The sequence below is a fragment of the Tetrao urogallus genome (assembly GCF_951394365.1).
Source record: "Tetrao urogallus genome assembly, chromosome: 13".
NCBI lineage: Eukaryota > Metazoa > Chordata > Aves > Galliformes > Phasianidae > Tetrao > Tetrao urogallus.
Window position 1 is genome coordinate 18,989,379 of NC_136826.1, and position 72,089 is coordinate 19,061,467.

Here is a 72,089-nt window from a genome sequence, read left to right on the forward strand (position 1 = left end):
TTTCTGTAACTGAGGATGGAAGTTCAGAATGACCTTTCCAGAGGCAGTGTGGATGGAGATCATAATCAAATTCCTAGTTATGCTGGAAGGGGCGCAAGCAGGAGTTGGTTTTAGCATGAAGTCACGGTGTTGTGGAAGTAGTCAGGAAAGCCATGAAGAGGGTGCTGCAGCAAAAGTCCCATCGGGCTAGGAATCACTCAGACAGTCTAATAAACTGAGATTGTTCAGGCCTTAATAGCACTGCTAAAGCTGCATCAGAGAAATGCATTCCTACTCATCAAAATGCTCTGCCCAGTGTAGTCTAGCAGAGTTAATTATGGAGAAGTGCCAGGCAAGCATGTGACAGAAGGCTGCTTTATGGCACTACTTAAAACATGCAGCCAGAGGGCTCTTACACCATTGTTGTGATGCTACTCAGGACAATGCTTAGAGTAACTTTTGCCATGATGGGACTTAAGAGGACTGTGGTGCTGTAAGCTGAGCTCTAAAGTAAGCAGAGAGCACCACAGTTGTTAGATAGAATTTAAGAAAATGATGGAAGAAGTCTCAAAGATGGAAAAGCTCAGGATACATCATTCTCTTAGGGAGACAGCCCTTTTTCTCAGCTAACAGTGAGTGGGTAAAAGACAGAAGAAATACATGAATCTTAGTGATCAAGTGGTAGTCCTTCTGAAGTACCCCTTTGCAAGTTGCTGAGTTCATGCCACCACCATACTTGAGGGTTGCTTGATACCCACTCTTATTCAGCCCTTGCATAGAGGGAAAACCACATCTGTAAATGACCAAGAACTCTGCAGTTGCTGGTCACTATTTGTGCCTGGGAACTGGTCCAGCACTCCGGATTCACACTCTGTGATTCCCATGGAGATGGAGGGAAGCCCAGAGTGCACATCACAAGGTGTACAGAAAATATTTTGTCATGTGCAAAGTGTTCAACTCTCAGGTGCTGTCTCTGTCCCATCTCATTGTATGATGAGCGGTGTATATAGTTGTAATGCAACCCCTCTGCTATCATTTTCCTCACACAGACACTAAAGATGTGCAGTATTGTTTTTGTTTTTTTTTCCCCCAGACCTATGGTTGTAACTATTTGAATAAAAGAGGCACAGGTTTGTTTGCAAGGTAGTGATTGCCTTTTGTTCCCCTTGCTCCTACTTTCCCCTCCTTTCCGTACTTGTTTAGTACTGCTTGCAAAAGACCAAAGCAGACTGTAAAGCACATGCTTCCCCCTACCACGACCTGCAAGGGTGTCCTGTGCTGACAAGGAACCCTCTGCCATCTGTATTTCTCTGTAGCCATCCTTATTTGAGGGTCTCCTTCAGAGAAACAGGCACAAACAGCACCAAACAGAAGGCAGCAGATAATTTTACTATTGTTTTAATAAGGTGTAAAACTATCCCTACCGATGCCCCCTACCTGCAGGCATGGAAACTTATGTCACTGGTGTCCAGGTCTGCACCTGACAGGCAAACTAAATCTGCACAGGTTTTCAGGAACTGCTGTAGAATGAGTAGGCTCAGTCGTCCCTCTCATCTGTGTCTTTTCAGGAAGGTGAAACAGCACTAGGTATTATGATGGATTTATCTGTACTTGGAAGGGAGATTAATCTATGTTCCAAACAAGCTGACAGCTTGTAGACTGGCTCTGGGGCCCAGCTGATTTTGGCTCAGACAAGGAGGACCTGACCCTAATGCCAAGAAAGAACTCTGAATTTGCATCACCTAGAAGAATTATGAGCAAGTTAAAGAGAGATTTGTTTATAGAAACAGAAGGAGGGGAGGGGCAAAACAAGTTTTCCTCTTCTCATCTGAGGCTGCCTAATATGGGCATATTTCTCTAAAGATTTCTCTAACCCTGTGCTTACTGATTTTTTTTTAACAGAGGGAAATTTTATTAATAAACTAATAAAACTTGGACAAAGTTTTTCAGAAAAGGCAAGACAAACCACTGATCCCCATGGGAGTACATGGCTGCCCAGCAGAGGCAGCACTGCAGTAGCAGTCTGATGCTGTGCACACAGTATCCAAGAGAGTTTTCATTATGGCTTTAGGAAAGCTACACATTAAGTAAAACAGTTACTTTGGCACCAAGAAAATGTGTGTTTTGGTCAGAAACATTTTTGCCCAAGTGTCTGCTCCTATGGATCATCATACTCTTTTTTTAGCCTTATGCTAGATGGTATTCAGTTCAACGTCAGGGAAATATTTACCTGTGTGATAAGTACAATTCATTTCAACAAGACCTTTTGGTAGCCATCACTGTTTTCATATTCAACATTTCTAACTTTTTAAAAAAATGTTTCTTCAGACTACGTGCAGTAGCTGACAGTTAGACATGCTGTGAAAGCTGGAGCACTCATTCACCACGAGCCCAGGCACTCATGCAGGACTGGCATTTTAGCTTTGTGGATATGAAGATGAAGATGCTCCCCTCAGTTTTGCAACTAATCCTACACCTGCTAAGTTAGCAGATTCTTTCCCCTTACTTCCAGGTCAACAAAATACATATAGCACATTAGTCATAGAATTCCTAGGGACAGAAGACTGAGAAAGCCCCTGAGAAAAATTTCACATGACCCTGTTTGCTCAGAACAAATGATACCAAAGACCCATTGTTTTGACCCAGAAAAGTAACGTTTTCCTTTAATGCACAGCTCTCAGGTGTAGACACAAATTTCCCTTCCCTTGCTGCTCACTTTCAGATTAACAAATAAAAAAGGGATTTAGTCCAAGTTGTCTTGACAACTCTGGGCTCTGTTAGACACCAGCACTCAGGCAGCCATGTAGTACTGTTGCCATCGTGAAAGCAAGGAGCTTTCCTTTTCCCTTGCACACTAAAGATCAAGGCCAAGAAAGAGCAGCTCATTTGCCTTGAGGAGACAATGACTCACACTTCAGTCTCCTCTCATTTCTGCTTGGCACATATAATTTTGTTTTCTCATCCTGTAGACAGAAAGTATGATGGAAGTGCCCAGGGAACAGCTGCAGTTATTTCAACTATCTTAATTTCATTACTGACATACCTACAATCAGGAAAGTCAGGTCTCCATCTGACACTCTGTGGCACCTTTCAGTGTCAGACTTGTCAAGGATTTTGCTACCTAAATTTCAAAGCAAACAGCTCACTCTCACGCTGGAAACATTTTCTTCAAAAAGCAACCACACTGGAGTGGAATGTGACAGCCACTGCTCAGCCCTTTCAAACTAACAGCTATAGCCTCACTCACCATCCCAACAGTGCATGGCTTCACGCTGGCTAAAAAGAAATGGCATCTTCCAGCAGCAAGCTGTGGTCCCACTGCAGGCTCACAAACAGGAATTGGCCAATGAGTACAACTGCAAAGCCCCAAACACTCAGCTTGTCAAAGGGGCAGCATCAGGAATGGGAATACAGGATGTGGTACTGCACCGAGTGGCTTCACTGTTTTTATTGAATCTCTTTTGTAGCCCATGGTAAATCTCTAACAAGTGTGCAGCACCTGGATTTTTTTCCTAGTACACATTCTTCTCTTATTTTTCTGGCATTCAATTTTGTATTGATTTCTGCATGACAGACCAGAGCAGAAATCAAAGTCCGAGGCAAGGGAGTTACAGGGTGTCACTGCCTAACTGCAGTGACTGCAACACACTGACCCTCAACCACAGTGATACGAGCAGAGCTCATGGCAGAATTACTCCCGTCTGAAAGGGAAGCATGGAGGAATTATCACCCACAGATAACTGCTGTGAGATCTCTCAGATAGAGCCAGTTACCAGTCAGAGTGTAAGAGACCAAGTAAAGAACAGAAATAGGATGATGTCAGTAAAACTCAGGTCCAAGTCTCATCCTCTTCCTTCCTACCTGCCCTGGGTTTCGTGAATCGCCGGTGTACAACGAGCTCCACCTGGTGTTTGAGCGAAGCATCAGCCGTTACCGTCTCAGCCCCTGGCGTTCAGACGAGGTCTGACGGTCAGACCACCGCATAGCGTTTGTATTTAACAATAGGCTAAAGAGCTGTGGGATGGGTAAAGACTATGCTCTCGTTTTTCTCAACTGCTCCAGGTCGATCCTTGTTTGCAAATCCAGCACAAACCTGGAGGATAATACAGGAAATCTCCGGAAGGAGGCAGAGTCATGAGACAAAATCATTTTATGTATTTTAACACCTTTAAAGGATGCTTTCCACTGCACCAGGTTGCTTAAGCTTGGCTTTTGCAGTTCTTTCAGATTTAGAGGAGGATTTGTATAGCCAAAAGTGCCTGTCCTCCCCAGTACAGTATTAGGTCTAATGAGAGATATTACCCCCCTCTACAAAATTCATTTTTCACCTATCTAATTGTAACACTATGAAGTGATGGAAAGTACAGCAATAAGAGCAGAGTGGCAATATCTTCAGCTGCAGCAAATGAGGACAAACCCAAAACCAGCAGCTGTGGATGCAGAAACAAAGGAAGAAAACTCATTTACATTTGGAAGGCCTCAGGTAGGCAGGGATCTCTAGCAAGATACCCTCTCACCTCCACTGCCAGCCCTTAAATGGGAAGGGGTGGATTCTGGCTCCATCCCTTCCATCATCAGCTGCATTGCTTGCATTTGAGCTCTCCTGAACTGGCCCTGCTTTCCCACCAGGTGCTCCATCAGGTTCTGACTTAGCATTTCCGCTACATTTGCTTACATTTCATGGATTCTCTACACCATTCTGAGCAAACATGTCAACCTTGCCACCTAAAACAAGGGGGGGAGGAGGGGGAGGAAACAGTGGTAACTGGGACAGTAGGTTACTACATCTAAATTCCTCCTATACTAGTTCTACTGCAACCAGACTGATGTTACAAGAAAAGCATATTTACAGACCTAAAAGCCTGATTATTAGGATTTTATTTTATGTACGCTGCAATACATTAATGAGAAAATGTGTTATTTAGAGAAATTAGCATATCATGGCACATAACAATTCAGTGACATGCATTCAAATGCTCCTGCTAAGCAGACTGAGATTGTCGATGTCATCAAGCCAAGTAGCACAGTCTTGCTTTTGGAACAGCTATCTCTTCTCAAGCTTCCCAAATTGGGAAAAATCTGCTCTGCAGTTAAGTAACAGAACATCACAGAATTCCCAGTAGCTACATAGAATAGTGGAATACTTAAATTTAAAAGGAGATGAGTTACACACAGTACAAATGTTTACTGCTACCAGGGAATTGTAAAGCCACATGTTTTCATCCAGTTGTGCTCATGAGAGCACTTAAGCACTTATTTAAAACTTATGTTGAAAATCCTAGCATTAAGCTTTGTTTAAATAAGAGATTTGCTGAACAGTCATATATACTAAACCAGACTTCTATTGTCTACCGTAAACCAGCTGCAGAGTACTGGTGTTAACATAAAGCAAAGTGTCCCTCCACACCTAAGGAGGCAGGTTGTGAAGGAACTGTTTCTGGTTACTGCTTGCTTTGCTTTCCAACCTCCAGCTGACTCCTAATATCTGATACTTCCACGGGGACCTGCACTGTCAGACCATCCATCAACTTCTTAATGCGCACCTGGCATCCAAGGCGAGATCTGAGAAGAAAATATTAAGTGAAGTTCATTTGTTTCCACAGTAAAGGAAGAAATTCCCAACTCACATTGGAATATTTGGTCCAAGATTACTTTTCAAAGAAGCAAAAGACCCAACAGAAAACAGCTCTAGAGGCACAGTTGCAATATAGAACAACCTGTTCCTTTGGAAATGGGTGCCAAACAGGTGCTGAGAATCTGTCTCAGCAGGGTTTTGAGCATCTATTGCTGCCAGCAGGTATACTTACGTCTCTGTGAGTCCATATGCCAAGTCCAACATGTCCATCTCTTCATCTGAGATGGCATCCAGCTTTTGAAAGGCATCTTTCTCAAAGATGAGGTGGCAGGTGGAGCAAGCTAATGTCCCTTCACATGCACCTGGTGGAAAAGTGAGGAAGTGGCAACAAATCAGCAAAAACATTGGGGTAAAGAGAGATGATCTTTGGAAATAGTGGGAGGAAAGGTCCTTTAGCAGACCTAGAGCATGTCAAAAGAGACACCAGAAGACACAGCAGATGAAGATAGACTTCAGCCTGCCTCTGCTCTGGGAGGATCAAGGTTTTCATACTCATACTTCAACTCCAACCAATGTGCCACTGGAATTCCAGAGGCAGCAGGGCAGTAAGTTTGGAAAGACAGCCCAGTGAGCAGCTGTTGGGACAAGAACCTCGCCAGAAAGCAGAAGCAAATTGAGACCCCAGGTTTAAGCAATTCAAGGAAAGCAGACTGCATAGCTAAGTGCTAATGATGAAATTAGTGAGAGAAATGTATGCATCCTCCCTGTGCTTCCTGGTCTCATCAGAACACAGTACTGTGTGTGCAGTTGTACTATTCCCAAGTACCCACTGGACACAGAACTCCTTAGAGTACATATCCATCTCCAACACCTACCAAATCCATCAATGGCCAAGTTTTGGTTGACTACCACTTCCAGCAGACTCTCCCCTTCTTTGGCCGTGGTTGTGAGTCGCTCTCCATCCCGATTTATAAAATGCACTGTCACTGAATCTGCCGAGCTGTAGGAAAAGTTTGCAAAAAAAAAATCAGAGGATCCCATCTTCTCCTGCACTTCCGCTGCCAAAGCCTTTTGGCTGAATACCTGAGAGATTACACTACACACATTAGAAGACATTCAGGTTGCCAGTTCTCAGTGGAAATGCACAAATTAGAGCAGTTCAAATCTGAGCTGACCCACAGTAGTTCCTATTTCACCACACTTCTCTCAAAATAAATGTTCAGCTGTGAGTGAATAAATGCAGAGGCTCTGCACTGCTTCTGCTTGGGCTGGTGTGTTTGTAGGCATTAGTATGTTGTGGAGCCTGGGATGTTAATCCCAAATGCAGTAATAACAAGAGAAGCCCACAGGACCTAATAATAGTAAGTGACAAAGGATGTTGTCATTCACTCATCATTTCTCCCTCCCTTCCCAAGGGAATTGCTTGCTGACCATTCCTTTTCTGCTTGTTATTCCTTCACAAAGTGCTCACTTCTTGTGTGAGCTCCACCACAGTGGGCTTTCTTGTGATAAGACATGCTCAGCCCAGCTTACAGAACAATCATGCTGAATAACGTCCTCTGCGCTGATGCAATCCTTACTTAGGAGAAATAACTGGTTGTGTTGATGGCCTACAGGATTTAATCTAGTAGTATTAAGGACAAGGCCATCAGCATCACTTAATGCTGAGTTGGGGAAACTACATCTACAAACAAGAGAGAAACAGCATTCATTCCATCTCCTCCAGATCAGGGCAACTTCTGACCAACATTCACAGCACAGTTCAACTCACAAACTCAACTGCTGTGATGAACTGCATATCCTAACCTAAGTAAGCAGCCTCAGCAAAACCCAGCATGTGACGCTGCACTTGGAAGCCTGGCAGGACATAGATGATGTGGTCTTGTACAGCCCCTGCCACCTACAGCCACCATCTCAGCAGATGAGCATTTGATCTACATTCCCCATATCTTGTCAGGAAGAACATTCCAGGAAGCATGGCAGTGAGGATTCCAATTGTCTAGAGAGAGTATTTTGCTTCCTAGAGTGGCAGACAACATCAGTTCCCCACTCTGCATTTACAGCAGCAGAGATAAGAAACGCAAGAGAATCTGCAATTCATAGAGCACCTCAGTGATCATCTCACCTCTGCACAGCAGGAGGCCCAGGTACCTGACCTGACCTGCCTACCATCCCCATTCCTCAAAGGCCTCATGGTCCCTAACGGGACCTCGATAGTGCATGAATTCATGTGCCATACGATATACTCATGTTCAGAATCCAGGCACTAGCTGTGGCCTCCATGGCTTCAGAAGCTTCCAGAAACAGGGGAGCAATACCTCTCACAGATCAGTTCCCTAAACAATCTTCATCCCAGATCAACATCTACGTAGCCTTATCCACCTCTCCCTTACAGATCATGCTTTGGACCAGTTTCCTTCTGTGGGGGCCAAGGTAGAGTTCAATGCATTTCCCTTCTGAAAAGGTACTTCTTAGTTCAGTGATATACGGGTAAGGTAAGGATTTTACTCACCTCGACTCCCCAGGAGAACATTGGAGCTTGCATGTGGAGCTGAAGCCTCTCCTTGACATCTGCTTTGATTGTAAGCAATTCTGCCCAGTCACCTCACAGAAATAAACAAAGTGAGTTTTACTCACTTTCAGTCCACTTAACAAGGGTCGCATGAGCCCCGAGATGCCTTGAGCTATCATGCTACTGAGGTCTTTCTTTGAGCTTCCTGGGATGTCTTCTGTTGCAAGGCAAGCTAGAGTAAGAGTTATAAATATGGTAGGGAGGAGGAGGGGGGAATAGAAAACAGTAAGGACAGCCTCTCTGGGGAGGGAGGAGGAGTTGTGCATGAATCTTGCTGCTCTCCAGCCCACTTGTGGTTGTAACAGGGCACTCAGGGGTACTGAGCAAAGTACTGCACCAAGCATCATTTCCTCACATCAGTCCCCGAGGAAGATTCCTCTTGTTTTGCCTTCCAGACTTCCCTTACAGAAACTAGCCCTAAATCCAAATTTTAGGAGCAGTGTTCAGTGCAGTGTCTAACTATATTAGGGGACAGGGAGATGGTAACAAACTGACTATTGGAAAAGTAACGGAAACACTGAAGGCCTGAATGATGGTGCCTTGTGAAGACACGTGGTGGCCCAATCAGTTCTTACACAAACAGGGTGAAAGGCAGGCTTACTCAGACATCCTCCTGACATGGACAACATCTGGCTACATCGTTCCCCAGTACTGCAGGCTCCCAGCTGCAAAATGCGAATATTCATTCATACACTTCCCAGGACAGTCACAAAAAGCAGCCACAGTTCTTTCAGTTGTTAAATTCTCCGTTGAAAAGTGCCACAGAGGCACAGATAGGTATCACATTTCACAGTAACTGATATTTCATGCTTGTGAAGCTTCCAGAGAGGAAACTTCCAGTTTGTTTCCTGAAACAGTGACATCAGTATAGTGTTGCTCTGCTCCGGGGTAAATCACTTTGCCTGAGAAACAAAACTCTGCAGTGGACAGTTTCAGTTTTGGTTGTTTTTTTTTTTTTTTTTTTTTTTTTTTTGGTTTTTTTTTTTGGTTTTTTTTGCAGAGTGTGAGAACAGCTCTCATCTCAGGATCCTGAATTGTCCCTCCAATTAACAGTTCACCATTCATTAGGATGCTTGATTTAATCAAGTTTTTTAATGAAATAATATAATACTAGCCGGCATAGGCAGCAACTTTTGAAATTTTACTTTTTAATCACTCCATACAGGAGAAAAAAATCTGAAGTATAAGAATGAGAATTGGCTGGAAAATGTTCCTCACTCCATGCACTCACATCCTGTGCCCAATCCTGCCTTCACTTCTCAGGCACCATCAAGAGGTGCAGCAGGCAAACCAGTGATCCAAACAAACAAACCACAAAGCATCTTATCTCCAGCAAACCTTGAAACAAGAGATAAACTAGATGTATGTGCAGCAGTTTTCACAGCAAGGACATTCGTGTGTTTGCCTGACACTGACCTCTCTCCTTGCCAGGAACTCAGAGCACAGCAAGTGACAGGTCAATGCCACCAGATGGAAGAGAGGAGAGCACTGAGAGGGAAGTCAGGCCTGAGATCATCACACCCAATCCTGCAGGGAGGCAAGCAGCAGTTTTCTTGTGAAAACAGAAGTAGCCATGATAGGGTGGGATGGAACCACGTCCTAAGCTGGGCTCGGATATCCTGTGCTAAGGTCTTTGTAACAGCGAGGAAAAAAGACTGTTGGTGTCAGGGTTTTTTTTTTTTTTTTTTTTTTTTTTTTTTTTTTTTTTTTTTTTTGTGTGTGTGTGTGTTTTGTTGTTGTTGTTATTGTTATTTTGGGGTGGTTTTTTTTTTTTGTTCTTTTATTCCCTTACTTCTTCCTTCCAATTCTATTTAGCAGCATGCCTAAGAGTAAATCCAGAATTTCCGGAGCAAAACTTCTTTCATTTAGTCCAGGATACAAATAGAAAGCTGTTAAATAACTACCCATCCCACGGAAAGAGAAAAGAAAGATAGAGGAGATTTAAAAATCCCCACTTAAAAAGAAAAAAAAAAAAAAAGCCCTTGAAAATGTTGCTTTGAAAGTCAGCACACAACAGGAATGACAGGCACAGCTGAAGTGAATCCTTAACTCTGTTTCATAGAAATTTGGTAAAAGTCAAGTTTCCACCAGCAAACACACATGCACATGCCTCTTCTTGCTCACTAGCAGGTCAGGCTGCCATCAGTGCAGTGGCTGTGCTGACACATCTAGTAACACCTTAGCACACACTGGGAATGAAGAGATTTTCTAGCCTGAAATACATTATCCAGTTTCCTCTGCACCAAAGGACAATTTTCTTTCCTCCCAGTCCAGGGACCCTCACAAAAAATTTCCAAAATATCTGTGAGATGCAATTATCCCCCCCACCCCTGACTGTTGCATAAGTAGAAAACAGATTGATATCAGCACAGCATTGGTCCAACAAGACTTCATGCAATAGTGTTGCAGCCCTCCAGAGCCAGAAGCATGCTCAGGCTTCCTGGATTCTATCTCCTCCAACCATAGTTGGTTTCAGGGCTTCCAAATACACAGACATGGTCAGCACCAGGCAGACTTACACTTGTTCCTTTGGGTAGATGCACTGTGCAAACCTGAAGAATTCTTCTGTTAACTTTGTAGCTTCCAAGAGACTGCAGTTGGACAGTCATGATCTAATCTTGTAGTTACTAATGTACATAGGTATGCAGTTCTGGGTTTGTGAGAGCTACTTCACTACCACTGAATGAATATCTGATAAATTAAGGGAGGAATAAGTCCATCCTCAGAGGGAGTGGGAGGAAGAATCAGCAGAGGCAACCTTTCCTGCAGCTGAGCTTCCGCAAGGACAGAAAGGGGAAGGGATAGAAATTATATACACAGAAGAAACTGTCCCAGTCCCTACCCATGTGTGAGCTGCAAGGTATACAGATGCCAACCAGGTCAGCATATTGTCACCTGCTTTCTCCAGTGAAAAACTGATACTTAATAAAATTCAGGTTCTTAACAGTGGAACTCGCAAAGTAAAGTAGTCCAGACAGAAGAAAGGAACAGAGCAAACAGCTCAATGAGTCATAACAAAGTTGAAGACCGGCATTCTGTCCCAGTACAGAATTGGCTCCATTATTGTTTAGAGGTTTGCGAGCAGGGCAGGTTGTCTGGCCACCCGAAGGTAGTGCAAAAAGTCTGAACTGATTTCCATGAAATCGACAGACTCAGCCACAGCTCTGTTCTACCTTGGAAGAAATACATCACCCTCTGTGTTGCGCTCTATAAGCAAACAGGACAAATTGTGCTTGTTCTGCTTTCTCCAAGCCCACAGGACCGGGTAAAGAGGGCTGCCCCAAAACTGATGTTCTGAACTCAAACCTACAAAGCGCTTACACCAAGTGAGCTCAAGTCTCTGAAAGCACTGACCAGTAGGGGCCAAAGGGTTCAGGGGAAGGCTTTAAATATGCCTCTCTATATATCTGTCAAACAAGACTACCATTTTCTTGCTCTGGCCTTTCTCTAAGGTTTAGCAACTTTAGAATTGCTGAAAACAAATGAATCAAGGGACAAATTCTCACCACTGGAAGCAAGAGTGCAGTGCTATCACCAAAGATGAGCTAATGCTGCATCAGGGAAGCAAAATGAATTTAACAGAGCTCCTTGACAACAACCACTTCTGGCAATGCAGCTCCTGCTTAGCTGGGTGAAGGCCACTACAAGTTACAGTACCCGGGCAAGGCCTTTATTTGCAGCTTCTCCTTTAGTCAGTCAAGGATGCTTCAGAGATGAACGGGAAGGGACTATGTCTGCATGTGGAGTACAGACGAGCTTCTCTATAACCTTCCAAGTCAAGAGCAAGATATTCCACATTCCCTTGACCCTCCCTCTTGACTGGAGAGCAACCCTAGCTTGTATTTCTTGAAAAGAGCACAATCAGAGGCAGTAACAGTGACAGGGATTTGTAATTTTCCAACTAACTCTGCTCACTAGAAAGCTCTAAGAGCAATATTAACACTTACACAGAGGAAATGCCTTCTTAAAAGATGATCCTGGAAAGAACTCCCAAAACTCCTTTATTCAGACTCACCTTATTCTTTCCTTTCTCCTTGTTGTTCTGTTCTCTGTAACAGCTTCATTGTGCTATTTGAGAATATCAATCCTAAAATTACTAGTGGCTTTGAGGGAGCTATCACACTGAACCAGGTGTGCATCCAAGCATCACTTTGTAGCAGCGACCTGCATCATCGTCCCCAAGCTGCAGACCTGCAAGACAAAAGCTAGCCTTAACCTAACTCTGAATATGCACTGCAGCCCAGAGCCTTTTCTTAGAGATGAGCTGATTTTCCTGCAAGGAAATGTCTGACATCACACATGGATTCAACTTGCATATGACTATGCAGCAGTTCTGTGTTGACATCAGTCATAGATGAATTACACTGTTCTCTGCCAGTTGCCACGTTCCGATTATAGGTGGAAGTTAATTACACTACATGCTCAGGACTGAGTTATACATAGCTGAGGAGCACTCAACAGAACAGTCACACTGAATGGCACAGAGAAAACTAGTTGTACCTGTTATTCTGTGCTTCCTCAGTAGGAGATATCCTGTCTTCATGATTTTCAAGCAGTTGCCACACAACTGTCTATGCTTAACACACTTCATTATTGTGCCTTGCAAGAAGTTGGAACACAGCTCATAGATGCGCCTTCTCAATGAAGAGCCACTACAGCAAGATTCATGAAGTCTGAAACTTCCCAGGTCAGCTGACATGAAACATGGAATAAATTCAGTTTAGTATCTCAACCTGTCTAAAGATAGACAAGGATGATCACAGAATCACAGAACATCTTTGAAGTGACCCACAGGGATCGCTGAGTCCAAGCCCTCGCTCCACCCAAAATTCCAATCCTGCATCTGAGAGCAGTGTCTAAATGCACCTTGAGCTCTGGCAGCTTGGTGCCCATGAACTCTGCCCTGGAAAGCCTGTTCCATGCCTGAATACCCTCAGGTGAAGAACCCTTTTCCTAGTATCTAACCCTGATGCAGCTTCACACTATTTTGGAGTCTCCAGATCCTCCAGAAACATAAGCGTAAGTGAGAAAGTATTGCCCACCTAGAAGCAAGTGCAGTAAATGATAGAAACCCATTTGTGAGAGCTGCATTTACAGATCAGCATGCTTTCTCTTGAAGAATGCACTACAGCAGTGTTCAAGTGGACATTACAGTTCATCTGGTCTTGTTTGGGTTTATTTGAATCCTGGAAGGAATGAGGAAGACCATCCTACAAAAACATGCCAAAGCCAATACAGATTTCAGAAGTTTCCATTGCTCCAAGTTTCTCCTACAGTAGCAAATCTGACTACCAGCAGGTTTTTTTAGATCTCTTGCCTTATTTCACAGTGCAGCAAGCAGGAGATAGAGGCTATGCAAAGACCCTCTTAACAACCACATGAAAAGCAGACACAAATGAAGATCAAACAGTTCATCAGCAGAAAGTTGGCAGTAGCCATATTCCTCCATCACTGGGCCCTGTCTTGCGTCCTTAGGAAACACAAACAGAAAGAAAGCCAGAGCAAAGTAGCTGTGAAACAAATGAGGTTGAAATCAACAGTGAAGGGCCAGGCTCAGACAAACACAGGTGAGACGTGCAGCAAGGCCAAGGCTGGCAACCTTCTTATAAACTCACCTGTTGCTAGATTCCTCCAGGGCCTGGGCACAGCCCTACACACCAGGTGTTCAGCTGGCAAATTCTTGAAACAGTTTTTCCTCCTCCTCTGGCTACAGAAGTTAAATGCGATACAAATTTACCCTCCATTAAATTAAAACTTACACTCAGGCTGACCTTCTATGGGTCATGTGTCAGACATCTAACTAGGAAGCACACTGGTAGACTGAAAGCAAACTTTAAGCAATCATCCAGACACCATCTGCTGAATTTCTCTAAACTTTATTGGCACTGTAGGAAGAACAGGGTATGGATTTTAACAGCTCCTCCCAAACAGGAAAAAAAAGCCTTAATATCAAGGGTCTATTTGCAAATAACCACATGGATCCATTAATTACTCCATAACCCTAAGAAAATGTGTTTTATTGTAATCCAGTAAAAAGGCTGGTCAAAAAAATAATAATTTACAGCGACAACAACAACAAAAAATAGAAGAAAAAAAAAAGGAGAGAGATAAATCAAGCCGGGCAAACATTTGATAAGGTATTTCTTCCTCCCTCCCTCCACCCCCATGAGGAGTAGTTATCCATTTGAATTGGGACATGGAAAGGAAGAGAAACAAATCTGAAAAATAAAAATTAAAAAACATGCCTACAAATCTCACTGTAATACTGAAAGCTTCTTACATTAGTTTTCTTGCAAAATATCATTTCTTTATAATACAGTATATATTTCCAAGGGAAGGGGACCATAAACACATCCTCCATCCCACGACTAATATTTTCTAATTGTGCATAGCTAGAAGTATTGAAATCAAATATCATTAGATACCACTGGAATATAATACTGCTTAAGAAGAAGGCATAGCTGAAACAACTACAAAGAGTGAGGTCAGGTCACTGGCACAGGCTGTTCTATTCTATATTGGACCAACTGGAGCTAGAATGATTTAAGAAAAAAAAAAAAACCTTATAAACAAGATATGCCAGCATCGTAACACAAGTTCAGCAATGTTGTGTGAGCAGAAAGGTTCACTGTTTTATTATTTGAACACATATTTCAGGCACTATATATCAGATTGTTAGGAAACTGTTTTAATGTAATAAGGGCTTCATTTCCCTGCAAATGCACCAATAGTTGCTGTGGACAGAGCAGAAGTGCTGAGAACCAGCTTTAAAGCACCAGAAGAGAAGTGTAATGGTTGTCTGCTCCACGAGTAATCAGACTCGCATAGAGTCAGTGCCAATAACCCTTCAGTACAGAAATATGCAAATCCGTTCTGACAAATTTAACTGCAATCTTCCATTTGTGACTTTCAAAGTACTGGAGCATATGTTTTTGGTCAGCCAAAAGCTTCCTGCATTCCCATGTTCTGTCCAGGAGGGTAAAGGGGGCTCCCATACCACTAATCAGGATGTTCAGAAGTAGCACACTAAACTTCTAACCATAGTTCGGTTGATTGGTGTTTCCATGGATTACTCACAGACATGTATTGCTTCCAAAAAAATACAACACTGGTGAGGTTGTTTCTAGCAGCCCAAGGAGTTGTTGAGGAAATACTGCAGTTCGTTAACACTGATGTGGACATTTCTTTTTTGGCACACTCCTCCTTTGCTTATAATAATAGGAGCTGAAAACACTTCAGCATTCAGATGTGAATCATCATGAGCAGTGATACCATACAGATAAAGAGGGCATCCACAAAATTAAGATTTAGAATCACATTAATTTAGAATCACATGAGGCAAGAAAATAAATCATAGGCTAGCCCCATTACTTTCTATAGGAACAAGCTGTACTAAGAAGGGCAAAGCAAATGAAGACACCATTGTAGAGGAAATCCATCGTTAAGAGGCCTCTTCTAGGGGTCCACATTTCCTTCTATAAAGGATCAAGGCTAAATCCAATTCAACCCTGAGCATACATGGCTGTTCCCTCCTTAGAAATGACAAGGAGGACCCTGGGTAGCCTGGTAGGAATGGATAGAAAGTGATTACAACAATTAACACAGGACGAGTCTCCCCACAGCCACCACTGTCCTCCTCTTAAGAGACAGAACCCTCTGAACTAGAAACTACAAAAAGGCAAAGCATCCTTCTGGAGGAAAAAAACACACACATACTCGAGCCAGGAATCTGGCAAAATGCTAGTGAAGATTAAGGCAACAATTGGACAAATCTCATGACCCTCTCCCTTGAAATGCTGCTGGAAGCCAGGAAGACACAGCTACAGCTTTGTTTCTACATGACCCAGATACAAAACAGTTTTGGTCCTCGGCTGTTCTTCACTTTTTATGAGTGTATCTATTTTAAACAAAGACATCTGAGCTACAGTAGAGATCCATACAGTCATAAGGCACCAATGACTACATGCTAAAAAGGCCTCATGGAAAAAACCTGAAGTCACCCCATCTGACTAGAAATGTACTGCTTCAGCAAAAGAAATATAGTCACAGGAGTTTTCAGTTGTTTGAATTTCTGCTTACGCCTTTCCACTTTCAGTGGTGACCTCAAGATGAAAGGCAGTGTTCTTTAGCTATCTCTGCCTCACCTGTTACATTCAAGTCAGACAAAATAACAGCAAACAAAGCCATTTAAGCCATTTACCCAGAGGAAAACTTATTCCAGAAAGCCTGGAAGTCAAGGCATCCAATACATCCCACATCAGTGAAAATATTTCAAAGGCCTCCTTGTGATTAGGAAATTTCATGTTTCATCTTTAAACAATAAAGGTAACACCAGCAGGAATGCCACAGATTCTGTTTGGTCTGCTTACATTTAAAGCACAAAAGCTTTGGTCTTTTAGAAACTAAGTCCACATTCTACCTCCAACCCTTCTTCCCAGACTCCAGGTTCTCCATCTCAACTACGTGATTCAGACCCTTAATGACATCAGAAACTTAGATCCTGGCCTCAGAGCTTAATACTGAAGCTTGTGCAAGTTAGTAGGAAGGCACAGTGTCAAACTGTTAGCACTTTATATAGTTCAGAGAAAGTATCTACTGGCCTCCCTACTCAATGAGAGAGAACAGTTACACAGCCATTTCAGTAAGCAAAACTAACTAAATGCAGTACGACTTTACCCAAAGTCATAGAATTTCAGATTTGCCCTAATACAAGTTAGCTTTCCCAAGCTACCCCAGGAATATGCAAGTGTCGTTCTTTCTTCTGTTGCTGAACTCCAGCATTTACCAAAAACTCTATAAATAAGACCATGGTCGCTCTTCTGTAGTGGTTCCAGCACAGCACGATTATGAGTGAGTGATGGGAGAGGATGAGAAAGAAGGGAGAAGGGACTGCAGAGCGGCAAGCGCAGGGGAGAGTTTACATGGACTCAAACTCATCAATGCGCTGCTTGGTGTTGCCCTGCCGAATCTGACGGAGGGTCTTGTACTTGTCTCGGCCCAGCCGCATGTTCTCAGCGTGGATCATATCATTGGCCGTCTTCTTGGTTTCATCCCGAGCGTTTGCCAACTCTGAGGAAAGAGCCTAGTGAAGGGGACAAAGACAGCAGTGGGTTAGCCAAGCCAGAACCTCAGTGCCAGGCAAGGAAGTTCCTTGTTAATCCTCCTACACAGGAAACAGATAAGCTCAACTGCATACTGTCTTGGGCAACCTTCTCCAGCTGAGCCTTCTTGAGCAGAATAGTGAGACTAGATGATCTCAAGAGATCCTTTCCAACCTAAGCAATTGTGTGGAAGTTGCAAATATTTTTTCTCTATATTTGAAAATAGTAAACTGCAGGTGCTTCCACCTTACTTATCTTTGTCCAGCACAGTAAGAAAGACTGTCACTAATTTATTTCAGAGGAAGGAGAAAGTCCAGTGGAGAAATACCTAAAGACTTCAAGATTGCCTTGCAGAAATCAAGCAACTACTAGCCTTCTACCACAGAAGAAATGCGTTGTGCATGACAGAGGACACCTCTGTCACTCTACCTATACATGACCAACATAGCATGACGCAAAACAAACCAAGTCTGTTTCAAGCCATGCAGCCAGAAGACATTTTAAAAAAAAAAAAAAACCTACAGAAAACAAGCTACTACCACTTTCTAAGCATCAATACCTGAAGAGTGGAATTCCTTATGAGAAGGAGGTAAAACATTTCTACCCCTTTTTCCCCCGCACATGCTGAGCTGTAGCAGCTACTATCAGCATTTCGCAGTGCAATCCGTTCAGACAGGACAGTTACAGCCTGTTGCAGAATAAGAATTCAACCAAGCCTTCCAATTCATTTAAGCTAGACTCTGAACAGCTGTCAGGTAGCTGGCAAGACTCACACAAGCATACTCTATCTCACAGATGCTGCCTCTTGGCATTGCTTGAAAAGACTTCACTGTTTCCAATGAAATAGAAATGAACTAGAGACAAGTTCTGCCCCTTTTCCCTAATGGTAAGCAGCAATCCAATCAAGTCATGATCACCTTTTCCTTCACTCACTATTCACTACTCCCTTCTTTTATTCCTTCCGTTTTAAGGAATTCCTGTAAAAGCTCACAGTCACAGTGACAAAATGAATAAAAGCAATGCCCATGCACATACACTCGGCTGCAAACTTTTTACCTTCAAGTGTTTCTGCACTCGTTCGTTTTTCTCTGCTTCAGTGGTACGCTGCTCCTCGCTGCGGTCCTTGATGGTGGCCTCTGATCGAAGCTCAGCACTGGCTTCCGCTGCATTTTCATCCTGCTCATCATCATGCTCGTTCTCAGAGTGCATTGGCTCAGTGACATGAGGAGTGCTCATGGCAGTCTTCAGCTCCTCTTTGGTCTTTTCTAGGTCCTCCTGCACCATTTGTGCCTGCAATAAGACAGACCACACTTAGTCTGTGCAACTCAGATGTGACTAACTTCTTGCAGAAGCACACAAAAATGCTACTTAAGAGCCCTACATCTCTTGCACACTGAAGCGGTGTGTTCCAAAACTACTCAGTCACAGTCACTAGCAACATTTTCTGCTGGCTTACGCATCAGAGATTTAAGGAATGGTTATAACCCATGGAAAATGACCTATAGGTCTAATCAAACTATTCCAAGCTGGAGTTAGAATGCAGCACTCATTTTACAAGACAAAAAAAAAAGCAAAACAAAAAACCATAAAGCTGCATATTTGCAACAGCCTCAGCTTGCAGACACCTCGTCTAGTGGCAGTATTCTAATGTAGTAGTTTAGGTCACAAAACAAAATGAAGATTAACTCCACAGAAATTACTGCTGCTACTTCAGATTCTGCTTTACCTTCTGCTGCCACTCCTGGGCCTCACTCTCTTTCTTCTGCCTGGCCAATTCCAGCTGTGTGATCCTAGCTGTGAGTTCTGCCATTTCAGCAGCCTGCAAAGGAAAGTGGGGACAAAAGAGAAGTACTTGCTAAATGAAGCATTAGTCCAAGTTCTGAATAAAAACAGTATCTCTAATACATTTCTTGTAAGGAGGATACTTCAGTCCCACTGATATCTAAATGATGCAAGTGGAAAAAAAGAAAGGGTTCTGTTGAGGGTTTTTTCCTCCTCCAAATACAGCTACAGTACTCACATCTTTGAACTCAAGCCAAGGAAAGCAATTAATGAGTTCTACATGCTGTTCTCAGCATCAGATACTATTGTAAGTTAAAAAATAAAAAAAAAATCAGTCTCAGTGTACTGCACTGAGTAATAGATAATAGTACTGCACTTTGTAATAGATAACAAACATGCATATTTAAATCTTAATTCATCATCTTTAATGTCTATCCTGAAGAACTAAAATATACTTCTTCACTATATTCATAGCTTAATTTGTTCTATGACCTTAGAAAGACCCCTACAATGTCACTGCCCTACCACATTTTCAGCTAACCCACTCACCAGTTGTTCCTGGGTCTTTTGTTGATCATGGGATGCTTTTAGCAGGGCTTCCTTTGCCTCTTCTGCTTCTCTACGTTCTTTAGCCAGTTTTTCTGCTTCCTCCTGAGCTCGCTTTCTTTCCTGTTCCAGCTCCATGGCTCTACGGGTCTGTTCTTCCAGTTCTGAAGGAATAGCAGAGTACATTTGAAGAGAAATAAAGCAAAAAAGGTAGTAGGAGGGTGCCCTTATCCCTACCTCCTGGATGGAATCTTTCCTACAGAGATAATGGACAGACTCAAGCAACTATGTATGCCCTTTCCTCCACTTTACATTGCAAGTGGAGATTAAAGATGAAGAGCTAGACCTGCAAGCCAGCAGATTACTTGCTGATTGATCTGTGGGAAGTACCCATCTTGAAATGACATCCTTAAAGACAGAAAAACATGCTGCATTCCAATTGGGCACTGCATAGTAATGCTGGCCAAGCAACTAGATTGTAAAAGCCAGGGCACTGGCTGATATGACCCTCGCTACACTTTCTGATTCTTTCCTCTACAGATGTGCTAAGATAAAGCTTCCAGCTGGCATGTGGACAACTGAAAGAGAATCTAGCTGCTAAAGAGGCAGCTTGGCTGCCCCCCACCTCTTTAATACAAGCCATACTTCAGAGTATTTGCATCTGCTGAGTTGCATTCAGCTTCAGAAGGCTAAACTAGGGCCTTAACATTAGCCAGCACAAAATACTGGAATCTGAATGAATTGGAGATGCTCCTAGCTTTATTATTTGAATCTTTCTCATTCAGACTACCCAGACTGTGCATCTAATGGAATACTAGAGTATTTTCTATTACCTTGCTGAGCCTTCTTGGTTTGCTCCTCAATTTGCTTGAGTTTTTCCATCAGCTCCTCCTTCTCACGTTCAATCTTCTCCTTCTCTTTCTCTGCCAATTCCCTCTTCTTCTTCTCATTCTCCAGCAGGGCTCTGATAATGGGGAAAGTCATAATGCAATTTATAATTTACAGCTGTAGTCTGTAGTTCTTTCTAGTGAAACTATAAGCACACAAGAGAAATGCGCTAGATCACTCAGCTGATGATCTTTACTCCATATGTGCTCCTTTTAAGTGAAGAAACAAAAAGCTTGCTTTGCTGGCATTCACCTTAGTGGAAGTTCATAATAGTAATGCTACTAACTGAAGATCCTTATATCAAGATTCAGATTAACCCTTTCAAATAGATGGGCACGCATTTAATTCCAAGGAAGTGGTGGTAAACCACACCTGTGATGAGAGCCACTTCCATCATCTCATTAGATATACTGAAGCAGAAAGAAGTCTTCCCGTTCTTGGCTCAAGCAGGTTAGCATGCATGCTGCCAGCACTTCTATCTAGCACATGATACTACTGTGGAGTGACCAACCAAATCCGGGTTACTCAGAACCTTGCACAGACCTCTCCATCTGTTTCTGATGCTTCTCTTCCCGAGCCTGTGCTTTCATCTGCTGCACCTCAATGGTATCTGGTTTACGCCTGCGCATGTAGAGCTCATGGTTTCCCATACAAAGTGCCAGGATACGTTTGTTAATCCGTAACCGAGGGGCATAGAATACAAAGTCCTTGGGACAAGAAAAAGGCAGAATTAAAATTGTTCCTTCAGTGTAGTAAACCCTCTATGTATGCAACACACACCAAAACTCTCAACTTTCTAATACTGCTAGCCAGCATTTCTGATCAGTGTCTAATTCACTGCTGGTAGTAGTCAGACCTCCGTCTTTCAGGAGTGAAATTCAAGATGATAAATTGACACAGGGCAGAATTGCCTAACTTCCTGTTACAGTCTACTTGGTATCATCGTAAAGCACTTGTAGTACACAGAGTATGTAGCAGCTTGGCTCTTTTGTTTCATTAGAAATACAATCATGTCCAACCACGGGTGAGTTTACTAGGAACACTGAGGCTGTGCCTTCCTCCACTTTTATTACCACTTAATTCTTTAAATCTGGTCATCCAGATCATGTGTAAGTTTTTCTCTTATGCCACAGAGTGTTAAAAATTATGTCCTAAGGAAAAATAACTTAATTCTGTTAAAACAAAAACAGCAGCAAGAAAATGATTCCAAGCAGCTGAAAAAAAAAAAAAACAAGAATGACCAGAAGAACAGAAGGTATCAGCTGACAGGATATTAACAGGCCTCAAAGAGTAAATTAACTTAAATAATGTTCATTAAAATAAATAAGGAAAAAATGTTCCCAGTGCACCCTACAAAATGATGCGAAGCTTCAGCTTCAAGTAAAACACAGTGAAAGGTGATCCCATGCTACTAAAGTCAATGGAAGCATACAACAGTTAGCACAGGTGCTTCAGATCCCCTAATCGAATCAGAGAATTAAAGTGGTTGTAGGAGAACCAGAAACCCTAAGCAAAAAGCCTCTCTCTGACTTTGGACAGCATAAAGTTGCAATGAACAAATGCCTCCCTTCCCAGCCTGAACCAATTTCCATCTATCCCCTTATTGCAGTTCAATACATTCTTGACATACTGCCCCAAACTGGTAGTAGAGAACTACTTAAGCAACTACTGATGTTACTGATAAAAATAATATTTACAACTAAAATAAGTAAAACCACAGACAACTGATCATTCATTTTCTATGATCCAATAGCAATGGGGAATGGCTTTAAACTAAAAGAGGGAAGATTTGGTTTAGATGCTAGAAGGAAATCCTTTTACTCAAAGGATGGTTAAGCCCTGATACAGACTGTCCAGAAGTGTAGGTGCCTCTTCCCTGGAGGCCAGGCTGAATGCGACCTGGGCAGCCTGATCTGGTGAGAGGGCAACCTTGACCACAGCAGCAGGGGTGGAACTGGATGACCTTTCAGGTCCATTCCAAACCAAACCATTCTACAATTCATCTAAGAAGAAATGGAAAGTTCAAAAGCTTTAATATGGCTGTTGCTTCTTACTGGTGCTTTCTTGTCAATAGGCTTGATTACAAACTTCTTGTCATTGAAAGAAATATTTCTGATCTCACTCCAAGGGAATCCAATTTTTGGTGTTAGCCTGCAGAAGCAGAAAACAGAGGAGATATAAGTCCCACAACATTTCAAATTCCTGAACTACAACATAAAGCTCAAAATTCTGAAAAACCTGCCCTCGTGATATTTCAGTACTCTCAGGTTGACTGGAATAAGCAAATAAAATTGGTCAGATAAATGAACTAGGGAGCAGTTTTCCAATCCTGTTTGATTAAATGGAGAACAGCTGAAGAATGCATCCACATCAGGAAGACAAAGGATAGAGGTAAAACTAGCTTGGTAAGATTTGAGTGTCTCATGGGTTTTGCTCCTAAGCAGCACATTTTATGGGGCATTCTAGCAAAAACACAACTAAGAATGACACATAAGCAGCAGAGTTCAGTATAAGAGCAAAATACCAGAGCAGATTAACAATTACTTTTAACTACCTTTACACTGAAAAGGACAAGAAGTCAATGATGAGGAGAGTGGATTTATTACCTGTCATTCTGCTCATAAATGTTGAGTCCAAGAGCATCTACACCTAGCCAGAGTTCAGAGCCCTTTTTGTTTTTAATGCTGAAGTAGTTCACACCATACATTTCCAAGTCCTGTGCTATTTTTAGGTACTCCAAGACAGCATCTTCTCTGTATTATGCAAAAAGAAAGCAGATATTCTTTCTCAAGTCAATAAGCCATTTCATCAAGAAGGTGCTGACTATCTACACAGATAGAACAGCAATAGACTAGCCAAAGATTCCAAGAATCATCCTTGAAGACATGAGTGAACAAGCTCTGCAAGTCCAGTTTTATTTTTACTAACATCAGCCAGTTACATGGACTATCAAGGTCAGAGGCACATTGGCCTAGTTACTCTCAGTAAAATAAACTGATGAATGCTAACTCATGCTGGAGCAAGCTGCAGATTACTGTGCGACTTCATACAGTATACACTAGCATATATCACACTACCTTAAATACAGCAGTTTCACATGCATCAGTTACCTAATCATTCCTCGATGTTCTTCATGCCACACCTGGATCCTCTCCTCCCACTGGTCCTTGTTAAGCTTGTGCTGCTCCAGAACTCTAGAAAGAATACACTGGATTTTTGAGACCAGCCACTGTATTTATGCACACACCACCACATCGGTCCAGAGCAACGCTACATTAAATACTCCATGGACATCACAGCTCCCAACACAAAAAACATTTCCAGAAATATGGGTTTATAAGGCTAGGCAGAGACACATCAGTAGAGTATTCAAGGCTTCGGACAAATAACAAGCTGTATTCAGCTATGTTTCTCCTTGTACCATTACATTATCAGGCTTTTATTAGAGCTTCTCCAACTACTTCCAATTACAATTTCCTCAGCAGCAATAGGATCTTTAAGAGAGGCCTGAGGCTGTATCTTATTATGAATTCTCTGGCTAAGACTCCAAAAAAATTCCAAACATCTTAGCACAAAGATGTTTTAAAACTGAACAAATTCTCATACCTCTGTGGGAGCAGTTTGTCACTAGCAAGGTAACCAGACTTGTGCACTTCTTTATTGAAGTCTCCATACTTGGACTGGACAGCATAGGAAGCCAGTAGGACAGCTGTTTCTGGAGGACAGTAAATGTCATCATTCAGAATTGCCTCCTTCACTTGGAGGAAGAACAGGCGCTGTGTGATGTCCTGGATCAGCTCTTCAGCCACATCTTCCGGGTAGAACTTGGCTCGGAATTTGAAAAGAAGAGGGCTTTCCTTGCGTACATCCTGTGCTGTTACCTGGAGCAACAGAGTTATCAGATTTTATAGCTAACATGCCAAATGAAAGTGAGCAGGATTAATGGTCAGAAAGAGAAGACAAGCATGCATTAGAAAAAAAAAACCCTTTGTAACACAAATATGAATGGGCAAGATGCTCACATGAGCATCACATTAACAGTTACAAGGGCAGTTAACAGATCTTGCAGGCTAGGGAAGATTGACTGTATGATAGGAATAGGGATGCGTGACCCATGAAGAATAAGAGGATGCTGTCCAGACATGAACAGATGAGATCAGGAAAGTCAGGCCACAGACGGAATTGACCTTAGCAAAGGATGTGGTAAAATAACAAGAGATTCTACAGGTACACTGCTCAGAAGACAATGGTCAAGGAATGTGATAAATGAGAAGGAAGAAATTGCAACAGTCATGAGAAGGCTGAGGTACTCAACAAGTTCCTGGCCTCAATCTTCACAGAATCACAGAATTTGAGGGGTTGGAAGGGACCTCAAGAGATCAGAGTCCAACCCTCCTCCTAGCACTGAAGCAAGTTCCCTACAACAGGTCTCACAGGTAGGCACCCAGACCAGGTCTTGAATATTTCCATAGAAAGAGGCTCCACAGCTTGTCTGGGAAACCTGCTACAGTGCTCCATCATCCCTATTGTAAAGTTCTTCAGCATGTTTGTACGCAGCTCCCTATGTCTTCACAGGCTTCCCACATTTCTCATGCCCTTGAAGCTCTAGGTGAGAGTTGGAGGAGTAAAATTCCTCTTGCTGTAGCGTAACAGCAAGTTTGAGACTGCCTGATAAGACTAATGTATACAGGTCTATGGGACCCAATGACACACATCCCAGGATCTTGATGGAACTGTACATAAAGGCTGAAGGCTGATCATAAGGAAAGAATGCCACCCAAAATAACCTGGTCAAGCTTGAAAAGCAGGACCATGTGAACCTAATGAGGTTCAACAAGGTCAGGTGCACAAAGTTAAACTTGCATTGCTGCAATCCCAATTATATGTACAGACTGGGAGAAGAACTTATTGAGAGCAGCCCCATGGAGAAGGACTTGGGGCTTCTGGTGGACAAAAGCTTGACACAAGCCAACAGTGTTTACTTGCAGCTCAGAAGGCTGGTGGTATCCCGGGCTGCACCAAAAGGGGCATCAGAGTTAGAGAAAGGGTTAACCCTCTCAGCTCTGTCCTCTTAAGGCCCTTATCTGGAATACTGTATCCAGGCCTGGGGCCCCCAGCACTACAAAGACATGGAGCTGCTGGAGAAGGTTCAGAAGAGGGCGACAGAGATTGTCAGAGGACTGAAACATCTCTCCTAAGAGGAAAGGTTGAAGATAAGCTTGTTCAGTCTGAAGAAGAGAAAGCTTCGGAGAGACCTCACTGCAGCCTTCCAGTACTTAAAGGGAGCTTATAAAAAATCGTTCTCTCTCCTGTTTATGTGGTTCTATAGGACAAGGGAAAATGGTTTTAAAATAAAAGATGAGAGAATTAGATTATACTAGGAACTTTTGTTTTATTTTTTTTTGTTTGTTTTTCCTTTTTTTAACAAAAAAGTTTTCGTTGTTGTTGTTTTTTGTATTGTTTTTAATTTTTTACTCAGGGTATGGTGAGGCACTGGCACAGGCTGCCTATTAGAGTTGTGGCTGCCCCATCCCTGGGGGTGACTGAGACCAGGCTGTGTGGGGCCTGGCCAGCCTGATCTGGTGAGCGGCAATCTTAGGTTGGAACTAGATGATTTTTAAGGTCCCTTCTATGCCTATGACTCTAACAATCGAAGGAAGGTGGTATCAACTCCCTAATATTGCTGTAACTTCATGTCCGTAAAGAAGCAAGATCCCTGATAGAAGTACAGAGTCTGCTCCTGTCCTCCAAGAGAAGGGAACCTCAGACAAATGAGAGGTTGAAGCAAACATACCTTTTTATTTAATTTGAGCCACGTTGAGAATCCCTTTGTATCTTGATACTGGAGTCCAAAGAACCAGACTTCTCTCAGACCAATTGTCTTGACAACCTGCAATAAAGATAATTAGCAAGAGCCATGGCCAGACAGGCTGATCTCACTGGTAGCAGAAAACCTGTCTGAGGTAAGTTCAGATGAGCAGAGACAAGCAGTGCCCTAGCATTCTGCCATCCCCGACACTGTGCTCATACATAGATGACAGAGCATCTGAGAAATCCCATGTGGGAAACACATGCATCTCTTTCCCCATATCCTTAAGATTTGTTGTTACTTAAAATCAGATACTATATTGATTAGCCACTTACAAGCCAACTTTTATAGCCAAAATACAATGCAATGGATCTGTCAGGTGTAGCAGGAAAGAACCTCCACAGGAAATATTTATGCTGGCATAGAAGCTCTCTCCTTAATCATGTCTCTAGCAGGGCACAACTGTTACAAAAATAAGAGTTAAGGCAGCTTTACAAATATACTGTAACAAAAAAAAAAAAAAAAAAGCGCATCATGGGGGAGGGCAAGACTACTGCAATATAATGCTGGTAGAAAGGAGAGAGAATTTTTTTTTATAACACAAGTTCACCAGCACAAGGCCACCACTTTGTGCTCTGGCAAGTCTGAGACACACCTGCTATAGGGTTCATTCAGTCTAAAAACTGAAATTCCTTCACATCCTTCCCGGACACCCTGGAGTTGATCTTATGCCTGCAAACAGGGCAACGACCTTTAACTTCTACTACCAGACAAAGGAGGAGAAAGGATAAAACACTTATCTTGAGGTCTAACACTGTACCTGGAGTACTGCTTTTCAACACTACCCCCCCCCCCCCCCATCCTCCTTGCTTCCAGCTTTCCTCCTGCAGAGGCTAAAGGATTTGACAAATAGTTGAGGTAGATTTAGTCCTGCCTTGTCCCATGATTTACATGATGCCTCTCTAATTCTCTAATTTCTTTTAAGTTACTTCCTTGCTGATTCCTAAAGATGTGCTCTATTCTCTTTTATGTGGAGTCCAGATTTGTAAAGCCACAAAATTAAGGACACGGGATCCCTGCAAACATATTACTAGTTCAATTATTTAGGGCTTGGATCAGACATTTCTGCTGGCTTTACAGAAGTAGTATCATGGCAGAAAAAAAAAAAAAAAAGAGAGAGCTTTCAGCAGCTGCATGCTATTAGAAACACACACACACAACCTACATAAGGCCACATAGACTATACACTATTCTTCAAGTCCATGAAATTATTCAGCCTATCTTTGCCTGAATATGGAGAGCTGGCCTAAATAACACGTTAAACAAAGAATGTAGGTCTGATAACCCTTCACGTACACACGTCACATAGTGGGACGCATCCAGCTAAGGAGGGTTTCAAAAAAGCATTAGATTTCGCTGTATATATATAGAAAACTCTTGGTAGAAAGAGAGGAAGAAAGGCTGTCCTAGAGCCTAAGAAAAGCTTTGTTCTCTGCAATATTAACATTTGAATGGAATGGAGGCTCACCCCCACTGCTGTATGTGTCTGCTTGCCTCACTTTCATTTGTCTGCAGCTTAAGCCTGGGAATTCAATAAGCTGAACTGCCAGCAAGGAGCTGAATGGCATCACACTGAGGCCTCGCACAAAAGGACTTTTATTCCACAGCAGAAGTCTGCACAGCAATTGCATTGACAACAATGGTCTGGACAGAGGAGAGGGGGAGACAGCACAGCACACACACAAGAACTTCACAGCCCCAGTCAGCTACTAAATCAAACTAAGATGCACTGCAATTCCTCCTCTAGGAATTATGTGAAATGTAAAGCAAGGCACATGGTGGCTTGTTAATCTGAGCATGGATCTGTACCATTCAGCCTTCATCCTGAAAGTAAAGGCAGATGATGGTAGCCTCTACCAAGTGACAGTCCTTTCCACCTCAGCTTCAACAGGATATTTGGTTCAATTTTGAAAGCAAAACTATCATGAACTAAAAAGTTTTCTACAGGAAAACTCCACTTTTTCAGGTCTGCATGGCTTTCTCACCTCCCCCTCCACAAACACCAGTCTCCTTCCCAGCTATTGTTCTTGCCATTAAGAGCTGTCTCACAGCAGAAGGAGGGCCACAAGTAGACCTCTTAAATGTAGATTTTAGCATGAGGATGACTGTTCAAGATTGCTACAGTTCTCAGCCTAGGAAAACTGTCTGGAGAAGAGAAGGCTCAGGGGAGACCTTACAGCTGTCCACTTGAAAGCAGAAAGTACCTGAAAGGAGATTGTGTCGGCCTCTTCTCTCACATAAATTGCAACAGGACTAGAGAGAATGTCCTCAAGTTGCACCAGGAGAGGTTCAGGCTGGATATTAGGAAAAATTTCTTCTCTAAAAGAGTGGTCAGGCACAGGATCAGGCTCTGTCTAGGGAGGTGGTTGAGTTACCATCTCTGGAGGTGTTCAAGAAACATTTAAATGTTGTTCTAAGAGACATGGTTTAGTAGTGAAATATTAGTGGTAGGCAGACATTTGGACTAGATGATTTTGGAGGAAATACACCACACATGCAAACAAGTGCAGATCCAGCATGAAAGCAATATTTACACAAAGACAAAAGCAAAGTATTCAAAAGACATTTCAAGTTCCTGCTTCAAAGGATAGAGCATCACAAAGCATCCACAATACTACATATGTCTCGAACATTGCCTGTTGTCCTTTCCAAAAATGAAAAGGCCATGAGAGGCATGTCAAGTATTTTTGACAGAAATCTGCTTGCAAACAATACTGCTGGACTGCTCTGACCTGGCTAATCTACCTCATCTGCAGTTTAATATGCCATAGTTTTTCTATTCAATTTAGTAAAAGAGGCACTTTGCAGATAAATGTCATTTAATTATCCTGCTTTCACTGTCACTGAAAACCTCTGTGCCACTGCTCGAATGTCCTTCCTTGATTAGGCCATGGTTTAGACAAGCAAAAAAATCTCTATCAGGCCCAGGTATTATTTGGCTTTATATCCTGCAATGATCATGACTGGGGAAGCCTTCTCTCAATTACTTTTCAAAATTGAATACAGCACTGACTCAGCTAGTATTCAGGCACATTATGTCCAAAATGAAGCATGAGTAGAGAGGAGTAGAAATGAGAATCCACAAAAGTAAAAGAAAAAAAAAAATACAAATTCCTCTTCTTAGTTCAATTGCAGAACCAGGTTCCTCAGAGAGTTCAGCACTATTACATATTCATCTCAGAAGCACTCCCTCCACCTCTTAAAGAGAGTAGTACTTTTAAAGTATAAACTGACCTTACCAAAACTTCAGATAACGTAATCCAGGCAACTCTGTGAAATCTGGACTTGGCCAAGAGAAAGATGCTGTGTGCACTAGCTGAATCTCTCTCTTACTAACATGCAAAAACAACAACAACCAGCAAATCTGAGAAGGGAAGAGAACAATGGCACTTTGACCAAGATTAGCTACAATGCTTGAAAGTCACTTATCCTCTAAAGAAGTAAATGGAACCATTGACATTACTGTTTGCTTCAGGTGCTGACCTCATACCCAGGAAAGTGTCTTGGGAAGGCCAACAACTTGCTGTCACAATCTAAAGTAATAGAAAGCTTTTCTAGTGTCACATTCCACTTTAAACTGTACTTGAATTCACAGCTCTTAACTGGACAGCTGTTGCCTTCAGAGAGATGGTGTTTTTGCTTACTCTAAAGGTTTATTCTGGCATGACATGCTGAGGTCACTATCTCTTGGATTCTATGATGTCTAAAAGCTAGTAATGAACAGTCTGAGGTCTGTGGTCAACTATAGGCTCAGACAGCACAAAGCAAGTCATTGAGAAGAAAATCTGCAGTCAGAGAAGTAGAGTTCATTGTAGGATGGAAAAAGTAGTACTGACTAAACAGTTTAGAAACCACTACTCAATTGTTTAAAAAAAAACAAAAAACAAAAAAAACCCACTGACATAAGGCCCATCAAGTTGGTAGAGATGCCACCCATCCATTGTACTATCCACTCAATAGGTCTAGTATTGCATACAGCTAAGATGCCTCTACAAGAAGCTAGAAGAAATAAGAGGCTTTCAAGGGGGAAAGAACAAGAAACCAAAATAATCCAAGGTCAAAAGCATCAGGAAAAAAAAAGCATTTGAGAAGCTGCCATGTGCAGCTGATTGGGTATATAGAAGAAGGGAGTATGCTTTCATACTACAGATGTGCTCAAAATAGAAGATTTAATGACTACAGCCAGAGACCACATTCATCCTTCACAGAGCTACTGGCTTTCCTGGTGAGTTGGTAAGCACTGCAGTTCAGCAAGTGACACTAAGAGGCACATAAGCAGAGCTGCTGAAGACAAGCTGGTATAGGCCTCCTGCCTCAACTAACAGTTTTGTCAGCATAAGCTATTTAATGCTACAGCTATACAAGCACTGGAAACAGGATGATATAGGTAGATCTCTAGTACAGATCATGATGTTACTACCCTATATATCAACTCATAAGGATTTTTCTGCTCCAAGGTATCTGATTAGAGAAGATAACAGTACATAAGTTTACTTCAGAATTTAGCCAAGCATGAGAGTGAGGCAGGAGCATCCCTACTTCAAGTCCATTTAATTACTATTAGTGCAGAACGTTCTCTCCAGATTCAAACTGCTCTTCCTCATGAAGAGATCATCTAGCTTTCAAGAAGTCCTTTTAATCCTTATTCAGATTAGGTAATCACTACACTGGGATAGATATATTTATTCTCCCTTTAGACACAGCGGGTGGAACCAAATGCTACCTAAACGCTGCTGAACAAAGCCAGCAGCGTGCACCAAGACAGATGTGTAACTAAAAACCTTGGTAAAACTTGTTTGCTTCTTGCCTAATTCAGAACTCACAACTCACTCAAAACGAAAGGGCACTCTGGGGCAAAAACATTCAGGGTATCTAAAAATTTTTCTGTGAAAGAGTTGAAGCAAGATTTCACACCAGGAGGTCAATGTACTGCAGCAGCAAAAACATAAGGTTGCTTTGTAAAGGAACTCTCTACCCTCAAAAAAACCCTGATGATGGCAGACACTTTTTCCACATTCAGCATCATGCACAAAACCTAGATTAGCAATTTCAGGAGCACCTCATAGCTTAATTAACACTCACTTCGCTCTTGTAAATCCTAGCATGAGACCAAAGGCCACCTCAGGATAGAAATTGAGATAGAGTGAACAGACATTAGTCAGACAGCAATCATTGCTTAGATCCCTTTAGTAGCATCAGCAGGGAAAACAGCCCTGGGCTAGCCCTTTAGAGGAACTAATCTACACAAATAGCTCAGCCATTTTGAACCTATCAGATACATGCCAGATGAAAGTATTAAAAAAAAAATTATGAAGATGACAAGCCAGAATTGGATAAGCTACAAGATTGCACTTCTCCTAAATTTTCTTAAGAGCGAACAAGTATTTGTTTTAAAGAGCAACGAAGAGAGACAATGGGGGTAAAGCAGAGCACTGGATTAAAGATTAAGTGAAGATGAGAACTATGTTTAACATATGCAACAGTAAGAAGCCTATAGCTACAGCATACAAGCACTTGCGCCCCTATCCCAGCAATTTTCAGCCTTGATGTGCAATTCTGACTGTGGACAAATTCTCTCTTCCACACATGCAGCTGTTCACAAAGGAGTGAAATCAATTACTAAGAGATGAAAAGTTCCCATACAGGAAAAATGATTACAAGCTTCACAAGCACAGACAAGCTGTTCAAGTCCAAGTTTCACACCACAATTTCATTTTGTACTAAATGTCCAGTGAGGCAAAAGCTACAGGTGGTCTAGAGCAGACTGAAAAATTTATGCAGATTTAAAGCACTACTGACTTCAGCAGCAACACTTCCTAGTACCTGGTGCTTTGTTTACACAATGCCAAAAATCAGATGTTGAAAAACAGTTACAGGAAGCATCCAACTGAAGAAGCACTTCTCCAAAAAATAAATAAATAAAGTAAAATAAAATTACAAAATTCAGTTCATCTCTTGATGAATTTAGGAGTATATAATGTAAGCTTTAATAGAATAAGGTTTCATTAACTAACTGGTGGAGTTCCACATTGCACACATGCATTCTCAATGGAATCCAGAACTAAATTCCATCTATCAAAAGAACTGCGAGTGTCTTGAGATCACATAGGGCTCAATATACTGGAGCTACATGGAAACAGCTGAGAAACTACACTGTAGCACAGAACTTTTTTGAAAGCCTTTTTTTCCTATCCCATCATAAAAGGGCACTCTTTGCTAAGCCATAGAATCTCACTCTACTGCATTCCAGGGCTGTGCTATAGAGGACAATATAGTATCTAGCTTTGAATCATTCAGGTGAGTATGAGGGAAAGTAGTTTGTGGTTAAACATAAAAAAAAAAAAAAAAAAAAAAAAATCAGGCTCTCCATCCCCACATGAAATAGCTGACCTCTACAGGTGGGTCTGCTCTTCAGTTTCTCTGTTTATTAAGACAGGCTCAGGGTAGAGCTGGTCCCAGAATGCCTAGTACTACCGAGCCACGGCCATACCTGGCATACCTGGTCTGGCAGTTCCTTCATCTGGTCATGAATCTGAGATTCATTTTACTTTCCTTCAAGCCATGAACTTATTACTCAGATTCTTCTCTGATTAGGAAACCCTTGATTTTTTGCTCAGTGTCCTCACAAAGCCTTGACTGTCTACAGGAAGAGACTACGTCACTTGCGAGCAGCACAGATGCTTTGAGTGGCTAGACAGTTGCCTAGATATGCCCTTCAGGATTACAGCAGGAACACACAGTGGAGCCTGTCAAAGTTTCAGCAACTGCAGTTAAGTCTGTCTTCAGCTGCTCCAAACTTGGGTTGCATGTCTCCCTCTTTCTGTTTGGACCAAAGTAGAAAGAACCTTGCCCAGTCAGTGAATGCAGGGGAAGGCTAAAGCACCTAGATGAAGGCTCAATATAATACAGTACATAACTTTTCTTAGTATCGCCCTCAAGCTGTGTTGGGAGCATAGAATATCACTTTGCGCGCACAATGCTGCAACAATGTTTGAAACCTCAGCTAAGACCATCCTGTTCCAGATCAGTTTCTCTTTGAAATCAATTACACAATGTTTGCAAGTAAGCCAAGCTTAACAGTAGCTGCCCTGTAAGACTGATCTCATGAGTTGGATAGCAGTAGATATCTGCAGCCACAACTCAAATTATGAACTACAGTACCAATACAGTTTAGTGAAAGTAAGAAAAGCTCCTAACATATTCTAAAAAAAAAAAAAAAAGAAAAAAAAAAGAAAAAAACCAAAACCAAACAGTAGTTTTGAAAAAAGCATGTCATTTCATATTTTTGAGTTCTCTTAAAGTTGCTATACACACTGTCATTTAATACTGGAAGCCCTCAGAAACTGTTGTCAGAATCACAACACTAGCATCAACTTCAGATCTTCTGCAGCTCCATTGCTTACCTGATCAAAGAGTTGTTTCCCTGTAGTGTTGGGCTGGATGGCAAATTCCAGCTCAGCATCCATGGTGGTAACACGCACGCTGATCTGGAAAACAGAACAGACATCATTATAATACATGCACTGACATTACACAATAATGAAAAACATCATCTGCCTCCATCCAGAGACCCATTCCCAGGCTTCTAAAAACTCCACTGCCAGCAGTTATAAAGTCACCTGCCCAGACAGCCCAGTGTTCCCAGCACCCACCACTTCAGCTTGCTCACAGAGCATAGCTTTCAGATGTCCTAGTGTTCATCCTGCCTGATGCAACTTGCATACAAATCTACATACTGATAACATATGAGAGGGCCATTTACAGCTGATGAGGTTGTATTTCTCAGTGTAGGAAATCCTGGAATCATTCAACAAAGCAAAGATGTCTCAGACCTCGGAACATATGAAGGATAAATATCAAGAAAGTTCTTGGAAGCAAAAACAACCTCAACCTGTTGCAGAAGAGTAGTAGGTACAGAACAATATTGTTCCAGTCTCCATAGATATCTGGGGAGATTATAAGGCACAATTCCTGATATTGTTCAAGGGCTACGAGTAGAAAGCAAACAAGATAGAATAACATGCGAAGGCAAAAAGAACACATGCTGAACTAAGACACTAGTATGAGCGGGCACTTCACAAATCAGTAGAATGATCCCTATGTAGTTGCATACTACCACCTGGCTCTCTCAGGGAGGTGAAACATCTAGAAACAGTGAATAAACATTTTAGGTGACCTTACTATGCAGCCAAATTTATTAAAAAGACCTTAAGCAAAAGGAAATGAGATAATGAATTGCCTTTCAGAAGAAATATTATATGATACACTCTAGTAACACGCTTCTCACCATGAAATGAAACTGGCAAGTAAACTGCAACAAGCAAGATTATAATTTCATTTTACAGAAGCAAGAATATACCTGTTTATCTTTCACCGACAGTTATCAGGGAACAAGAGATAAGGAGCAGAAGCTTCTTATCTCAAACATTTGATTAAAACATGGCTGATTCCATTTACAACTTCACATTATCAGAATATTTTGTAGATTCCTAGATGTAGGAATACTCCCTCCTGGACACACAGATGACTTAGCTTCTAACCAGGCCAAGTCTTCAAGTACACTGAGATTTCTGAGAACTCATTTCTACTTGCTTGTTTATACTCCAAAAAAGAAAAACATAAAGAAGCTGCAGAGATTTTAAGAACAAAAACCATTTTAACACTTCTCCAGTAGAGCAAAGGTTGAAAATATGAAGGTACGTAGACAAGATTCAAAGTGCACAAAACCCCAGTGTACAGGCATTACTCTTGCAGCTCTCTTCCCTGCCAACAGCAATTTGCTGTATATCACTAAACCCTCATTTATTTGCTCTCCAGTGTAATCCACCTTCTTAGCCTACCCACTTTTCAGGGGTTAGAAAGGTACGCTGTGAACAGTTTTAGTAAGAGAGCTCAAACTGCCATTTATACTGTAAGTTAACAATGTGACCAGAGACAATGTAACACCAGAGACTAAAAAGATAGAGTAAGCACAGAATCGTTTGATATGCTTGCTAGGACTGAGAGCCCCAAACCAGTTTTGCTACTTGTACTTAGAAGCAGTTTCTTGCACCAGAGGAGTGTCAGCTTCTACATCTGCCTTCCTTAGGACATATACCAGCAAGAACAAAGATATCCATAAATTATGTCTAAAAGGCATTGGGTTAAACAAGTCATTAAGCAACAGATTGTTGTTTGCTTGCTTTAAAGCCCCTTCTGTTCACCTAATCCACTTACATACCAGCTATCATGTAAAGAATATATAGGCTTTCGGTTCTCCTGTTAATGGACAAAAATGCAGTAGCTACCCTTGGCTGACAACACCTGCATAAGTGATTAAATGCAGAAGTATCTGAGCACAGTGGAAGTACCAGAAATCAGAAACATTTATGGCAGCTCTTGGCAACCTGTGCCTGAATTACTTTTCAGCTCTGCTCTATAAGTTTTAAAATAAAGTTGGTTCAGTTAGTATCCTCACAGAATTGCCCAGCGAGGTTGCAAATGCCCCCTCCCTGGAAGCACTCAAGGCCAGACTGGATGGAACTGTGAGCAATATGGTCTAGCAGGTGTTCCTGCCTATAGCAGGGGGCTGGAACTAGATGATATTAAAGGACCCTTCCAACCCAAACCATTCTATGATTCTGTGAATTTCATGAACAGTTACTATTTGTAAGACTCACACCTCTGTTAGCACAGTAAAATAAGGTCCCATGGTACGATCAGTAAAATTCCTTAACTGTCATTCAGTTAAACATACTTGAGTTCCCGATGGGTTATCACCCTTCAATTAATACATTAAGTAATAAGAGATGGACTTCTTTCCTAATAGTAGCTCTCCGTGCTCAAGATGAGTAGCAATTCAAGGTTTAGAAGTCTTAAACAGGGTATATTCATTTGCAATTTCAGTATACACTTTTTTTAGAATACGGCATGAGCAAAGATACCACAGGAAACAGGCATGTGTTTTACAGAACCGCACCCCAGTAATTCTAGCTTCCCTGATCTGCACAAAGTTGTAACAAATAGCATACTGCTCTCAAGGACCAAAGGGGGAAAGCATGCCCCGGGATGTAACACCACCTCAAAAAAATCTGAAGTTGTTTTTCTAGTTTCATACCCCCCACCCACCCCCCACGTGCTTCCAAGCTGTATTTTTAAGCCAGCTGTTGTGAACTGGAAAAACAGAGTGAAGTTTCCACCGTTACAAGCAGTGGGAGGTACTGTTCTCCATTCCCAGTTAGCAGATAAGAAGCCTGACAGTGCTTCAGAGCAGATGCAGCTTCATGGGAGTGTTTTGCTTCTGCTCAGTACTGCTATAGAAACACAGTTCTTAAAGCATTTGGGGGGAAAAGAAAAAAAAAAAAAGGAAAAAAGCACCAAGGAGGGAGCTTTGTTCTAAAAGATGCCCCACAACAATTCAGCTCCTGGTCACTTCACCTTAATGGGTTCTGACTGCAGCTCCGAGAGAAACCACCAGAAACTGCCTACCCAACCTACACACTGCCTACCTGGCAAGTAAATGCCAGACACTGCATGATCAACTGCATTCTCCTCATTCAAAATACTATCTTTAGTTAAACCACTCTGCTAAGGCATGCACAACTGAGTACTGTCTAACACAGAACTAAGACAAGACGTACACAAAATGCTTTATCAGAGGAAAGAACAATCTGTCCCAGCATAATTCAGACTTTTATGCTTGCTTTGTCCCTTGAATTACTCCGCCAAAGTACTTTTAAACCATTAGTGTAATTTAGCATCCATGCTTGTTCTAAGCAAGAAAAGACTCAGGATTCATTAGTATTAATATTTGTATTTCTAAACCATCCAATGAGGTTTTCTTAGATTAAATATTCTAGCACCTATGAAGCAGTACACATTGGTCTGTCTTCCTGTCAACAAATAATTGTAGCATATATACAACAGATTTGTTCCCAAATAAGAATAAAAGCCTGTCCTCCAAGTAACTGCAGGAACGGTGTAGTGCTATGCCTGAATTAAGACACAGCCTTATTTCTACTTCTATTGCACAGCCCTTTTCCTTTACAGGCACCCAATCTTTGCCCCATAACAAGACAAGTTCTGCCTGAAAAACTTGATTGCTTTTCCCAGGCAGAACATAACAAAACTACTGAACTAGAATACACTAGAAGACAGCCAGTCAGATGTGGAGACTGTAATAAGTGTCCAACTGCTCATCAATACCTTCATTTGAGGGCAATCTGTCAATAGAATAAAACACTCCTTCTGAGTGTAACTGACTTGGACTGCTGAGCACACACGGTTCTAGCTCTGCCATACCAGGCAGGCGAGGCACATCCTTCTCCAACACTAGCAACAGGAGAAAATACAGTGAGAAAAAGACATTACCTGTCACTGATTACAAAGTCCAGTGACAGCAATTACCCACATTCCTTTATCCAAAAAAGGATTTTGTAAATTTCATAAACTGTTACTAATTTTAAGACTCATGCCTCTGTTAACACAGTAAAAAAAGATCCCGTGGTACAATCAGCAAAATTCCTTCACTGTCATTGGCCTCTATGTGTTTATAGGACTTGCTTTCATCAGTAGCAGATTTACTAAAAATGCTATTCTAAAACAGTAAGTTACACTGAAATTCTATTTAAAGCAACTAATTGAATTTCCATCATTTATAATGTGTTACATTTATAATTGCTGTACCCAAGTGTCTCCAACCCTCAAAACTCTGCTTAGATCTTAAACTAGTAGAATTTTTACCCAGGTAGATGACCTTTAAGTAGGCTGCTTTTGACTTTCCATTATCATTTAATAGATTATTTTGCATACTAACAGCTAACAATACTGTATAAAAAGATTCTAGATAAGGCCATCTTGCACATTACAAGAAAATTCATCACATTTCAAAAGAAGCACAGAGCACACACATTTCAAAAGCCAACTAACCTAAAAAGTGCTCAAGAAAAAAAGCCAAAATGTAACTGATTCATTTCATAATGGCTACAGGAAAGTGCTAGAAACCTAGCAACTCTTCCTCTTCTCTATTTGAAGACTCGCATTGCTTTACCAGTCAAAGCACAACTAAAGATTGCCACTACAATCTATTTGCATCTATTTCCAACGTCTTTTCAGAAAGATTGCCCATACACTTCCAAGTCTCACTTTTTGCTCCACTCAGATTCCCAGTAAGTTCTACTAGCAGGAATGATCAGTGTTCTTTTGCAAGTCTGTAAGTGAGCCCAACTATAATAGCCTGCTGCAACTACATGGCTAAGATTACAGTCTGTATCTGTACATAAAAGACTCCTGGTTACCAAACTGGAGAAAAATGGATTTGATGACTGGACCACTCACTGAAGAAGGAATTGGCTGGGTGGTCACACTCAGAGAGTTATGGTCAACAGCTCAAAATCCAAGTGGACACTGGTGAAGGGTGGTATTCCTCAGGAATGGGTGCTGGGACCAGAGCTATTTAACATCCATGTAGGCAACACAGACAGTGGGATCAAGTGCATCCTCAGCAAGATTGCAGACTACGCCAAGCTGAGTGATGCAGCTTAGATGTTAGACGGAAGGGACACCATACAGAGGGACCTGGACAGGCTTGAGAGGTGGGCACATGCCAACCACATGAAATTCAACAAGGCCAAGTGCGAAGTGCTGCATCTGGGTCAGGGAAATCCCAAGGACAGATACAAGTTGGGTGGAGAACAGCTCATGAGCAGTCCTGAGGGATTTGGGTGTGTCAGTTGATGAAAGACTCAGTATGAGCTGGCAATATGCGCTTGCAGCCTAGAAGGCCAACCATATCCTGGGTTGTATTGAGAGAAGTGTGATTGGCAGGTCAGGAGAATAGATTCCTCCCTTCTACTCCACTCTTATGAGACCACATCTGGACTACTGCCTCCAGTTCTCCGGCCCCCAACATAACACAGTATCAGCCTCTACAAAGCCCAGATCCTGAGTTAAATCTTCTTTTCTCCCTGGGATTTCCTGAATGTAAGGCTGTTACATACTGCTGGTCTGCAGGCCACAGTCTTCACATTTTAATGTCTTCCAGGTTTAAGACACCAAGAGGGTAATTTCTGGATAAAATTGCATAACTTTAATTAGGGAAAAGTCATACTTTATTATTTGACTGTTATGGAAAAGATGTAAGTTTATTTAAAAAAAAAAAAAAAAAAAGAAATCCCAGGCCAACTCTTACCCATTAATCTACAGTGCAGGCTTTCTGCACTTCAGAGCATCTTCTCACCCAGCAGTTACTGTAGGTAAAGATACTCAATTAGCAACATGCACTGGTGGCACCAGTTATGACTGGAAAACAATTGTGTAAGTAAGTACTGTTAGAATTGTGCCACACTCCCACAAAACATGCAAGTGTTTCTGAGACTACAAATGCTTCTCAGGGCTTGTATACTCCACTCCCTGCTGCACAGATGAGCTAACATGGGCCCTGCCACCGTTCGTGCCTATTGGCCCCGTGCCCTGCCGGAAGGACAGGAGTCATACAGCAATCCACAGAGCACACTGAAGCACCTTGCTTTGCCTTGAAAGAGCATCAGAGGTAACGCCCCCCACCTGAAGCACCAGCAATACTCACAGACATCTGGCTCTTTTCCGAGTACCAGCACGCTTCTGAAGGCAAACCTAGGTCCTTTGTGTTAGGGTGGAAGCTGGACTCAGGTCATATGAAAGTGCTTGCAATTTCTAAAGGGATTACATTTAACTAAACCAGTCCCCTTCCAGCCGTCTTAAAGGGCCTTTTCATAACCTTAAGCTCATCAGCAGATCTCCAGCAGGGAGCAGACACACCCCAGGCAGGACGGACTCTGCAGGCAGCAAACTGCAGCTTTCACACAGGTCCTAAACCAAGTTACTGAGAACAGCAAGACTAAAAAGATGCCACAGGAAGTAGAGCTGCAGTGACAGCAGTCAAGATTCAGAAAGTTCACAGCTTTCAAGATTATACTCGCAGAAACTGAACTGAGAAAGGGTGGAGGAGGCAGAGCCCAAACTGGAAGAAACCAGACATGCCCTGACACAAGTATGCATCTGACATTTTACCTCACTTCTGTAGAGACACCGAGAGAAGTGATACCAGTGCAGAAAACAGTCTGCCTTTACCCACCAGCAAAATGCAACTTTGTGGAGTTGATTTAGCACCACTAGCAGGACAGAGAGGGACAGCTGGTTAGAGCACACTGACCACTAAAGCAATACCCATGCTACTGGTTACCCACTCCTCTAGTGCTTGGAGACTAACATGCAAGTTTTTTAGAAGTCCTCTGTCCCATGCAGAGATTGCAAGAGTAGAAAACTTTTGCTTTATCTGACAAATGGGTTCAAAATAAACAGATTTGGGGGCCACTCTACTAGCATTTTCTATACAAATATTCTCACATGGTTTATAGAAAGCAGCATATCCAGTAGGTGAAAGAACCAATCTCTGTTCTTGAAATGGACAGAGGAAGCTGACTGAGGTTGCACTAAAAATCTGGTACATAATATAACGCTAAAGTAGTCAGATTCAAAAAGGAAACTAAATTGTTTACCCTAACATAAACCCTGTCACACCATAGCGTCAGAGCCCTAAACATGCTTGCTTGATTGTTACCACAAAAGACTATTATTTGAATCCATGATTTAAAAGGCAAGTCATTCAACCACATGAACACAAAAGTAGGATTCCAGCAAAGTTTGTTTCCCCCTCCCCCCCAAAAAAAGCTTGCAGTCAGGCTTTGCAACTCTACATAATTTACATTTCGATGACCAGTATTAACTGTACATTTAATATCTTACTTGTCTATTTCGCAAAAACACTTCTTTAGCCCTATTATTAATAAGAATAGTGAAAAATGCATTACTCCTGACAAGAGTGCTGCCCCTCTTATTTCGTGTGCCCTTTCAGCAGATTTAGATACCTATCACAATCAGAAGCAACACAGCATGTTGGCAGACATCTCTTCAAGACTTCTCTTGCCCTACTGTGGGAATTTTCTAGCTGAAGAGCAAAGCCTCTATGCTAACTGATCTAGCAAGTGTCCCTCTAAATTACACATTCCTGAAAACACTTGTTAGCCATAGTTCAAAAACTCTTATGTTCCTGTTACCATAAGATTCAATGAGCTGTACAGCAGAACTGAGAGCAACAGGCTAGAAAAGTAAAATAAAAAGCACCTGAGTTCTGTGAAGAGGCATATCAGTGAATGACTCGCACTCCTGGTTCTCAGCAGAACAGCCTCTTGTTGGAGAAAGTCTGTCTTTGGCACAGGACAGTACCGCAGTGCAGCAGGCAAGAGCAACTAGTTCCTGTAACTACCCTCATCAGCAGAGCTACAAGAAACTGCAGACAGGCACAAGTTTTTGAATCTTTCACCTACCAACACATATCTGTGCTAGGGTCACAGCCAAGATATTCTGCCTTTCAATTCCTCTTTCTCACAAGGGATCTCCTCACAGCTCTTCCATTTTCTCCACAATGACATGAAGTTGGATACTTCACATCCCAGAGACAATAAAATTCTTTCATACAGTCAAAAATAAACTGGAATGCAGCCACGAAAAGAACTCTCTCTTTAAAGACACCTTTCGCAATTGAAAAGGTAATGCCTGCAGAGCAGAGCAACACAGCAGTACTTTGTTGCTTTTCTGGTTCTTGAGATAAAATGTGACAAGCTAGCTTTTTGCTGAAGTCTCCCTTTACAACTGATCAATAGACCAAGGGGCCAGATCACAGGATAAAACAGTTGAACCTGAGGGGATCCTCAGGACAAGCCCCTCAGACAAGAGATTTGGTACTCATATTAAGTCAGGGTGGCTACTTCAGGTGTCTTCATACATGCCGAAGCCTCCTTTTCCCAAGTAGTGAATCAAACTTACAACCTCAAAGGACATCCTTTTTAAAAATTCAGGTCTCCCTCAAACCATATCGACAGATCTCGCAAGAGAGCTTCAGAAAAGCCTGTTCCTTGCTCAAAAGGGCTGACTTTTACCTTGCCCGCACTTTAGAGGCTGTCTTCAGCCACTCACTCTGCCTCAACTTCCGTTGTCTCATAATCAGTATTTCAAAGATCTGGGCTTTTTTCAACAGTGCTAGCAAGCACACACTATAACACAAGCTCATAGTCAACCAGAGCTTTATCAGTGCCTGTTAATGGGATGGAGAACATAGAATTTTAAAATTCTGGGGGCATTGCTTACCTGGTTTAATCAATGATCAGGTTTAGGCAACTTTTATTCCTGTAGAAGTTCTTCCTAAGACTACTACCAAGTAAGTCATTCACAATTAAAAAGAAAAAAAAAAAAAAAAGACAGGGAATTCCTCTACACAGCTCCTCCTCCAAAGTCCTCAGTAACACTTTTCCCAGTTAAAGTTACTTGAATATAATTCCTTCCTTTACAGCCAAGCAGAGAGTAACCAGGTACATCCTACCAGTGGTACTTCAACACAATGGCTGCTAAAAGCCTAGCAACACTAAGCACAAAAAATTCTCCCCTTCTACAGTTCACTCTACAGAGAGAAAACAAAGCAAAATCTAGCCATACAAATCACTTGACCACCATGCTACCAGCAAACTTTGGTTTTTGTTTGCTGTTTTTTTTCTTTTTTTCTTAATTTTTTTTTATTGTCATTTTTTAATTTGTTCTGTGCATGCTAGAAGGTGCCACTCTCCTGAGAAACAATGTATGCCTATTATGGCCTCTTTACCCTAATAGTGGGGTTGGCAGCTGTGCTTCACATGTCTGAGCTTAACCACATCCCTCATTAATGCTCTTCAACTTAACGGCACTCAGCAGAGCAGTGGGCGCGTTTGAAATGCCTGTAGCAGTGGGTGTGACATTTCTCACAGCTATTGAGCACACTTCTCAGGCAATCCCAGTTACAGGTTACAAACAAGTGCTTTGGTTCACCCTCCCCATTAAAATCAGTGTTATGACCCTGGCTGCTACTGTAGGAATTGAACGCATGAAACAATTCCAACACCATCACTGGAAGCAGATCAGATTTTCTGAGAAGACTGCTAGACAGCAGCTTTTTGCCCCTTAAACTTGCATTAGTCTAGTCCTTTCCTTCCAAGCTTCATTTCAAAGACAGGAGATTTCCAAGTACCATTTAGCAGCTAAAATAAATAGTTCAAGGTGTTAAGAAGACATGTCTGGTAGCCAAGATGCATTTTCAAACTATCAACAGGCTTTACAAACCTAGCATCCAGTAAACACCTGCCAAAATTACAGCCAGCAATCTTGTTGGCAGGAGCTCAAAACAAGATCAAGACAGGATGCTAACAAATGTGACCCACACAGGCACACCGCATGAACGTTAAGTACCTAAAGGTTCATAGGTTAATGGACTGAACAACTAATTCCCTATGTAAAGGTCTCCAAATTCACCTAGAGTCAGGAGCAGTCTTAGCAGTAACTTGAAACGCAGGGCAATAAGAAAGCCACACACAGAAGGTGCACTTATCATTCAAGAGAATTTCCTGGTAGACGCACAAAGATCACTTCTGTAACTGAGCTCTTACTTCTGCAGAAGGATTCTCATGTTCAGAAGAACAAGTTAGAAACGTACTCAACTGTTTCAGATGCTTCCCTGCTCTTCCACCAAGAGACGTGCAGCTCTTAGGCTTGCTGATAATCAGCAAGAAGGGCAACTACACGCTGCAGCTGCCTTTTCCAGACTTTCAAAGCAGTGCTTGGGTGTGGCACTTTGAGCTCTTGGCCAGCTCACAGAGCTCACTGAGTATCTTGAACAATAGCCAGACTTCTAGGAGTTAGAACATAGCCTTATTGTGGGATTCAACTGCCCAGACTATGAGCCATCCCTCCAAATTTAACTGCAGGCAGAGTCAAATGTGAGGTAAAGCTGTTTCATCATCCTGTGATTTTCAGTTATATCATTTTCAGTGAGCTAGGAAAATCCCGCAATTTCCTTTCAGTACAGGGTCTCATGCATGCTGACTGCTTCTACACTTATTTAGGTCACAGTTCTCTAAAATGAAGGATTTCCCTGAAGAAGCTATAGTACTTTAAGCGTAAATTTCCCCACCCACATTTGCTTCCCTCTCCAACCTATTTTAGGTTTCCAATAGTTCTGTTGGGACTGTACATAGCTTATAAAAGACCAGCTTGTGATCGCTGAAGTACCTTCTGTTATTTTAAGCTCTGTATAATTCAAGCACTTGAGCTTTCCTAATATAGAGAGTAGCTACAACAGCAGAATACACAGAACCCTGTGTCCCAAAAGGGTGGGTGTAGAGCTGCTGGCTGCAGCCTGGAGAGAGCAGTGCCAGCACACACAGGGTGCGGTCACACCACCATCCCAAGAGGCCTGTCACCATAATGCAGCCACCCAGAGCCTCCTTTGGAGCAGTATGAGTATCTGGTAACTTTTTGGTAAAGCCTGGTTGTCACTACAGAGAACTGTAACTGCTACAACTGAAAGAAAAGAACAGAGCTTCAGACTCTCAGTGAACCGCTACTGAAACAAACTATTCCCAGCTTTCTACAGGGCTGCATATCCTGAAACAGTACTGTAAGCATCGCTAAGAAGCGCTGATGAAATGCATCATCACTATCTGCACCTCAGGGCTCTGACAGCTTAACGTGATCTTGTGGCCAAGGATTAGCTTTCTATGGGAAACCATTTCTAGACTACTGCTGAACACAGACACCTTGTGCAGATCAACTGCACCAACACACTGAACAGACAAGCTGGGTATACTCAATAACTTTTTAATAGAAAAAAAAAAAAAAGAAAGAAAGAAAAAGAAAAAGGGGGTTGCTTTTGATAGGGTTTTGGTTGTTTTTTTTTTTCTTTTTTTTTTTCTTTTTTTTTTTTTTGTCGTCGATATAAATGAATAGCTCTTCTACTGTCTCCATCCCTCCACACTCCTGAAGGTAATCTTAAGAACTTCCAGGCATCTACATAATACTTTCCAAATTCAAGTATTTCCACGCTATGTGTGAAGAAGTCAAGAACTACTGTCTCACTGCAACAAACACAAGACTCTGAACAATTCAATCCAACTTAGAAAGTGATTCGGCCTTGATATCAGCCTTCCTCTGAGCATGAAATAGGACCAGATGACCTCCAGAGATCTTCCTCAGCTTAAATTCTGATAACTCTGCAAGACCACAAAAGCTGCTGGAGAGGTAGCTACCCTGTACTAACCAGTTAGAACAACAAGTTCTGAATTTCAATAGAGAAAAACATATAACCACAACCATCCTGCCCATCAAGCAGCCAGCCTGAAAGGACATACAGTATATTGAGGAAATATACACAGATCACTATTTTAATCACTATTCCAGAGTAGAATATTTAAAGGATAAAAATAATTCTTATTCTTAAAGGTATTATGAATAAAAAGAAACCAAGGGGGCTAGCAGAGTTGTTGAGAGTTCTAACACTTCACCCTAAAATTTGTCTGTCAGGTCAGTTTTTATAGTGCAACAAAGTAGAGAACAAACACTCAAGAGTGAATTTCAGTATAGCTCAAAAGCTATACTGAAAGGAGAGATTTAGGCTACAATTGCATGTTTCATTGGACTCTGTTACAGAAAAAGAAGTGCATTTATTAAATGGTGTGACCAAATGATTGATTGCACTTTTCCACTACTTAGTCACTTCCCCACCTTAACTGCGCCTAATCCAGAGAAAAAGAAAGTTGAAAGTCATAAGGGCTTAGTAACGGGAAAAGGAGAAGCCAGTGATAAACAGACAAGAATGGCTCAAGTTTGCAGGAAGACATTCTTTTTGCCTAAAAAAAGAATATCTGGAGAACATAGGAAAGCACACCGCAGCAGAAGCACAGTTCTCCACTATGCTGCATGTAAGCTTGTCTGACACTGATTTAATCTCAAAAAATAAAAAAATAAAAAAAAAATAAAAGCTTTGCATTATTTACACTCCAGTACACTGCTGAAGTTAGCATCCTCTTCAGAAGCCTTTCACTAAGGCTAAGAGTGATCAGCAGTGCTATAAACTTGCAGGAGAGCATAGATCAGTCTGCACTATTCTGCTTCACTACTTCAGTTATCTTCTTTCTGATCTTTTCAGATATTTCTTTATCTCTATGCAGAACTGGTTAAAAAACAAAAAAACCATCTCTTCCTTCTCAGCATGTCTAATCACCTCACTCCACAGAACTGATCTGATTCAGAATTTTTTCATTCATTCTTCCTTTTTGGGGCACCTCTCTTTTTTGCCTGTAGCTGTTAGTCAACCAATCATGGCCAATGGGAAGAAAAACCATGTACAGCCCCCCAAAAAAACTCCTTTTCTATGCCTGGGTGTGAACATATTTGGAATGAGAACAGAAAATTATTCCCCCATGCTTCATCTGACTATGTGAGAATAGGTTCCTCAGGACAGCTGCAGCTTCAGAGGCATCAAAAATTAATAGAGGTTCAGAAAATGAATATACATAGGCCAGAAATTTCTGACGGCCTCACTACTCCATTGGAGGACCACACATTTGCTGAAGCCAAGATATCCTTTCAGAGATACACAGGAGGGAAGCCACGTGTCCACATTTGCTACAGATATAATTGCCTCTTGCAAACATAAGGCCCAAACCTCTGCATTTTCAGATTTTCAACCTCCAAACAGCTGCAGTTGACTGTGTCTTTATAATCACTAAGTCACCAGTGATTTTGTTACTACCTGACTGCCAAGTATTTACTCCACCATCTATTTACAGTAAGAGCCAACAGTTAGCTACTGTAGTCAGAAGGGAGGGTATAATGCCAACAACTTCTAGAAAACTTCTATGTGTTTCTCCAGCTGGAGCACTCAAGTTGTTACAAAGAGGTTAACCCAAAATTAGTTTTCCATGAATCTAGAGACTTCAGCCTGCTCTAGAAAATTTCTGATAGGATAGAAACAAATTCCTTTGATACAGCAATATTGGCTGCACTATGCAAATCCTTGCTGTTCTCAAACACAGCCATGGAAAAGAAAGCAATTAACTAGTTGCTCTTCTTTTAAAACAGTTAGTTAGATGTCCCCCATTATTCCTAGGCAGAGAAGGATTTCCTCTTTTCCATCATTGTGTCTGCAACAGCAGGGACACTCCTCACAGAGGAAGTAGATTTCCACTATCATCACATCCAGAAGGCAGACAAACAAGACACCTGGGGGAGGGGGTCCAGGAGTTAGCACTGAGATCTCGGAACTCTTTTAGAAGCACTCCACTGTAATCCTTAGAACAATGCCTGAGCACAGACAGCAGCTTTATTGGGCAAATTCAGGGAAGACTTCTTGGGCACAGAAGAAAAAAAAAAAAAAAAGAGGAAGAAAAAAAAAAAGAAAGTCAGCCAAATAAGGCTGTTTAAGCTGCACCAAGCCAGGAAAGAGTGCAGGAGATGACGTAGTTAGAGGAAGCTTTTAGTCAGTTTCCTTTAAAACTGGGAGCAGGGCCAGAGCTCCCTCTGCCAGACAAGTTTCCCTGAGAGGTGTTAGTTGATCAGAAAGGATGCAGAGATCCCAGCAACTCAAGGATTCTCTTCCCCCTCTTCCCCTCTCCCCTCTCCCCTCCCCCCCAACCCAGTTGGTATTTGAAGGTGCCCAGAAGGTATTTGAAACTGTTTGCCAACTGTCTTTTATGAAGCTGTCTAGAGATGTCAACAAGCTCTGCACAAAGAGGAATTCACTTCAGACCAGATATCACAGCCACTACGCATAAAACAACAGAAATGAGTTTCCTCTAGAGGCAACAATGACATTTCCTGTCAAAAAAAGGAGTCCATATTAAGACATCTTATAAAGCAGCTGCATGAGAAAAGCAAGAATTGCAATTAACAATCAGGGGATGATTAATCAGATGAGGCAGTTGCCCCCAAGGAAAGTGCTGCCATCCCCTTGCAGGTCCAAAAAAATTACTGCCTGTAAATGAGATAAAGTGATACAATATTTGCAAGAAGCAAGTAATGACCAGTCCTCTGATAATAAGCACTATTTCCCCCATAGGATTCTTACAGAAGTAGCAAATCTAGAGCTTTTCTGGGGCTTTTATTATAAGCACCTTACCAGACTGCTTCTTGCTCAAGAAACAAACCAGAAAGCCAAGAATTAAAAATCAAATCAACTAATATTTAATCCTATTGAACGTCTGATATGATAAGCACTCAACCCTAATAATACGCCATTTAGTTTTACGAACTAGGTCACGACTACCAGTTTAAATCAGGCACTCAGGATAGGCCTTCCTCGCCACAGTTTAAAACCGCTGTAATGGATGTTTTCCACAGTGCATTGACAGTTGGAGGTAGGGCTTTCCATAAGAAAGGGAAGTAAGATGTTAGCATTATGTATAAACAAAGTGAGCACAAAGGCTATCGAAAATACCTTTTTAACTGCAGCATAGAAGGCTCAGAAGTACGAACTAAAGCCTATGCTCAGTATCATCAGCACCAACTGGTTCATCTGCCCAAGAAGTAAAACCTTGCTACTTCTGCCAGATCCAGGAACACAATGCAAGGTAGGGTATAAACATCCCACGACAGATATAAATCTATAGCCCTGCTAGTTAACCTGGTCCTACAGCACACTCAGCATGTTTTAGCCATTGTTGCTTCCTAAGTACAAACTCATCTGAAATTCACCAATGGCAAAATCAGCTTCTATACAAAGCGAGGCCTTTGAGAGCTCTCAGTCACACCTTTTCAGTTCAATTCAATGCATGAGAGTGCTAGAAGAAAGATACAATGGATTGGTTTGCCCAACTAGTTAGCAACAACATCAGCCCAACTTCGATCAGCAGTGCCAAACTTCTTGAGTTATACCGAGGGAGGGAAAAAGGGAGATACAACATCCCAGGATCAACCCCTGGTAGGCAGAAGGTATCTGGAATGCTTTCAGTGTTCTGTTACAGTACAGTAGGATTCCAATCCAGGGCACCAAAAGTAAGTGCCCATCCATTTCTAGTTACAGTTCCCACTGCTGCCTACCCTCTGCCTCCAGCTTTTAAGACCACTAGAAGAGTCCACAAGAAAAAAATAATAATAATCCCAATAATACAAATGTAGCAGTCTGCTTATAGCTGCCACTTGGTTGCAGTGTTTAGTAGAAAGCTGCCACACCTCACGAAATGATTCAGCAGGATCTCCTGATACTTGCTATGCAGTCCCACAACAACCTTTCTTCTAACCAGACCTACTCCAATCCTAAAGACATCTGGAGTCCAACTGGAGTCCATCAATATCAGCTACAGGCAGGGTCCTTCATGCATCTTTTGGCATCTGTTATGCTGAGTTTTAGAAAATATTAAGGGAAAAGGCAGCAGCAAATTAGATTTATTTTTAAATCCGAACTATCATAGTGAGCTTGAGACCTGCCAATCTCACTGCTTTTTTGTTCTGAGGACTTCATGCTTGTCGAAGCTGATTTTCTCTGCAATAACACTTTGAAACATAGAAGACTTATGTTCCGTACATACAAAGAAACATTTCTGCTAATACAGAAAGAGGAGTCCAAACTTCACAATCCCCACTTTGAATCTGTTAGCTCTGATTGTATCAATTTATCCACGTTACCTAAAACAGAATTGCTCAGTTCCCAGTGACAAGACAGTCACACGCTTCAAACAAGGTAGATGCTCACACTCCCAAATTCTCAGTGACAAAACCAGTCACATAGTCACTAAGCCAGTACATTCACGGACAAAATAGCTAAAAATACATTGAAATATCAGCATTGAAATAGATGCAACTGGCACAGAAGAGTTGTCTTTCCTTCCATTATCTCTTCGCAGCTAAATATTTCTTGCAGTATTAAAGTTAAAGCAATTAACTATGGGGCTTGGACCAGCTGTCAATGTGACAACACATTCATTTTTATCAAGATTTGGAACCTACCGTGACATTCAGTTCTATCATCCCTGAAATGGCTCTAGACCAGAGTACAAGACAGTGAACATGAGATCAGAGCCAATCACAGCCAACTGACTTCTCACAGCCAGCAGAGTTTGAAATTGACAGTAGTTTGCAAGAGGCATTTTACCAACCAACCACTTCCACCCCTTTGCAGTACAAAGTGTAGGGGGAATTGTAGTCCTCTTTTACAAGTACTTCAGCTGTTTACATCCTGCATGTCTTTTAAAAAAAGTATATACAGAGTTGGCTGCTTAACTATAAGAGCACTCAAGATAAAACAATGAAGCCTTCCTGGGAAGAGTGTGGCAGGATTAGTAAGCAGATCTATGATGCATTTTCTACATAGTTTACAAGGCCTTCAACAAAACCCCATCTTGACTGCAGACATTACACTTCACAACAGCAAATCATGTGCCACTAGTTCGAAGGTTACCTGATTTAATCTTGGACTCCTATTAATAGTGTACTAAAGCATAGTGCCCCTGTGAACAAATCTCATGTAACAAGCAATTTCTAGCTAGATATGTTAACATTTAGCCTGGCTTACCAGAAAGCAGGGCCTCAGAACTCAGCAGGCTTTGCTGCCCAAGCCACAAAGCAGCCACAGCATGTTCTGTATGCTTGGTGAGATGAATGATAAGAGCTACCAAACACTTTAGACACAAATGTTTTTCCTGCCCAGCCAGAACTGTTCCCTGGAACATTTCCTCCATCTGTCTTCTTCACAATGGATTTATTTTTGTAATGAAGCCTACATATAGCTACATCTATCTGCTCAAGTTTCACCTACATTTGACCTCAATTAAGGAAAGTTACTTGTGTTTTATTGTTTTGTTAATTAAGTATTTATTAGCAAATCTTAAGCTAGCATGTTAGTGGTCATGTTTCTTTCACATGAAGAACTGATTACACAGTTATGCCAGTGTTTCCTGTTCCTGTAAACCACAGCTCAAGAAATGATGCTTAAAGTATAATTTCAGTTGAGCCTGCAATTGCGGCAGATGGGGCAGGAAACTGAAGCGACTCCTCTAGCAGGAGGCCTGCAGCTCTCTCTCTCAACAAGCACAAACATGTGAACCACTTTCTGCAACGTATAACAAAATACCTAAACTTCTTTATCTATTCCAGCTCTGACTGTTCTGTCAGAACTAGAAAGCAGCAGATAGCAAACGTGAATCCAGCTTAGGGTGTGTCTCCAGATTAAAAGGAGGCTGTAAGCACCTTGTAATGCAGTGTCAAAACACTTGGATTCATCCTAACAGCAGGGAACACTGCCTCATAAGCCTCTCCATGACATATTCGGGATTTTTGGTCTGATTCATGATAAAAGAAGTCATTCCACAACTGCAAGTCCTCATCAGGCTAAAAAGCCTCAACTGCAATTTACACAGGAGTCTCTTAACCTGAGCTAATTCTGTTGATCTTACTGAATTTTTTGCCTTTTTTAGGAAGTAACTCTTCACTAATCATTACTATTGTTTGAAGAAAGGCCTTCCAAAACCTTGAGTAAGTACTGTGTTCTCAATCTTTAAGGGTTGAATTTGATTTCTTTTAATACTCCAATGTTTAAAATTAAAAGCAAAAATAAGCAAACAAACAAAAAGGAAAACGCTAAAACACATTAATCCACCTCATCTGAGAGATCTGGCATGCTGGCATTTAATACAGCAAGAAAAACAGAAGTCAATCAAGTACGTAATTAATATCTATTTTAAAACGATAACATTAAACTACTTAAAAAAAAAAAAAAGAATCAGGGTGGATCCTGTTTCAACTTCCCCTTATGGAGGGGTGTGGTTATTTTGTTCGGTTCTCCCCCCCACTTCTCTCGATGTAAGAGATACGGTCTTTCAGTTTAAGATCACAAGTCCCTAGGCCATTTCAGAACATTCTGAGTGAGGAAACATCCAGAGCCTTCCAGTCTGCTCCTTCCTGTTTTATCAACGAAGGGCAGGGACCAATTCTTTCTGCAGACAGGAGAAATTAAATTGAGAAGAAAAAAAAAAAAAAAAAAAAGCTCCCTATTAGTCACTGAACTCCTGTTGTAACAAAGAGTCAAGTACGGACTTGAACAGACTTTCTGAAGTATCAAGATCTCTCCAGCCAAGAAATATTTGGAGTCAAGCTGGGACAAACCTCCCCTAGCAACCTAAACTGACTAATTACAGTTGTGAAAACCCCAAACTTCTCCTCTGCGCAAAGCACACGAGAGATAACCATAGATTTAATTAATTCCTCATCGGGTTCTCCTAAAATTCACTCAACGCGCTCACAACACAGAAGACTCCGGCAAAACAGAGCAGAGCAAAAAGGCGCCTCTTTATTCGGGCATTTTACAGAGGAGGACAGGCGGCATCCGGGCGGAGCTCCTCGCTCGCCGCTGGTCAGGCGGCCGCCTCCCGCCCGGCCCCTCCAGGCGCGGGATGCTGCGGCGGGACAGGAAGCGACCGGCGAAGAGCGCAGCGCAAGATGGAGGGGCGGGCGGATCCCTCCCCACCCGCCGCATCCCCACCGCCGGGCCCGCGCCGCACTCCCCAGAGACCCTTCCTCCCTCCCCGGGTCACGGCCGATCGGCGGCCGCCGCCTCCGCCGATACCTCCGGGGCCCAGCCACCAGGAACGCGGCGAGCCCGGCCGCGAAGCGCTCCCGATGCCCGACGGGGCGGGCAGCCGAGGCTCCGCCGTCCCAACCCCGCCGTGCCCCAGAGGAAACTCGGGGCCGGACAGCCTGCTCACCCTCCCGGAGCGGCTCACCGTTTTCGGCATCTTCCCGGCGTTTTGGGCACGGCGGGCCGCTCGTCCTGCGCTGCTGGGGTTCTCCGCACTGCTTCTAACGGGATTCTCTCGCCCGCCTGTCCCGGCGCAAACCCCACCCCGCCGGCGGCCGCCTTCTTTTGGGGCTGTACCGGGGCGCGGCCCGGCCCCGTTAGCAGGGCGCGGCGCTTTCCTGCCTCGCGGCGTCGGAAGGCGGGGCCGGGAGACGCCGCCGGGACTTCTGCAGGCCTTGCCCCACTGGAGGGACCCTCTGCGAGGCGGCCTCGGAAGGGGAGCGGCGTTGATGACTGCGGCTGAGGCCCACCGGGGCAAAAGCTGAGGAGTGGTCCATCGTCCCCGAAATCAGGTGCCCGAGAAACCGGGAAAGCCCCGGGTTCTGAAGTTCATTTGCATACCTGATGTCACTGGGATTTCTGGTCCTTACTGAAAGCATTATTTTGAACATTAGCTGCGAGTTGCGGGCAATTGCACTTATCAGAATAAGAGGACAGCAGTGGTGGTGATAGATCCTTTTGTCTTATTTAGTCTGAGTCATGTGCACTGGGTGCAGCTCAGAGGTGCTGCGGTAAGTCGATGGTCTCTTTGACTCATGAGCACATTCATTGAGCGTGCTGTCATGTACAACAGTCTCATAGCTGCCTGTTTCACTATAAAGCACTCCACCAGCTTTGGGTATTTGAAAAGCATAACCAAAGGGGCTGTAGCTTCCCGTAGTTTGGCAGACACACCACTCCTGGTCCTCAAGCCTCCTCAAAGGCCATCACCATAATGACATGATATAAATAAGCTGTCAAATCCACTGATGAAAAATGAGGACCACTCCAGAGTTTCCTGTGGTATCTCTGGGAGGGAGCCCCTGATGGACAGAATCAAGTTCCAACATTTTTACAGGGTTTCAAAGAAGTCATTTGTATAATCAATGAATATCAAGATGTTACGATCACAAAATAAACAAGAGAGTTAGGCAAAGTGGACTATGATAACAAAAGAGAAAAAAATAGAAGGCTTACCCTTATGCTGGGCTCACCACAAAACACCAGAAGGAGGGATCTCCAGACCAGATCCCTCCCCACTGGTAGCCAGCTCTTAAATAGGTCTAGGAGGGGTGGAGCCTGGCTCCACCCCTTCCGGCAGCACAGGTGAATTGCCTTCACCTGTGCTCCTCTGGCTGGCTCATGGCTCACCTCAGGTGATCAATCAGAGGTTCAGGCCATGACTCAGCAGTTCCCATACAGCATTTAATCTCATTTGGGATTTTGAACATAACTGTAAAAATATATATATATATATATATATGTAATTTTTAAAGTTAACAACTTGCATCTACAGGAAGAAACTTAAACATTCTCAAGAAATGTAATGATTAATTTTTAAGGAAATTTTTAAGGAAAAAAGTCACTGGCTTGCTAAGGGTCTATTTTACATAGTTGCCTTTTTCCTTTTCTGACTCATTTTTACTCAGAGTTTTTCATGACAGTGTTCCACTTTCTTTTTTTTTTCCTCCCCCGACAGAAAATGATACTGACAGAAGAGCTCCAGAATAACAAAAGGATTTACTTGTGATTTTAACAAATCATAGGGGGTGTGCATGGTGCCAGGTTTGAATTCAGGATTGTTAAGAGGTTTCCCACTGATTCAAAGTTGCCCTATGGAAACTTCTTTGTCTCCTTTTCTTATGATAGAGAAAGTTGTGTTCTTTTTCTGTTGAAGCTTCTATTCTTTCATAAGACTGAGGTTACACTTTGGAGGATTTAGTCATTCTTTTTCATAGAGATAAAAGAATGCAGATGATAAAAGTCTAGCTATTTTCTTGCTACATTGAAGGAATTACAGTTTAGCATTCAAGGAACTGATGTTTTCATCATAGTGCTTAGGACAGTAGCCATGATGCAAAGGAAGTCCCTTGCTAGTGAAACAATTGGATCCAAAGTAATCATATTTGCACTCAGGGTGTGCTGGACATTGCCTGTGTACATAGAAAGTCACTAACTATATGTCAAGCAGTCTGTAAGCAGTCTGAATGGGTGAGACAAAGCAAAAGAAAATCTTCAGCATGACAGACACTTCTTTCTCACCTCACACCACTTCTCTTGTCCTTCTCTATTGCTAGTAGCAATAGCTAAAACAAAACACTATTGATGCGATGTTGAAAGACAATGGATCCTTGTGACAGGCACCAGCCTCCAAGCTTTACTTTCTGACCTACTTCTTTCTGTCCTCTTCCCTTAGAATGAGACATCTGAAATGTCTATGCTGCAGGATGCTCCAGCTACAATATCTTCAGAAATCCCTGCTGTGGATGTGCTGCACCAAGATCTGACCTCTACCACAGATCTCTCCTTTGCCAGCTGCTGAGAAAGGATTGTCGTATCAAACAGTCCATTTGCTAAGCTATCTTTAAAGGCCTGGCCATGTGTGAAAACAAACCCATTCATGGATCCCTTGAGAGCTACAGACAAGAGTTATCTTTCCTACCCAACTGAAGGATGAGATTTTAAGGGGTAAAAGAGTCAGCTGTCAAAATCTCCTCCTTGGAGGAGTCTGTACAGATAAGTAACAGCCTAGGGCCTCAAAAATGCCATTATTTCCAGCCCACTCAGGGGCTAGATAATATTCAAGTATTTCAGAATTTTAAGCATTCTTTTGGGAGAAGACCTGGTATTTCTCTGGGGATTTATTATCTTGGTTTTCTTCAGATCACATATTCTTTTAGATAGAAAAAGCACATCAGTGATGTGGTCTGGAAAAAAAAAAAAAAAAAAGAAATATTTAGCATGAGCTCTTTCTTCAGTGTATAGTTTTCTTGGGTTAATGCTGGGTAACTTGAAACTTTCCCATAGCTATGAAAGAATCATAGAATTTGGGTTGGAAGGGACCTTTAAGATCATCTAGTTCCAACCTGCTGCTATAGGCAGGGACACCTCCTGCTAGATTAGATTGCTCAAAGCCCCATCCAGTCTGGCCTTGAATGCTTCCAGGGAGGGGGCACAAACCCATTGAGGACAACTGTCCAGTCAATTCCTTATTCGGTGAATGGTCCAGCCATCAAATCCATTTTTCTCCAATTTTGCAACCAGGATGTCATGAAGGACAGAGTCAAACGTCAAGTCCACATAGATCACAGAATCACCAAGGTTAGAAAAGACCTTCAATATCATCCAGTCCAACCATCCACTTATCACCAATAGATGATGTCAGTTTCTCTTCCTTTATCCACTGATACTGTAATTCCATCATAAAAGGCCACCAAGTTTATCAGGCATGACTTGTCTTAGTGAAGCCACTTTGGTTACCACCAATCACCTCTTTATTTTCCATGTGCCATGGTAGGGCCTTCAGGAGGATCTGCTCCGTGATCTTGCCAGGCACAGAGGTGAGGCCTGTAGTTCCCTGGATCTTCTTTTTTTTTCCTTCTTGAAAATAAAGTTACATTTCTCCTCATCCTATCAGTGGGAACTTCACCAGACCACCATGATCTTTGTCACGTTGTTTGCTTTCTACACTTTAAAAAATTTTCAGCAATGGGAAGAACAATGGGGAATCTAGCAGGTATTCTGGGACCTAACTCCAAATATTTGCAGCTCAAGTAATAGATAACACAGCTAGCAAGGACAAAATAGTGAATGGGCGTAACCTTTGCCAGTTTGGGTGAAAGGCAGTGATGTAAAAATGCTCAGAAGGCTAGGTAGGATTGGAACAACAAGAGCTTTAGAGACTGACACTGCCACCTTCTCCTCAGTGCAAGAGGACTCCTGAAACTTATCAAGAGAGATTTTTTGTATGGATGATGGAGGGATTTACTCATACTTTTTTAACTGGACAATTCAAAACTTTGTATGTACAAAACCTAGAAAATCTTTTATCTAATAGAGCTCAGCCCAGCAAGTGCTTATATACAACAGTGACAAACTGTTGCAGAAAGGGAGATGAGCTGGATTCTTAAGCTAAGATCTTCAGTTGTGCCCCAGAGCAGCAGGCTCTTCGCGTGGTATTGTTTTTTTTCCCTCTCTCTCCTACTGAGCTTCCTTCTCAGGCATTTGGTATGGGGTTGAGTTAATGGTACTAGTGTGATGACCGTGTAGGATCCCTGCCTTTCTAACTCAGAGATCAGGAATTCCAAAACTATAGTTAAGGACACCAGGCAAGTCCTTCTGTGCTCTGGACAGCCTGGTCTGGTTGTTGGCAACTCTGCCTGTGCCAAGGGGGGTTTAAACTGGATGATCATTGAGGTCCTTTTCAACCCAGGCTAAACTGTGATTCTACGATTCTGTGTCTCCCACAGAGCCCCTCAGAGGCTGAGTACTGGGCTTCAGTTGGCTCTTGTACAGGTGACCACTGGATAGGAGTCTACCAGGAATGCACTTACGCAATGAGGGTTTCTGAACACTTCAGAATGTAATAATCCGGAGTAAATGTATACAGAGGCAGTTCAAGAGAATGAAAAAGGGCCAAGAAGGACTCCCAGTACTGAACAGGAACCAGGGAGAAGCTAGTTGTGAGTGGGTTATTCAAGTCAGTACGTTCTGGCTGTTTAAAACAAAATCACGCTGAGAGCATATGGATCACCAGCACCCACAATGAAATATCACAGCTAGACTCTAGCTGCAAAGAGAGCCTGATCATAACAGGAAACAGTGGAGGCAGGCTCGTGGTGCTGTGATACATTGGGTAGGGCATGGTGATTGCTAATATTCAACCACAAAGGCTTTTAGTCCATGCACAATTATGGAGAACAGCCAGGGCTTTTTTCTATTTGGTTCATGGGATGACAAAGGAGGAGCTCTATGGTCAGGAAGGAAGGAGGGCTTGCAAGGTATATTAATCTCTTGCGGAATCAGCAGAATTATACCAGGGCTGAATTTGAGATAAATGAAGTGAGACCAAATTATTGTGGCAATTCTTGCCAAGTTTATTAGAAATATCAGAGTTCTGTGCACAAGTGTCAGTAGTTTGCCTGCCCTGGTTCATACTGAGTGTGACAGAGACTGACAGTCTTCGTTGATCTTTCATAAGATCACAACAATTCCTGCAACAAGATTATGAAAGAAAAGGTAATTTAAACCATTCATATATGGTTTTCCATATTCTCATTTATACCCCTTCCCCCCCCCCCCAAAAAAAAAAAAAAATCACATAAGGTGATTCATTAAAGATTTCCCTGGGCATTATGCCAGCACCCATGAAAAAAATCTTCAAAAACCAAATGAGGAATCTCTGACCATCCAGTAATTGTTTGTTGTTGTAGAAAATAAAGAAGGAAAGAATGTGTGGAGGAGGAAACAAAGAGCTGGGTTTTATGGGAACAGAAAGCAGTGAACAGGAAAGAGAGCTCTGCAGGGACAGCAATAACAAATCTCATCTCTTCAAAAGTCCTGTGGCTGCCATCTACACAGGATCTGCCAACACTGTTCAAAGATCACAGGTTTCTTTTTCATATAAAAATGACCAATTTGTTTCTCTCTGAGCAAAGTAAAAGTACCTGAGACACTGCAAATTCACAAACCCCATACTAAGGGAAAATCAGACTGTTGAAATACTGTCCTTTTTATATATAAATAAATTAATTAAATAAATAAATATGTTTTTTTTTTTAAATATAAATATTATATTTATATATTTATTTTATATATATATATTTGGGGGGGGGGGCGACACAGAGATTAGAAGATAGCTTTCCTTAGTCCTGTAAGCTGCACCACCAGTGGCGGACTGGATGGTTTTTCATTCTTTATTAGCCCAACTATAAAATTAATGTAATAATATTGGCTCTCTTAGAGGTACATACAAAATTCCCATGTTCAGGTTTCAGGCAACAGTGCAAATGCCATGCTATATCTTGTGTTAATTATTTGTTAGTAAACATTTACACACAGTGTCTGAACTCTTAATTGAAAATAATTGTTTCCTGACTTTTTTTAAATGTTATATTTTTTTTATTTTTTTGAGACGGTCAGCGCAAAGAGTGCCTCCAGCCTGGCCCTGAGCATCTCCAGGAATGGGATACCCACAGTTCTCTGGACAACCTATGCCAGGGCCTCACCACCCTCTGAGCAAAGAAATTCCTCCTCGCATTTAACGTAAGACTCCCCACTTTTAGTTTAAAACCATTTCCTCTTGTTCTATCACTATCAGATCATGTTGAAATACCACCAGATGAAGTTTGCATAATAGATGTAGATAATCAAGGAGTCTAACTCTCCACATCTTACTACCATCATGCACAGCAAAAGATTTAATTTTCTTCACTTGAAAAATGTTTCTTTACTCATGTTGTACAGTTGCCAAGAACAGCTGGAAAGTCAGTCAGGTACCTACCTGATCCACTTACACTGCAGATGCACAAATACTGTTTGGATTTGAACTTCTCAATATTATAGCATATCTATTTGTACACTCTGTTCTTTATAGGAAGTGGTGGTACATCCTGCTAACTTGAGAATTTCCTTGCCTACATGACAGATTCAAACAGAGTGAGAGAATAATAGACCCTGACATTGGTCTTGACTAAGGGTATCAGTAATCTCAGGGTACAACCCCAATGCTATGTGAGTGTGCAGGAATGAGCAAGCTAGAGAGCAGGTACCAGAGGAGGAGAGCTTTTGTCACCAACTCAGCAAAAGCTGCATTTTACCAAAGTCTGGGGCTCTCAAGAGCACTTAAAAGCAGCCCTTGGTCTCTTGTGCAGATCTCCTTGTCCACTTATCTCCTTTAGGTCCAGCTGAGACAGCAGAACATAAGCCCTCTTACACAGTCTGCTTCAGGATCCTGTTTCACAAATTTGTGACTCCAGAAAGCCGCTCACTGCCTTCTTACATACACAGGAAGGCCCAAGCAAGTGACCTTTAATGTTCCCAGCCTAAGACCATCTCCCCTCTGCACTCGCATAATGCTATGATGTGATGGAAAGTACAACAATAATAGCAGGGTAGCAAAGTCCTAGATTACAGAAAATGAAAATAAGCCCAAATGCAACAGCTATGGATGCAGACTGAAAGGAAGAAAAGTTTACTTACCTTTGGAAGGCCTCAGGTATGCAGGGATCTCCAGAAGGATACCCTCACCTCCACTGCCAACCCTTAAATGAGGTCTGCATTTGCATGCACCTGAGCTCCTACCAGGTGCTCAATCACTGTTTCAAGCCGCAACTTAGCATTCCCTCTACAACTCATAGGCCATTTAATAGGGCCACTGTGGGAGACGGAACACAGTTATTCCTCTAAGTTATCTATCATAAGTAGCAGTTGCCTGTCCTGAAGTAGTAGCCAGTAAATAAGCTATGTGCCCAACCTCAGGCAGCCCTACTTCTGATGTTGGCAGTAGTTTGGGTTGTAGTGCATTCAGCTGCAGGCCAGTACGGCACACAGGCTGTAACCAAGCTGGATTAAGAAGTTTTCACCCCTCCTGTTATCTCTACAGATTATTCTCATGGGAATCACCAGTTATTCAGCCACTAGACTGTATTAGTAAGCTGCATCTACACTAACTTTTTAGTTCAGATCAGGAGTTGCTTTTTGAAGTGAATTTCCTGTTCACTGCACTTCATTTCCTGTCATGATATAGCCTCGTAATTAGTAGACTAAATTCTGCTTGAATGAAAATAGGCCAGAAGATGTGCTCCAAGAATACACCTAATGAGATCCAGCAATAATTTGGTTAACAAGACAAGAATAGAGCATCTCCAATATAAGCTCCTTCTGCAAATCATTTCATGTCGATGTTAGATATTTAACAGCAGCTGTTTTGTCTTCCAGATCTGCCTCTATTATACCGCACTACTTAATGTAGACACACTTACCTGTCAAAGTAATTCAGGATTGCCTTTGTGTCTATTGAACCTGTTTAAGCATTTTTATTAGGACAAATTTTAAACTACCTCAGAGCTGGTAGAACTAAACAGGGGAGCGAGGAGAAATGCAGATTTACTGTGGGGACAGTAACCTCCAAAGCAGTCTCCAATGCAGACAGAATATTGTCCTCAGCATCAGGAAACCCAAGGCACACCTGGGGGCTAGGCTGGCCAGTGCTGCACAGATCATTAAACTGTAGTTCTGGAGTTGGCTCTTAAACCCTCCTACCCTCTGCAAAATGCCACAGCCTCATCCATGGACTGAGTATTCACTGACAGAAGTCAAACTCATCCTTAAATGTGCATGGTTCCCCAGAGATTTTACCCACAAGTTAGCACTCACACACAGAGCTGCTGGCATTGCTGCTTATAAACCTAGCTTCTCCCTACTATTCCAGGGCTCTTCACTGGCTCTGTGATCCAGTTCACACAGAGCAGAGCAGGAGGGAATTGTCTCCACATGAACATTAAGTCAGTGCTTCCCACTGTACTAAAACTTCATCAAAATTGATGCACTTCAGTCTTAGCAATAAAGAGGAGAGAGGAAACTGGCCCATGATTCCAGCTAGTGACATATAATATGGAAGATGATCTCAGCACTGTTACAGACAAATCACCCTTTACCATTTCTTTCCGTGGCATCATTCATTTTTTCCTGAGATTTAGATCTATTTTTGGAGGTCATAAAAATACACAGGGAGTTGCCAGTCATTTTTATTCCAGTGCAGGAACATTATATACAGAAGATATTATTTTTGGCTCCTGCTTGAATTTTTGTATTTTTTTTCTCCAGGTGAGAACCAAACCCTGACAGAAGATAATGTTGTCTAGATAACTATTACAGCTGCTTCTGTGCTAGGACGTGGAGCAGCCTCAAAACAAATAATTAATTGTAAAAAAATCTAGAGCATCATTGTGCAGGAGATGCCTGGGGCTGGAGTATAATCTAAAGTGTTCATGATACTTCTCCTATCCAGCTTACTCACAAGTGAAGGGAACTCCCTCCCACCTTGTTAACACTACAAAGTGCAATCTGAAGTCAGCATTATGTGACTGTGAGAGGCAGACACCCCCAGGCAATACCAATTTCCCCCAACACTCTACTTGCAGTCCTTTTTGATCCACATCTGAACACAATGGTGCACCACACAGCACACACTGCCTCAGTTAGACACGGACATGGCAGATAGCATAACTTGTATTCCCTAGATTTTTACAAAGTTAAAAAGTTAAAAAATTACAAAGTACTCCCTTGCCATTCTATCTCTGTTCTTAAAATGCACAGTGTTACAGTAGGTCACTCAAAACAGGGATGGATAGGTGGGTAAGTAGATTGATAGATATGTAGATAACAGATGGATAAGTAGATGTATATATGCACACATACATACAGTGTTCTTAGAAATTTTGTCCTAAAAGTGACTGCTATTCAGCAATAGACACAGAGAAGCAAGTACTCCATCCCAGTAATGCCTGTTCTGTTTCAGGAGGATTCTTCTATCTTCATGGGGACTACAAGCTTATATTTTCAGAACAGCCATAAAGTTTTTCCTTTGCCTCACAGTTTTTTCTCTCACTCAACTAATTTCTGGTTTTCAAATTGCTTGTCCTGTTTTGTTTGTTTTTCAGAAAATTCCCTGAGTTAAAACTACAAAAAAGCCCTCAATGTCAAAACCGGTCTTCCAAGCCTAAACATATTTTGAGACAATCTCCAAGCCTAGATGATTTCTCCCTTCACAAACAGAAACATCCATACTCAGCAATCCTGAGGGCAGAGAGGATTTGTTCACTGCTGCAGATGTCTCTGTTCATTGCAGGAGAGTTGGACTAGATGACCTTTAAGTGTTCCTTCCAACCCAACTGATTATATGAAGTCTGTACAGTGGTTTGAAAATACAGAAGTCCTCCATATCATTCTGTTTTAGAAACCATACAGCTATCAGCATACCTAAGTCCCTCTCAGTGAACGATTCCTTCTCAGCATACAGCTAATCATTAAGCAGAAAAGATGGATCCTCAAGAGGCACAGGAAATATCAGAAGTCCTCACTGAAACCAGAGAGTTAGATGGCCTTCTGACACTCTCAGGGCTGAGTCACAACATACCAAACTTTTGTTTGTGAATAGGCCTTTGGGATTTCTGTGCTGAGAGAAGCAGCAGGGCATGGATCAAGCTGTGATCCTTGAACCACAGCACAAGGCTTCACTAACTTGTCAGCAAGCCTCCCTGGACTCACAGTGCTCCATCTTTTCAGAGGGATCGTGGAGATAAACAGCGTGCAGCAATTTCCTATGGCACCAATTACCAACCATATGAGTGGAGCCTCATAGTTTAGAGTGCTAAAGTCTGTCTCTGCAGGGAAGAGCAAATTGCCTCACACAGAGCTCTAAGACTACCACAGAACACTTGGTGTCCTCTGCTGACAGCTACCAGAAGAGCACCGAATCAAAACCAGTCAGCAGGCACCCGGTTTGCTGGAAGGAGTTTGATCTGATGCATGCTTGTACTCCCTAGTTACTGTTCACATCCCTCATAGCAGGACATCCAAAATAAGGAACAGACCTACATGTTTTGAAACACATTGAGAACTAGAGAATGAGTTTGAGATTTTTTTGCTTCCTAGCTACACCAAAATAACTATTTTCATGTTTGAAGTAATTATTTTCATTATCCTTATCATTGTAGACTTCAATGTGTATATATGCTCACACTTACCCAGTTCCAGGACCTCAGGATTTTAAAAACTCAAAGCTAAATCATCAACACTGGCACTATTGCTTTACTTCACTACAATGAACGTCAGTGTTAAAATAATAGAAGACGTGGCTCCGTATCTCTGAAAGTGTTTAAACTAACGCTCGTGTGAAAGAAGCCTTAGTTCTAAACTTTACGCTATACTGGATATTCTCTCCGAAGGACTGGCCCACAATACTGACCATATTTTATTACTTCAAGTCATACTCTGACTATTGTATGTTTCATAATCCATGAAGTTTGACTTCTTAATCATTTTGTCATTGGCTTTTTCATCTCATGCTGTAAATCAGCATTACGGAGATAAAAAGACACTTCTGGTTAAGATTTTTGCATTTGATAAAAGCAGCAAAAAAAAAAAAAAAAAAAAAGTAATTTACCTCCAACTCTCCAAGTCATTAATCAGAAGTTTTCCATTGTGTTCTCTAGGAGTTGAGTAAAGACACAGCACTAATGTGTTGTGTTGATCCTCCTCCACTGTGACATCTTTCTGCCTTCTGCTTGAGTTGATACACAAAGAGCTAGGAAACATCATAGGTCTTGTTTTGCTTTTGGCAGCTGTAACGATAGGGTTTCCCCTCATCTCACACCCACGCTGCGTGTTTCCTCAGGATTCACACCAGTAAGGTTAGAACTGCACAGCAGAGCCATTTTTTCCATTTTTGTTTATGAAAAGAAAAAAAATAAAAAAATCAACAATAAAGAGAGCAGCAACCACAACCTATTAGCCTTTTCTTTGTCTACTAGCATCCACAGAATCACAGGGGTTGGAAGGGACCTCAAGAGATCTATTCCAACATCCTCTGCTAAAGCAGTTCGTATATGCTGTAGGTTATTCTTCAAGGATAGCTGCTGACAATACAAGCATAAGCACAATGGGAGAAAACAACAGAGGATTATCCATGCACCCAGATGAGATTTACAAAGTTGCCTGCTTTGATTGTTAATGCATGGAAGAACAGAAATAAATAACCTCCTTTCACCTCCATACCTGCAGGAAGCTTTCTTGTTTCCTCTTATAGAATCATGGGAAGGGAAAACAGGATTACAATGGGCTTCAAGATGTCAGCCAGCATTAATTCATCTCTGTTTTGTGAACACCCAGCGGGCTGCAGAACATTAGATATGTGGACATTGCTTTACAAAAGACCAGACAAAATGCAAGTAATAAATGAAGATTCACAGCTGAGCCAAAATAGTACTTCGCTTTTGACAGGAAAAAAGGTGTAGCAGCACAGCAGGGAAGGATAAAGGTTTCTTCAATCCTTGGATGAAAAGAATTGAGAAAAAACTAATCAAATCCATTTCTCCACAGAGAACAGAAGTAGATTGCAGTGAATACACAACATGGGGAGCAGCACTGTATAAGCAAGTCATTCCTGTGCTGTGGGAGAGAGGATATACTGACATGGCGTGATCTTTTTCTTGCATGAGAAGGATCAATATCCTAGAAATACACAACATGGCATCTTAGATGAATATTCACACCACAAACTTATCAGCAACCCACAAATGCTGAACTGTAAAAATTTGTCATCAGGTACTCGTCCCTGCTGCTGGCTGCTCTGCTATTTGACAGGCCACATCTTTTTACACATCTCAGCAAAAATCCCAAAGCTGGAATAATCGCATACTAGATCTGGTAAACTTAATGCTCAGAAGAAGCTCCCCTCCTTACCTCCACTGCCAAGAACACACAATAACCTCCACCCTCAAATGAGATACAGAATACTAGAAATAAATTCAGGGCCTTAGAACTCCATAGCTATCCTGACAGAATCTGAGTAGTTTGCTTTCCTGGTACCTTACTTCAAGGTTCCTAGATCTTGATTCCAGTGGATGCAGAGTTCTGTCACAGCTGTGCATAAACTTAAATTCCCAGCACTGCAAATGGGCAGCACTGGCAACGAAGAGTAAACTACGTAATGAGTGATAATCATCTTATATAAATAGCTTTGAAGGGAACTCAGCATGGCAAAGAACTGAATGGTTTGGTTCTCCTACCCAAAAATAGCAGAAATGGGACAACTCCCTTTTGTATTCCAGTAAATCCAAGGTAGAGCAATAATAGCAAAATTTACACATGGCTGCTACATTTGTCCAGTAAACTGCAAGACCATTGTGTTTATTTTAATGTCAGATCCCAGGCATGTTTTATTCACTGGACTTACTTTTATCATTTTTCTCGTTACTAAGTTTCTTCAGCCTTTTAAAATCTACCTTGTGGTAAAACAAATCTAATTTGCTGGCAGTGTTTAGAGGTACAGGATTAGTATAAAACTGCATGAAGAGAACAAGTTCTATTTTAAAAGGTAGTATTTCATTCAATATCAGTGCCTCAGTTTGTTTACATATCAAGTGAAAATGGTAACTCCCCCTGTTTTGGGAATAAATGTTTCCCTGTATTCATGTTTGCAAAGCATTTGGAAGACAGGCTGGTATGAATACAAATGATTACAGTTACAGTACCATACCTCTGAAGTTTATTACTCTGATTATGAAGAAAAAACCGCAGGTATCCAACTGTGGTCTGCCCAAATGGCTGGTCACGAACTATAGCTGGAGGGTGTGGTGTGTATTTGGCCAACTTCTGTCTCTCACAGAAAAGCTATGAGAACCCATTTCTGTGAACCTGAATCTATTCTTGCTTAGAGTGGTACAGACAAAACAGTGAACCAGGATTAACTGTAACTGAGACACAAATCTGACCAATTGAGTCAAATTCCAGGACAGTTCATGTATCCGGGCTCAGAATAGCTCTGCTCTTCATTTCTCAGACAAATGTCTTCTGATGTAGTACACAGGAAAGGAGGAAGAACATTTCACTGGCAGTCTCTGCTACATTTGAGACTAGCTGCACCTTTCAGAATTATCAATTTAATTCCATATTGGACCGGTCTATATTATCTACAGCTTTTTGACTTAATTACCCTGTTCATAGAGTGGAAGTAGAAGCGAGTACTATAAAAAGTGGATGGCTGGAACAAATAGCTGGCGTGATTAGGGGAGAGCTTACCTCTGCTTGTCCTCTGCTAAGAGCATTTCTTACATTTCCGTTCTACTTTAAAGCGAGCCCAGTTCCAGGCATCAATGCATCATGAGGCATAAATGGTTCCTCTTTAGGAAAAGTAAAAGCAGTTTTTCCTGTTTGTGAAATCCCCACGTCGCCAAGAACAAGAAATCTTTCAAAACTCTATCTTTGCTGTTCACAGAGCTTCACTGCCTTATAGGGTCTGAATCTCCTGGAATCACTCTGGGGGCGGGCTGGGAATGCTGACTTTTCCTCCTTCTGGGTGATTCTGGGAGGTCCGCAAGTGATGTCATGGTACATTTTAGGCTACAATAACAGGAAATCATCAAGTGTTTATACTGGCAAACTGGGCTGTGATGTGATTTTCCTCGTTTCCCCCTCCCTGCTTCACCCTTACCACTGACTTCCTTGGTATATCTGCTTCCTCTGATTAAAATACTACAAGGTGACAATACCGAAAGAGGAAAAAGGCAAGCAGGAGGGAGATATAAAGGCATATTTTGAAGGGATGTCTCTTCCATTATCACTCACAAATAGTGTATCCTCACCCCCCGCCCCCTGCCGTACACATGGTGTGTTAGTACAGCTGCCCAGGCAGAAGTCAGAGACTTAGCCTGATGAGGCACTAGGATACAATCCTCCAGGCTGCAGATATGAAGAAGAACCTCTTCCCTCCCCAGCAGAGGTGAATCACAGAACAGACCTCAGAAAAGCCTTGTTTCTGAATTTCTCTGGCTGCAGAAACTGTGCCACACAGATGGGATTGAAAGTATATTGAACAGGCTGATGGACTCCAAGGAAGAGGAGGCCACATTTCCAGTTTTGGGTCAGAGGAAGGATGCAGATTACCTATACTCAGAGTCCATACCACAGTGTGACACCCACACTGATTCTCAGTAAGAGGTCCTTGAGAGTATTTGGTTTAGGAAGAATTTACATCATTGCTTGGGCCAGGGATGTATTGCACAAATCTTAGATATTCTGTCCTTGCCAGTTTCCCAAAGCTGGTAGAAAAACTAGGAATTTACAAGGAAGTTCTCTGAACGCTAGGATTCTCTATAAGGAAAACCAGTATCACTGCTAGGCTTACCAGCTTTTGAGCAATTTGTGTTTCCCTAAAGGGTATGACATAAATGTATTCTTCTGGCTCATTGCCACCGCAGTGAACTAGCAGAGCTCAAAAAGCAGTTCTGAGCTGTGGGACGCCAAGGAGACACTCAGGGTGGCCACCTCTAGAGTATGTACCAGGATGACTTGGAGCTGAAGGAGGATATACAAAGAGATAGAGGAGATTGGTCATTTACATCAATGTGAAAAAAGCAGTAAATATTAGAGAAGTTCACTGAAGAGGAAGAAGCATAAGAAGTATACTTCAATATAAGCTGGAGCATCCTTTCTACACTCTCTGACAAGATTAATCATAGAATGCCTTTGGTTGAAAGGAACCTCAAAGGTCATTGAATGCTAGATCAAGCACTAGATCAGATTGCCCAGGGCCCTATCCAAGCTGGCCTTGAACACCTCTAGAGATGTGGCACCCACAGCCTTCCCAGGCAGCCTGTTCCAGCACCTCACCACCCTCACAGTGAAAAATTTTTCCCTGATATCTAATACAAGTCTTCTCCTTCATTTTAAAACCATTGTCCCTTGCCTTACCACAGTATTTTACATTACCACGCAAAAAGTTTCCCCCTCCTGTTCGCAATCTCATCTTAAATATTGGAAGCCTGCAATGAAGTCTCCTCAGAACCTTCTTCCCTTCAAGTGAACAAGCCTAACTCCCTCAGCTGTCCTTATAGGAGAGGGGCTCCCAGCCCTCTGAGCATCTTTGTGGCCCCCCCCCTCTGGACCCTCTCCAAAAGCTCCACATCTTTCCTATGCTCGGGGCCTCAGACCTGAGCGCAGTACTCTGCGTGGTACCTCACAAGAGCAGAGAAGAGGGGGACAATCCCCTCCCTCACCCTACTGTCACCTCTCTGTTGACACAGCCCAGGTTACTGTTGGCCTTCCAGGCTGCAGAAGCATACCAGTGGCTCATGTTAAATCTTTCCTCTACCAATACCCCTAAGACCTTCTCAGCAGGACTACTTTCAAGTTCCTCTCCCAGTCTATATACATATCTGAAGTACCTTATGAAACTGGAGAGGCAATCCCACAATAAAGTTTTTTTTATTTTTAGCACGAAATGCACTTAGCCTGCAATAGGATATTACTGAGCATGCAGAATTTGTGCTGATTCAGAAGAGGACTGGATTTTTTACTGGTAACAGGTCCATGGTGTTTTTAACAAACAGAAACAAAGACTAGAGCAGCAGAGTGCACAAACAAATTTCTAACCAGTTTTTCAGCCGACTGTATGCACTCACCCTGCTCCAAGGAAGTGGCACAGACCCAACAGGAACCCTGTCTCTTATTTCTTTAGGTCTTGTCTCCTTGTTTTCCATGGCACAAGAATTTAATGGCTCAAACTATGTGAAGATCCTGATAAGAGTCTTACATTTAGCCACTCTTGCAGATAAATATCTTCTCTGACATCATGTCAGCTGTCACAGACTTACACAGAGTTGCTTTTTGCTCTAATTTCTTCTATTTTCTGTGTATTCCTTTGTATTGTGTTGGCTGTGAATTCCTACATCTACAGCCACAGAGCAGCAGAAAGGACATCCCCTGACCCCACATAAGTGTCCTCTCTATGAAACCCTTTAGCAGATCATAACCGTTTACTTCTTAGAAACAGGCCTAAGTAAGGAGACGATCGCTTCCTTCGAAAATAGAATGTTGTGTTCAGAATGAAGAGTGCATAACTCCAAAATGAGAGATACCCATCTCCCAGTCACTGTCCTGTGGTAGGACTTGCTGTCTTAACTCTAACGTGAATTGTCCTAAGCCCAAACAGTATTTCTTTGGAGCTCTCTGGATCATAAGTGGTATGTCTGTTTATCCCTGCTGAGTCTCTAAGCGGTTAGCCAGGCCTCAAGCATAGCTAATAGAAATGAAGACAGAAAATGAACAGCTTACCTAAGGCCACAGTTGTCCCAGCTGATAAAAGTCATGGAATCTTAGCTGATGCAACAGTGTTCTTTCTCCTTCATCTGTACCCGCCCTCTCCTTCTGTCTCATTCCACAAGAACTAGATGAACAAATCAGGAAGGGAAAAGGTGGAGCAAATAATTTCATTTCTATCATCTTTCTCTTCATTCATACAACATCAGCAACACCAGCAGCTTTGAATAAGGCCAAGAAATCTTCCAAATGGAAAAGCAAAAAGGCTGAGACAGTCACTCAGCAAAATCACCTGGATTATAGCATCTGTCTCAGAGCACCATGGCTGTGCTTGGTCTTTTTTGAAATTGTAGATCTTTGCTCAAAAACCTCAAAAGCAGATAGATAGGAACAGATTTAGAAAAAGAAACCAATACAGTCGGAGGCACTGACACTTTGCATCTGTGTTGCCACCATGTTTGCAATTGAAAGAAGTCAGTGGAAGGAACAGGCACTACGAAAAAATGACCATTTTAATTTTCTCAAATACCTATCTCTGGGTAGAGGTAGGATGACACAACCAATAGTAAAGCAGCCTAAATTCAGGATGTCTGGGACCTGAACCTAACAGCAGTGTCCCAGTTTTGACAACTAGGTGAGTTTCACAGAGGTCAGTGAAACCAGCCTCTCCACACTGCTGGAGTTGAATTAGCCCTCCATTTATTCAATACGCTCAGGAGGTCTATGGCTTGTAAGCGTATCTGGTTCAAGGTGAAGAAACATAACAGAAGGTATTACACTTTGAAAACAATACAGTGAGAAATTGCTTCCTGTTTGTATTCAAAGTGATCCAGCTAACCTTGTGGCAATCATAGAATCACCAAGGTTGGAAAAGACCTAAGAGATTGTATAATCAAGATGCTATAATTGCAATATAGTTGTTTAATCAACAGATATCAAGATGTTGTAATCACAATATAATAGAGAGAATCAAGCAAGGTAGACAATGATCACAAAGAGAATAAGCGGAAGAGCTTACCCTTCAGCTGAGCTCACCAGAAGACACCAAGAGAGGGGATCTCCAGAAGAGATCCTTCCCCTCTGGTAGCCAGCTCTTAAATAGGTCTAGGAGGGGTGGAGCCTGGCTCCACCCCTTCCGGCAGCACGGTGAATTGCCTTCACCTGTGCTCCTCTGGCTGACTCATGGCTCACCTCAGGTGATCAATCAGAGGTTCAGGCCGTGACTCAGCAGTTCCCATACAGAGATCATCCAGTCCAACCGTTCACCTATTCCCAATAGCTCCCACTAAACCATGTCCCTCAACACAACATCCAGTCTTTCCTTGAACACCCCCAGGCTCAGTGACTCCACCACCTCCCTGGGCAGTCCATTCCAGTGCCTGACCACCCTTTCTGAAAAGTAATACTTCCTAATGTCCAGCCTGAATCTCCTCTGCCATAGCTTGAAGCCATTCCCTCTGGTCCTATCACTAATGACACGAGAGAAGAGGCCGACCCCCAGCTCACTACAACCTCCCTTCAGGGAGTTATAGAGAGCAATGAGGTCTCCCCTGAGCCTCCTCTTCTCCAGGCTGAACATTCCCAGCTCCTTCAGCCTCTCCTCATATGGCCTGTGTTCCAGACCCCTCACCAGCTTTGTTGCCCTCCTCTGAACACGTTCCAGGGCCTCAATATCTTTCTTGCAGTGAGGGGCCCAAAACTGGACACAGTACTCGAGGTGCGGCCTCACTAGTGCTGAATATAGGGGAACAATCACCTCTCTGCTCCTGCTTGCAACACTGTTTTTGATGCAAGCCAGGATGCCATTGGCCTTCTTGGCCACCTGGGCACACTGTTGGCTCATGTTCAGCCGAGCATCAATCAATACCCCCAGGTCCATTTCCTCTACGCAGTCCTCCAGCCACACCGCCCCAAGCCTGTAGCGTCGCCTGGGGTTGTTGTGGCCGAAGTGCAGGACCCGGCATTTGGCCTTGTTGAAACTCATTCTATTGGCTTCAGCCCAGCTCTCCAGCCTGTCCAGATCCCTCTGTAGGGCCTCGCTACCCCCAGGCAGATCCACGCTTCCAGCCAATTTGGTGTCATCTGCGAATTTACTGAGGGTGCACTCGATGCCCTCATCGAGGTCATCAATAAAGATATTGAAGAGGACAGGCCCCAGCACCGACCCCTGGGGAACACCACTCACGACCGGTCGCCAGCTGGATTTGACTCCATTCACCACCACTCTCTGTGCCCGGCCCTCCAGCCAGCTCTTCACCCAGCCAAGAGTGTACCCATCCAAGCCTTGGGCTGCCAGCTTCTGCAGGAGAATGCTGTGGGAGACAGTGTCAAAGGCTTTGCTGAAGTCTAGGTAGACCACATCAACAGCCTTTCCCTCATCCGCCAGATGGGTCACTAGATCATAGAAGGAGATCAGGTTGGTCAAGCAGGACCTGCCCTTCATGAACCCATGCTGGCTAGGCCTGATCCCCCGCTCATCCCACACATGCCGCATGATCTCCCTCAAGACGATCTGCTCCATAACCTTC

General features: G+C 42.3%; 2 protein-coding genes across 2 annotated transcripts; both read right to left on the minus strand.

Moving 5' to 3' along the window:
- Positions 1-5,420: 5,420 nt before the first annotated feature.
- On the minus strand, positions 5,421-8,245 carry LOC306951579 (adrenodoxin-like; the record flags this gene model as incomplete). Its single annotated transcript, XM_079542106.1, has 4 exons — positions 5,421-5,541; positions 5,787-5,916; positions 6,430-6,554; positions 8,067-8,245. 4 exons carry the CDS (start codon positions 8,243-8,245, stop codon positions 5,421-5,423), a joined length of 555 nt encoding a protein of 184 aa, XP_079398232.1.
- An 8,798-nt stretch (positions 8,246-17,043) lies between these two features.
- Positions 17,044-33,774, minus strand: MSN (moesin; the record flags this gene model as incomplete). The annotated part of the gene is made up of 10 exons (XM_079541794.1): positions 17,044-17,208; positions 18,284-18,517; positions 18,954-19,046; positions 19,559-19,719; positions 20,389-20,519; positions 20,987-21,150; positions 22,498-22,594; positions 23,050-23,196; positions 23,554-23,637; positions 33,716-33,774. 10 exons carry the CDS (start codon positions 33,772-33,774, stop codon positions 17,044-17,046), a joined length of 1,335 nt encoding a protein of 444 aa, XP_079397920.1.
- Positions 33,775-72,089: the final 38,315 nt, after the last annotated feature.